At 36.0% G+C, this 72089-nt stretch overlaps 2 protein-coding genes across 2 annotated transcripts; one reads left to right on the forward strand and one right to left on the reverse strand.

The window, feature by feature from the left end:
- The first annotated feature begins 13616 nt into the window (after positions 1-13616).
- On the forward strand, positions 13617-55357 carry LOC114331468 (mRNA export factor Gle1). Its single transcript, XM_050642911.1, has 4 exons — positions 13617-14312; positions 25633-26575; positions 33972-34248; positions 55129-55357. Exons 1-4 carry the CDS (start codon positions 13779-13781, stop codon positions 55208-55210), a joined length of 1836 nt encoding a protein of 611 aa, XP_050498868.1. The 5' UTR covers positions 13617-13778; the 3' UTR covers positions 55211-55357.
- Positions 55358-57619: 2262 nt separating this feature from the next.
- LOC114331472 (E3 SUMO-protein ligase KIAA1586-like) lies at positions 57620-59896 on the reverse strand. The gene has a single exon (XM_028281061.2). It carries the CDS (start codon positions 59894-59896, stop codon positions 57620-57622), a length of 2277 nt encoding a protein of 758 aa, XP_028136862.2.
- Between the last annotated feature and the right edge of the window lie 12193 nt (positions 59897-72089).

The following is a 72089-nucleotide window of genomic DNA, read 5'->3' on the forward strand; positions in this document are numbered from 1 at the left end:
TCAGCGGCTGACTTCCAGCGGTGACGTCTGACAGCTACTGCTGGCTCAGCTGTCCAGCCGCTGTGGTCATCCGAACGCACCCAGTGTCAGTCATGTTTTCCTATAGTATAGAAGGCTTAGATAGAAGATTATGTAAGATTTTTGTTTGTTTATTTTTTCTTCTTCTTTTGTGGCCTTTGGAAGCTGTGCCCATTTAGCCAGCAACATTTCTTAAAATTAATGCCTAACTAAACCTACCATACAAGAAAACCATTACGAACCTAAACGACCAATCAAGGATATGGAAGGGAAAGTAAAGTTATTTAAAAAATAAACTGTTGTTAAAATATAAACTAAATAAATAAAATATAAATTGAAAACAATAATTTGACATTATAAATGTAACTTCCAATATTATGACATACGTCAGTTACCATGACATCATATATTATACTCGTCACTAATTCTTGCCAATGAAATGCTTGCTGTAATAGGAATGGCATATCAAAAAAATCTGACTATTCTCTACATATTTTTTCAAATTTAGAATATGGCAACAAGGGGAAAGTTATGTGCATTCCTCATTGTTTGACTTTTCCTATATCTTTAGTATCAGGTCATCGTACAATACAAATACTTCCTACAATGATTGGAAGTAATGCAGAACAAGAATTGAATTTGGAATCGCCGAGAAAAAGGATTGGTGTACAAAATAGGAACGTATATAAAGGACAACAAACATCTTCCATAAGCGATCAAAATTGTATAACTGAAATTCAGGAAATAGATTCTGCTCCACCTTTATGTATAAAAAATATTTTGACATTTTTTTTTATTTAATACACAATTTAATTTACCATCTGATCATGAAGCTATAAGTAAATGGTGTGAATGTTGAACACATGAGGGAGAAGCTGCCATGTGGCAACTCTCCTGTATAATATATTTTATATTAGTTCACATAACTAGTTAATTTATTAAGTCTGTTGGCCATGGTTTCTTCAGTCACCTTTCAAATCCAGGAGGGGTATTTAGCAGTCTTGATTCGTTACTTGGATGATCCGTTGTCCATCAAGGAAGTTTCTTGTGATTATTCTAATTTCTTCCTCTACCAGGGATGTGGCAGAGTCATCTTGTATAGGGTTTTGTTCAAGTGTAAACACTTTTTTGCGCCAGTCCAGAGCTGTCTGCCAGCGCTGTCTTGAATAGAAAGGTGGTTTATTTTTCATGCCACTGGCATTCCAGTGAGACTGGCACCAGTTTCTGGATACATGTAAACGTTACTTTATTTTATGTAAATATTATTTTCATTCTAGAATCAAAGGGAGACTCTTTTAACAGGTAAATGACGCTATCATTCTTTTTGTTCTAGAAAAACTGTAAATAGTATTTAAGGCAACGATTGTGAATGAGTGAGAAGTCTAATAAAGTGACGACAAGATACTGTGTTAGAGCGTACGATTTGGAGGTATTTTTGATTAGATAAATTTTGTAAAGTACAATATAAATTAGATTTGATAATGTGTAGTATTTCCTAATAAGTTAAATACTATTAAGTGTTTATTGTTCTTGTAAGTTAGTGTGGTAAATAAATAATATGAAGTAAGTCTGTGTATTTAAATTAATATAAGTGTTCTTATTTTTTTTTATGGCATAGACTTGGGTGTCATTTAGCCAGTCACAACTTTTTTTGTATTCTGTTCATACATAAGGAAGGCAATGAGGTCCTTAGAGTTCCATAGCAAACTCTTCTACGGCTCTCTACTCAGAAAAGCTCTTATTTTATAATAAGTGTTCTTATTTAAAAATAAATAAAGTCAATTCAAAATAAATATTAATGCCTAAAAATCAAATTAGTAAAGTCGCTCACATGTCACTAGCAAAGAAACTTGTCAGCTTTTTGTTTCCGGTTAATTTGGACAGGTTAAGAATTTAAAGTGGTAACAGTACATGTTAAATCAATCATTTTAAATTGTTTACAGTTTTACTTACAGTAGGAGATGTAACATACTTTTGTTTACCAGTATGCAAAAATTAAAAAATCTTTCATAGATATTGATTCACCACTCAAGAACTAACAAATTGTGAAGAGCACAAATATGCCTGTACTTCGTTATCTGTCCAGGGCCGATATCAATTGATTGTCACAATATTGTATAGGTATAGAATAATTCATTTTATTACAATTAACAGTTTTTAGGTTTCCATACTTCTAAAGGAAAATGGACCCTTATAGGCTCGCTATATACTTATACTATGGCCAAAAAGCGGTAGTGAGAATAGAAGACATAACATCAGAAGAAATAGAAATGAAAAAAAAGGTGTTCGACAAGGGTGTATACTTTCACCAATATTATTTAATATATAGGTACTCGGAAGACACATTAAGTAAGACAATGGATGAAATAAACATAGGCATTAGAATTAATGGCATGATCATAAATAACCTGAGATACGTTGATGATACAGTTCTTTTAGCCGAATCACATGAAAACCTACAGATACTGCTTACTTAATAAAGTGACCGCAGTAAATGGAGAATATGGACTATTGCTTAACATAAGCTTTATTCCAGCAATGTTCCATTAATTTTATCTGTCTCTTCCACATTAACCAAGAAGAGGTGTTGAAATTTCTGATACATTTCCACTGGATACATTACCAGCTATTTGTGATGAATAATGAGTAATACAGACTTAAAAATTCATACAGACCTAGCAGTCATTACTTAGCTTTTGATTAAAATTGACAAATCTAAACGCACAAGTGGTCTATTACTTTTCTGTCCAAAAAACGTTTATATGTTTTTTGTCATTTTGAATTAAACACCTATAAGTTCGTTTATGCTTTACGTTTCTAGCTTGATTCTATTTTTGAAGTTATTAGGTGCGATTGGGAAAAATGTTGTAAGTTTTTTATAAAACTAACAGTATGCACTATTGTGCACACAGACAATATAAAGTTAGTTGCTAAATCTTTTAAGTTACGTATCGGTGGAAATAAAGTGTGAACAAAATATATTGGTGTTTTTAGTAAATATATGTTTTATAATTTTTTAATTTGTGCTATTCTTTTAATGAAATTTTTTGGAAAGTAGTAAGTATTAAAATTTAATTTAATATTTAAATAAATTACAAATAAACTGTTTGTTTTGAATCTATTTATTTCCTTGAAATAGTTGAAATCATATATACAGTAGACGCTCTCTTAACCGACCATGACGGGAGCTGCCCATAGGTCGGATAATCAAAAAGTTGGTTAAACCGAAAATCTGTAAAACCACCCTCAGAAAGACATTACATATGTAACTCTATTAAAAATATATATATTTTATGATCTATAAACAAAAAAGTAGTATGTACATATAGTCCGTCCGCTATAACTTTTCCCATGGGTCACGATTCATTTTCAAACAAATTAAGTCAAAATATAAAGTGAAACGAATGTCGATGTGTATATACATATTTAATTAACAATATCACTCACAAGACAAATTATGAAACTTGTATGACCTCTAATCTAAAAATAGTATCATCCAAAAAGGTGTAGGGTCGGTCGGTTAAGAGGGCGTCTACTCTAAGTATAACTTACATACATAAAAGTACACACACTATTTTTTAATCCATGTTTAAACACTGGTTATGTCACTAGTATTAAAAGAGGCACCTAAACACATTTTGCAAATTATCACAAAAACTAATCTTGTAAGTAACAGACCAGTTTAGCCCCAGCATCCTCATCTGATCTTCCCCCTTTTCTAGCAACAGTTTATGCCTGGGAGAATCCACCTGCAGAATAACTGATAAATGCTTATACTTTTCATTAACAATAACCATACTAACTCCTTCCACGCTATGTATTCTGCTTTACTATTTTGACCAGCTTCTTATCTTATTCCCAGTATCTTCCACACAACGGAACCTAAATGACTTAAACTCATACTCTCACCTTTTCTATAGAATTATCACAATACCGTTTTAGCTTTTTAAGAAGCAATTGATATTTTTACACAGTGTGAAACCAATTATTGCAAGCTCCACTGCAGCCCATCCATAATGAGACCAGAATTTTGTTTACAATGATTTGGTTCAGATTCATTTAGTTTCTGTTATGAATTAACGTCTTTTTTCTCCGAATCAATATTGCACTATCTATAGGCACTTCAGACTTTCTCAAAACAAGCAGTTCTAATAAAAGAACATAACATTAATTTAATCAAAATATAATTTTGCATTTTCTATTTTTTGCAGTTTCTATATAACCTCAATCTTCTTTTTACAAACTGACAGTTATGTAAAATTTATATTTTTGTGTGCGACTAGGGCAACCAGTGATCACTGAGGGCAGCCATATTTTGCTCTGGTTTCCGGGCTTGGCTACACTCTCCCTGGACGCACTCTGAATGCAGCAGGTAACTGACGAGTAACAGATAGGTCCTTTTCATATTGAACCCATGGCTGCATTCAGCAGAAAACTGCGATGACTAATCGATTACTTAGCGATGTGTAATCGCTAACGATTCTGCTGAATGGTATACTTTCATGTACATACGAAATAGGTTATGACAACTGTCACATTTTTCAAAATGATTTGCAAATACGTGAAAGACACCCCAAGAACAGAAATAAAAATTATTATGAAATGGTAATTTATAAATAACCCCATTTAATTCATACATAGTTTCAAATTCTTGAATTTCTTGCGAAATAGGTAAACCTAATAGGTACATACGAATAATCCAACAAAGCAGCTCACATATTTATCAGCGTGATTTATATGCCTTTCAGCCTTCCTTGCCTTCAATTCATGGGGCCTGATTCTAATTCATTTCGACAGTCGCAATTTCATTTCGACACCGCCATGACAGCCGCAGAATATAGCGATTCTTATTCATTTCGATATTAGTTACAACTGGGGATATTAACCTTATCATGTTGAGACTGCTCAGAATTTGGGTTGGCGCTCCCGTTTATTGGAACTTGTTGATAGTCTGGGAAAATTGTCGAAAAAATGCCATTTTTGGGAAAAATTATTTACCAGCTATTTTATTGCTAAAATCGAATCTTAAGATTGCATATATTAGTAATATGGGGTATGACAAGTCAGCAGAAAGTGTGTTATTTTATTTATAAACAAATTAGCACTCCTAAATCTTCTTTTTTTTTTCAATTAGTGGTTTGTAACTCCTAAAATTTTTCCTTTGAGCCAAAAACACTCAAATAAAAATTCACCCTAATTTAGTTCTGCACAAAGTTATTTTTTTTTCCGATTTCCTTCAAAAAAATTTTACTCAGAAAATCCGAGTTTTCCCAAAAAATCTGCAATTTTCAATTAAAATTTTAGGGAAGTACCTAATTATTTATCAATAATTAAATAATAATTGATGACATGAAAGATTTATTATAGTAGATTATACAGAGGGGCTAAATTATGGAATAAATTCATTTCTTTAAAACGGACGATTTTGGAGCAAAATCCCGAAAGAGGTCGATTTTTATTTTTAAATTACAATTTTTTGGCATATATTTCATACTAGTGACGTCATCCATCTGAGCGTGATGACGTAATCGATAATTTTTTTAATGGGAATAGGGGTCGTGTGGTAGGTCATTTGAAAGGGCGTTCAATTCTCTATTCAGTAATATAAACATTAATATCATTAGGTATTTATACAGGGTTGCCAAAAAAATTTTTTGAAGTAAATTAATTGGCGCAAAAAGAAGAATGTATGTAATTTATTTAACTCAAAATACATTGTACTGCTGTCAGAAAATAGAAAAAAAGGTTTATTTCACAAATAAACATTTCTTTTCGCTTAAATTAAATCACAAACAGCCTCCCTCCTACCTATTGGCAGTTTGAACATTTAATTTAAGCTAAAAGCAATGTTTATTTGCAAAAAAAAACATTTTTTCTATTTTCTGACAGCAATAGAATGTATTTTGAGTTAAATAAATTACATGCATTCTTCTTCTTGCGTCAATTAATTTAATTTAAAAAATTTTTTGGCCTCCCTGTATAAATAATGATATTAATGTTTATAATACTAAATAGAGAATTGAACGCATTTGTAAATGAGCTACAACACGAACCCCTATTTCTATTTAAAAAAATAATCGATTACGTCATCACGCTCGGATGGATGACGTCACTAGTTTGAAATATATGCCAAGAAATTTAATTTAAAAATAAAAATCGACCTGTTTCGGGATTTTTCTCTAAAATCGTCCATTTTAGAGAAAATGAATTTATTCCATAATTTAGCCCCTCTCTGTATATCAGGAGACCGGCGACAATCTAACCAATAGTTTAGCAATAATTAAAATGTTAATTAAAAAATTTCGGCCGAAATAATAACCAGCAAGATTATGATACACCAGAATAACTATGATTTTCGTATAAAAAAGCACTATACCTATTCAACGTACCTTACAGGATTGAAATTGGACCATTTGAGCGGTCTCAGGAATGTTATAAAGAATCAATTTTTTGGCTTATAAACAAATAGTGTTATGTTCTTCTTGTGGGCTTATTGTTAGAATTATAGAATTGACGACAGTTTCTTATTTAGTATTTATTGAATACAAACTCATTTATTACATTCGGATTATATCTGAAGAGCCCCCTCGACCTCCCTGTCAATTGTCCATCCCCGTTGCCATCTTCACTTCACACTTCACACCATGTCACTAATGTTAAGGCAGGTTTACAAATATAAAGATCAGTTTACAACTTAACACTACATAACATGCCCCTTTTTTTTTTTAATAAAAAAACTAAACTATCCATACAAATTAAATATACTTGCAATATTACATTGCCACATTACTATTCTGAAAATGAAAACCTTTTTGGTCTATTTACTATTCGACCACTCCTGGTACAAAATTGATTATTTACATTTTGTCTGTGTGTCCTATCTACGTTAACATTTGAATTGTTATAACTTTGAGTTGAAATCGGTGTATTGTTGTTCATATTTGGAATCTCATGCAAAGTGGAACTAGCTGCTGTACTATTTTCATGCTTAACTAACACTTCACTATCATGTCTACTAATTGTACTGGCAGGCTTTAATATGTGTTGTCTGTTCCTACGATAATGTACACCTTCAGGTGTTCTGACGACATATGATCTTGGAAAAGGACCTATTTCTATCACAGTAGCAGGTAACCACGGTGATGATGGAACCTTTTTATAAAATACATTTTCCCCAACAAACAGATTTGGTAGGTTTCTTGCTGACCGATCGTGATATTCTTTTACTTTCCTTTCTTTTTCCTTGATGAATTTGCTATATTCATCTCTATCTATTGTTTTTGGTATGAGTATATTTTCACTAACTGGTAATTTCATTCTTAAATTACGTGACATTAATAACTGAGCTGGAGAATAACCACATTCTAATGTCGTATTTCTGTATTGCAATATTCCCTGATAAGGATCAGAGCCTGACTCTATACACTTGTTAAAAATATTCTTTACAGTCTGAACTGTTCTTTCTACCAAACCATTACTTTTTGGATAATAAGGACTAGAACTTTGATAAGAAATATCCCAATCTGCTAAAAATGACTGAAATTCTTTTGATGAGAATGGAGGACCATTATCAGACATTAAGATCAATGGTATTCCATGTCTCGCAAATATAGACTTCATTGTACTAATTACCTCTTTTGCTGAAGTATTATTTAAAGGTGCTATTTCAAAGTATTTGGAATAGTAATCTACTAATAATATATATGTGACTTTACTATAATAAAAAAAATCGACACCAATTTTCTGCCAAGGCAAAGTTGGTATTTCATGTAGTAATAGTTGTTCTGGACTATTTGATTTATGATATTTAATACATGCTGGACACTGTTCAACTTTATTCTTTATATCCATTGTCATGCCTGGCCAAAAAACCACTGTACGTGCTTGTCGAACACATTTTTCATATCCTAAATGACCTTCATGAATTATTTCTAATATGACTTGACGCAATGACTCAGGAATTACTATTTGGTTTCCTTTGAAGACTAGACCATCTACAACATGTATTTCATGACTAAAATTGTAATATGGTTTAATTTCTGTTTCCAGTTTATTTTTAGAACTTGGCCAACCTTCATTATAATATGTTATTAATGATTGTAAAACTCCATCAGTTTTGGTTGCTGCCTGTATTTCCATTAATTTCTTTGAAGACACAGCTAAATTGTTAACTAATAGACTTCCATGTATACGTAACTCTTCATCTCCACTATCAGTATTATCTGGACCTTCTACTGGTGCCCTACTTAATGTATCTGCGATGAAAAGAAATTTTCCTGGAGTATAACTAACTTCCAAATCATAAAGCTGTAAGTTTAGCATCATCCTTTGCAAACGTGCTGGAACCTCAGATAATGGTTTCTTAAAAAGACTGACTAATGGTTTGTGATCTGTTTCAACTTGTACTTTTCTACCATATATATATTGTTTAAATCTAGTACATCCGAACTGGATTGCATACAACTCTTTCTCTATTTGTGCGTAATTTGACTGAGACTGTGACAAAGATTTAGATGCATATGCTATAGGTTTTTTGTTTTGTAAAATTACTGCACCAACTGCAAACTTTGAACTATCAACTGATAATGTTAAAGGTAGATTGTTATCAAAATATGCTAGTACAGGCGTTTGACTAATAGTTTCTTTAAGCGACTCAAATTCTCTTCCATGCTCTTCTGTCCAATGAAAACTAATATTTTTTTTCAATAACAACCTTAAATTCTTTGTACGCTCTGCTAAATTATCTATGTACTCACCTAAATAATTAATCATTCCCAAAAATCTTCTAATATCAGCTACACAGTTAGGAATAGCCATTTGACAAATTGCACTCACCTTACTAGAATCTGGATATATGCCTTCTGCATTAAAAATGTGACCCAAATATTTAATATCTGACAATAGAAATTTACATTTATCCATATTGAATCTTAAATTGAATTGTTTTGCCCTCTCTAGTACTAGTTCTAGTATTTTATTGTGACCTTCCAAAGTTTCACTATAAATTAGAATATCATCTATATACAAACAGACTCCTTGTATGTCTCCGACTATTTCATTCATTACTTTATGAAAAATCTCAGGAGCGCAGCTTATACCATAAGGTAATCTTGTAAATCTAAACCTTCCAAAGGGTGTATTAAATGTGCATAGCTTAGAACTCTCTAAATCTAATTGTATCATCCAAAACCCTGATTGTGCATCTAACGTTGAAAAATATTTTGCTTTTGCTAATTTTGACCTAATCTCATTAAATGTTGGTATGGGATAATGACATCTTTTTAAAGCCTTGTTTAAATTACGAGGATCCAGACAAACTCTCAAACTTTTATTATTTTTTTCGACTAAGACTATTGAATTTACCCATTCACTCGCTTCATTGACTTTTTCTATAACCCTCGTAGACAACATTCTGTTTAATTCTTCTTTTAATTTATCATGTAAAGAAAAAGGTATTCTTCTTGGCGGTTCTATTATAGGTTTAATATTTTTATCAACTTCTAAGTGACATATATTAGGTAGACAACCTAGACCAGTAAAAACTTCTTTATTTTTCTCTATGATAGACTCATGACTTACTAGACTAACTCTTTTAATTAATTTTAACTTTTGACAAGTATCTAGACCCAAAATTGTTTGACACTCCAAATTCACAACAATGAACTCAATACTTTCTAACCTATTCTCAATTTCACATAACAAATTTACTTTTCCTGCTACAGGTATCACATCGTTTGAAAAAGACTTTAAATTTATACATGTAGGTACTAGTTCTAACTTTTCTACATTAACCTCATTAAAAATTTTTATTGACATAACATTAGCTTGTGCACCTGTATCTAAATAACATAATACATTTATTTTATTGATTCTGACTACAATTGACCAATTCTGATTAATACTGTTCTGACTAATTGTTTTAATAACAAAAGATGAATCATTTCCATTATTAGATGGTTGTTCTGTATTTTCTCTTAAATTTATTTTATTTACTCTTTTAGTTAAACAACATCTTGCATAATGACCTTGTTTATTACAAAAATAACAAATAGCTACTAGTGCTGGACATTTATTTCTATGGTTTTCACCACATCTTTGACAAACCTTTCTTACCACTTGGTTATTTTCATTATTCCTATCCTGATTTGCATATAAATTATTTCTTGATCTAAAATTAAAGTTCTGACTCGTTACCTGACTTTGATTGTTTGTACCATCTACGTTATACTGTTGATTATCATTTCTCCAACTTGGACCTGGGACTTCATTCCTATACCTCGAACGATTTGAATTGTGACTCTTGTAACCGTTATTTTGGTAATCATTTGGACCTGGATCATCTTTATTCTTCTCGACTTTGTATACCACTGCTTCTGAATTTTTATTTAACTGCTGTACTTGCATTTGAGTTGTTATTATATTTTGAGCAATTTGTAATACCTTTTCTGTCTTCAGATCTGCTTCTTGCAATAGTTTTTGCTTAATTGAGTGGTGTTTAGGATTTAAACCAATAATGAACATGTCACATACCAAACTTTCTTTCAAATCTCCTAATTCACATGTTAAACTCAAATTTTTTAAACTTGTCATGAAATCTTCAATGGTTTCACCATCTTTCTGTACTCTAGTAAGAAAATAATGTCTTTCTACTGTTAAATTCTTCTTCGGGTTACAATATTTTTCAAATTTTTCTACTACTTCTTTAAATGTTACTGTATCCATGTTAACCTCAAATGACTTATAAATATTTCTTGCCTCTATACCAATGTAATGTAATAATAGAGCTACCTTTCTCGCATCATTTTCTTCCTCTAAACCTGTAGCCCTCAAAAATATTTTAAAATTCATGCACCATTGTTCCCAGTTGAAAGCTAAATTTCCATCCATCGACAAAGGTTGAATTTCATTGCCTACTATGTTACTTTTTATTTTTACAAGGACAGGTTGGTTCTGCTCTGCTGCATCTTGTTCTGCCATGGTTAATCTTTTTCTCTTTGACTGCTTTTTATTAAATTTCTTAACACTGGCCACGTGTTGTTAGGTTATGTTACGACTTTTTCTTTTGACTCTTGTAACGACTCTTCGATATTTTACTTAACTTTTTACTTCTGACACCATGTTATGTTCTTCTTGTGGGCTTATTGTTAGAATTATAGAATTGACGACAGTTTCTTATTTAGTATTTATTGAATACAAACTCATTTATTACATTCGGATTATATCTGAAGAGCCCCCTCGACCTCCCTGTCAATTGTCCATCCCCGTTGCCATCTTCACTTCACACTTCACACCATGTCACTAATGTTAAGGCAGGTTTACAAATATAAAGATCAGTTTACAACTTAACACTACATAACAAATAGAACCCCTCAGAAAATATTAGATTAAATTAAATTAAGTTAACGCTGTTGAAAAGGGCACGGCTTCTGTGTACTTTTCGAAGAAAAACAAATTGAATTGCGAGGACTGATTCCAGGTATAGCCGGTCAAATTTGACCGGCATTTGCGACCGAGTTATAAACAACAGGATTTTAATCTTTGAACCATTAGATACCTTTTAATTCGGGTCCTCTTTGTACATACAAATTTTCATATCTTCAAGACACTCATAACAAAAAAGATTTATGTCACTGTCACCAAATTATTTAATTATTGATAAATAATTACTTCCCTCAAATTTTAGTTGAAAATTAAAGATTTTGTTTGGAAAACCCGAATTTTCCGAGGAAAATTTCCGTCGAAGGAAATTGGAATAAATTATCAATGTGCAGAATTAAATTACTGTCAATTTTTATGTGAGTGTTTAGGTTTAAAGTTAACATTTTCGGAGTTATAGGGCTTTTCATCGATTGTCATTTGTTTCGAGCTTCTGTCATGTGTCACATGATATTAATATATCTACGTCATACGTCTTTGGTTTGTATCATTGGTACATACCAATAACGTACGACGTAGATAAATGAATATTATGTGCCACATGACAGAAGCTCGAAACAAATGACTGTGAATGAAAAGCCCTATAGAGCAATAATATAAAAAATGATTTCGGAGCGCTAATTTGTTTATAAACAAAATAGCACACTTTCTGTGGACTTTGCACAGCTATATTACTAATATAGGAAACCTTAAGATTTGATTTCAGCATGTTCAGCAATAAAATAGCTGGTAATTAATTTTCCTTGTTTTTTACTAATTTTCCCAGATTATTACCTTACATCTTTCATTGAGTTGATGATTCATGTTGTGGACATTCTCAATTATTATATTTCTAATTTAATACTATTCTATCTAATTCCTCAAAACAAGCAAATTTCAATTAAACCCAGCTATATTATAATACCTTTTGCTTTAGTTTTCCTTGCAAGAAATAAACAAAACACATCTAAACTAAACCTAACCTCGCTTTTGGCCATTCATTCATCTCCGTGTCAAATAATTTCGACAGTCGAAATTATAATATCAACACCCTTTTTAAAGTCGCTATTAATTTCGATAGTCGCTATTTCATGACGTCACTTCGTTAGTTCAACTAAAATCCACAAGTCTCGCACAATCGCATTTCAACCGTCGCCATATTGAAAGCGACTTGTTTTTGGTCGAAATTTGATTTAGAATCAGGGCCATGTTTTTTTAAGATACATAACTTAAAATATACGTGTTAGACACACGTCATACGTCAATCTTATTTTGATTTGCTAAGAAATCATATTTCAAAACCGATGTTTAAAATGGCGACCGATAAGTCATCGAATGATAACTAATCGACAATTTATGTGGCATTCAGCAGAAAATCACTAAGCGATTAGTCATCGATTGAGTCTGCTGAATGCACCCAATGTTTCTTTACAATGACACTAGTAATGACAATGTTTCTAAATTATAACTGTCACAACGCAATGTTACTATGGTAACTTATTTTAAAGACAGTTTATTAAATGAGTTGAAGAGAGAAAAAACTGATTGAAATTATTGAAATAATTAATAAAATCATACCGGAAGTACGAAAAGTATCGTATATACCTTGCGACTGAAGTACATTTAATCCTTCAGGTAAATTATGGCCCTCCCTGCGGTCGGGCCATAAACTTTACCTTCAGGATTAAATGTACTACTTCAGTCCCGCGGTATATAATGTACTATTTCCCTTGTTCCGAGACGATGAGCTGGCCAAATACCCAAGTAGGTGGAGGCCAATAAACTGAAGAAGAAGAAGAAGAACCTCCGAATAACTTTTATTAGGAGGTGAAAAGACCGGGCCTAAAATAGAAGCCGAACTGTCATATTTTAAGTTTTCTGTACTTTCTGTCAGATCCTCACAAAACACAACACGGCTATAAGTGGTGTTGCCGAAAGATCGAAAATTTTAAAGTTAATCAGATTTTAGATTACACCAAATCATTCACAAAATGATTTTACCTTTTTCGTAACTATAAAACAAAAATTATAATAACTTATTATATTTAATAATAATTTAATTGAATTTAATAATTCAATTTTTCGATAAATTATTTTTTTTTCTCGGATTTTTCTTGACTATCTGTCTATGATATTTCATTGTTAATAACATGGCAACATTGTATAAATTTCATAAACATTAAAAACATTTGCTAACTAAAAAAACAAAGGAAATAATTTTTATTGTAGTAATTAAGTAGCAATAGAAAAAAAATTTTAGGTGTTACTATTTATTGCTGTTATTGTCATTGTGATGTTATTGTAATTTTAACTACTGTTTTTATAGTTAGTAAGTTTAGCTCATAATGGAAGATCCACTCTCTTTTGGTTTTAAGCAGTTAAAAGTATCAGTTTTAAATAAATTAGATCATATTAATTCCTCTACAAATGGATATGTTCCAACTGAAAAGCCTTCTAGAAAAAATCAAGTGGGGATTCCTGTCCCAAAGGATAATTTAAAAAAGAGTAGTCCTCAATCAAATCAGTCAGAAATTCAGTTTCAAAGTTTAATGGATGTTTTTGAACACAACAGAAGGCAAGAAGTAATAAACAAGGTACAAGCCCGTTTAAAGAAATTTGAGGACTTTACAGTACAACAAGAGTTAAATAAAAAAGAACAGTGGTTTAAAAAACAACAAGAATTCATTGAAGATTTACAACAACAAGAAAATAATATAAATCAAGCTCTTCAAGAATATGATAAGAACTCTTCCCATTCGCAAGCACAATTGGCTTTATACTACAAAGATTTAGAATTAAAAAGGCAGGTACAAGAAAATGAAATTAAGAGACGAGAATATGAAAAACAACTCCTCTATAAGTGCATAGATAAAATTAAGGTATGTAGATACTTCATTCTCAGATATATAGACACAAAGCATTGTATTTATATAGGTAGGTACAGTAGAACCCAGGTTACCCATGCTTCACAGGACCAAACGTGGCACGAATAATTGAAAAGCAAAGATAATCCAGACATGTATTTCTTATAATAGTCCGTCTAGAAAGTATCCGGAAAAAAGAAAGCAGAATCATAATTTTACGGTATTTGTTTCTATTACTTGAAATATAAAATTTCAACAAATAATTCATCTCATTTACTTAAGTATACAACCTCCATTTAAATCTAAACACTTAACTAAACGTCCAGGTACACCCGCAACTAGGTCAAGGCCATAATTTTCGGTAATGGTGTTTTGGCCTGTAAAACTGACCGAATCAAAACTTCTTTATCTTGTGGCGCTGCTCGTTCCACTTCAATCTTCATCAGTCCCCATATGTTTTCAATGGGGCTAAGATCTGGAGATGCTGCTGGCCACGGAATTGTTGCCAATTCGTGTTCTTGCATCCAAGCTTGAGTATAAGCAGAAGTATAGAATCTTGCATTATCTTGCTGAAAACGCCACCCCTCTGGATAAAAAACATGAGCCGTTTCAAGAAGAAAACCATTTAGGATGTCACAATATTTCTCATTATCAACAGTACCATTAACTATACAGAGAGGTGTAGCACCACGCTGAGATATTGCTCCCCAAACCATTATTTTAGTGGGAAATTTGAACGGTAACATTTTCTCTTGATAGGACTTTTAGATGATTTGCACTAAGCTGGAAACAACTTTCATCAGATATAAAGACATTGTTAAAATTATCTTCTCGAAAACGTTGACAAAAATCTATTCTTCGTTGCCTTTGCAGAGGTGTCATTGTAGGGATTTTTTTTGGATTTCTTGATATGTAGAATTGCTTTTTCAGTGACATGCGGACAGTTTCTGGGCACACTTTCATTCTTCGCTTATTTCCAAATCTGTTCGCTAATTTTCAAAACCTTAGGTGCAGATTTTGTCGTCCTAAAGCCACTAAAGCATTTAAATTGTTTCTGTGAATCTTACGCAGTCTACCCGAAACTGGTCTATGTCTCATATCTGTCATTTTTATCCTCTTCTATTAAAATTAGGAAAAATTTAAAATTCCGGATACTTTCTAGACGAACTATACATATATACACACATAAATATATGTACAGTAGACTCGCGATTATCCGAGTTTCGGTCATCCAAGCCCCTCGTTTAACCGAGGCAAAAGTAAGAACAGGTGAGTTACAATTTTCAATCTTGACGCAACATCGCCGATTCAAAATCAAAAAGAGGAATAAAGGTTATGCAAAATCAAAAACTTTTTTAAACAGTAATATTGATAAGGTAGATGTTTTTATCTTTTATAGACAGTACTGTATTAATTTTGTCATTAAAATATCCACAGTTATGATTATTTACGTGTTTTTCTATCAATATAACCAATCTCAGTGTTAACCGAGTTTTTTCGTATCCGAGGTAGTCACGGTCCCAGTTACCTCAGATAATCGCGAGTCTACTGTACCTACAATAAGAAAATATCAGAAAAGATAAATCTTATAAGGTCACACTAGCTTTTAAATTACATAAAAATATACATAACAGTGTTTTTAGTAAGAGTAAAATATTGGCAGCTTATTCCTCATCCTCTTGATTAGTTACTACTCTTTTGATTCATATCATTCCATCATTTTGTTCATATTGACTTTTATTTTCAGATGAATCAGTTTGAAAGGTTCTTTGATTTTTAAGTGTTCGTGAAAATCTGCTGGCTTAGAACATATTGGTTTTCTTTTGGGAGGAGGAAATCTTCATAAGACTATCAGAGTAGACCGCCGCACCCCAAGGTACTGGTGTGCTGCCCTCTACCCTGGTGTGTGGGATTCAATCCACTTGCTGAATCAGACACCCATGAAGCCAAGCGAATCAATTGTGAAAAGCAACTGCCTACCCCTAAAAGCCCCCCGTTCCAGTCGTAGACACCCGGTACATACTTTTAGGCTGACCCTATCTCTACTCCATGTCGAGCCAACTGTGATTAGTAGTCATTCTTTTACATTGACACACAAATCACATTGGCCTAGAAATTGTTATGCTCTCCGATCATTTCCAACCACTTGGTTGGAAATTTGATTCCATCGAGTTGTTGAAAAGTCCATCTTTTCAATCATTTCCGTGTAGATATGTTTTTAAAAGAGTCAGACTGAGATATAAAATTTTGTAGATTAACTTTGTATTTATTGATGTGTAGTATTGTTTGCTTGCCAACTTCATAGATTCGTGATAAATGATGCGATATAATCAAACTTTTCATATTATGTGTTTAAAATCCCTAGCTTCTGTTCAATTGTTAAAATATTTTTTTTCTTTTACACTACTTATTGCCATTTTGGAAAGACTTGTTAAACATATAACAGAGTAGCATCTTCAGCATCAGTGGTAGATGACAAGCGAATGATTTCCCTGAGCACTGTGGCTATTGATATTGTATTAATGCGTCTCCCTCGCGGCGTTTAACCTAAGCTTAGAGTTTTCGTCAAGTTAGTTAAACTGATGCTATTTCGATAAAACCTCAAATATGCAGTTTGAGTAATGGAAAATCTTAGCACAGATAATCTGCAGCTCAGATAATCCATGCATGGGTAATCAAGGTTCTACTATATATGTATTGCATATTTTTATACAATTATATATTGAAAACATATTTGTTTTAATTGTTTTTATGTTGAAATGGTGTAATTCATATTGTGTGAAATATTTTATGTTGAATACTTCTCAACATCATTCAGCTTATACTATATTGTTACCTGCAGCTAATTTAAATTTGTTTCTTAAATATGATGTCTTTTATCATGACTTTAAAAAATGTAATTATCAGGTTTTAAATGAACATTTAGCATCAATTCCTTGGAACGAGGTATTAGATGTATCAGATATTTTATATATCAGTATGTTTGTTCCTGTCAATAGGTTTAAATCATTGAACTTTCCAGTTTGGTTTTCACTAGAATTGATTGAACAGAAAAAAATAGCTCACCGGAATTTTAAAGCATCAGGCAACTCATATGAGTAATTTCATATAAAAACTATTTAGAGAATATTCAAACAAATCTTTCAAGCAATCCCCGCTCTTTTTGGAGACATGTTAATGCTACACGTTGGTCTAACGCTTATCCTAATGTAATGTCTAATGAAGGTGGGGATGTAATAGCTCAGTGTGGTGAGGAAATAGTCAATATATTTACCAATTATTTTTCGGGTATATAATGATAGTGAGTATAATTTACCTAACTTTGAATTAGAGTAGTGTAGATATCCAAACTCTGGAATTTGGTCTGATTGATGTTTTTGAAAGAATTATGAGTTTAAAAACTACATATTCTTCAGGGCCTGATGGTATACCTGCAGCACTTATTAAGAACTATATGTTTTCCCTTTGTAAACCTTTACAACAAATTCTCAATTTATCATTGTCATCATCTATATTTCCACATTATTGGAAAAATAGTTATCTATAAATCTGGCAATCGTGAGTGTGTAAATAATTATAGAGGTATAACTATTCAATCAGCAATCCCAAAACTTCTAGATAAATATGTATCGATAAATCTTACCTGGGCTTGCCGAAACATAATTATTGAGCAACATGGTTTTTCTAACGGAAAGTCAACTGTAACAAACCTTGTCAACTACCAACAATACTTGTTGGGTGCATTTGAGAATAAGATGCAGGTCGACAGTATTTATACTGATTTCTCAAAGGCATTTGACAGGGTTAATCATAACCTATTGGTTCATAAACTTCATGCATCTGGCTTTGGTGAACCCATTGTTAATTGGATTAAAAGCTTTTTGATGGGACGTACACAACAAGTTCGTATCAACAATTATGTTTCTAAAGAATTCCATTGTTGTTTTGGTGTCCCACAAGGGTCTCATTGTGGTCCCTTGCTCTTTAACTTGTTCATTAACGATATTGGTAAGGCTATCAAAAACTCACACTTTCTACTATTTGCTGATGATCTTAAGTTATTTCGTTACATACATGATATATCAGATAGAGATCTCTTGCAAGATGATGTTAATAATATATGTTTATGGTCGAAACAAAATGGTTTAAGCCTAAATCCGACTAAATGTTCTTGTATTTCATTTGGTCGTATAAATAATCTAACAGCTAATACAGTGGAACCTCGATTATCCGTCTCTCCATTAACCGTCACCTCTGTTAACCGTCAGGGTCCGTACATAAGTTGTATTGACTACAGAAGTAAAAAATGAGTCATAAATTCATTTTGTTTGAGCATTGCGATAAGTCGATAGGCCAAGTGAAATTCGCTGAAATGTACAGTTTTGCTATCATCATATTTTAAGAATGAATTAACTGTTTTGTTTTCGTGGCCTAAAGATGACATAAAAAAATGGTTAATTTGTGATGAGGACGCAAAAAGCTATCCATTGTCGAGAGATGATGAAATCGTTGAAATAGCAACAGAGGCGGAGGAAGCAGATTCAAAAGCTGACACAGACTACAGCTGACAAATTGATTAGACTGTACGAACAAAAATATCTCTTATATTGTCAAACAAAACATACAAATAAAATTTGAGAGCTGTACGTACTATGAATTTTGAATTTTTTTAATGTTCTGTTAACCGTCTTTTCGATTATCCGTCATACCCTTGGTCCGGTGCCCTGACGGATAATCGAGGTTCCACTGTAGATATGTTCTTAATGATGTACTCTTAGATCCATTTACTGAGATTAAAGATTTGGGTGTATTATTGGATTGTGCATTGACATTTAGAAGCCATTATCTTAAAATTAAGGAAACAGTATTTCGCAATCTTGGTTTTATTTATCGCAACAGTCATGATCTCTCACCTACTGTATTCAAATTACTGTACTGCTCTCTAGTACGCTCAGGACTTGAATACTGCTCTGTTGTTTGGTCTCCATTTCATCAAGTCTACATTGATGGATTGGAGAACACATACTAATATAAGAAATACTGAAAATTTCATCATAGATTATTCTGGAATAATGTCTCAATTTAACATTGCTACACTGAAGAACCGCAGGTTGAGAGCGGATATGTTGTTTCTATTTAAAATTCTAAACAATGCTATTAATTGTCCCTCGTTATTGGATAATGTGTACTTAAACACAATACATAGAACTCGACACACTGCACTCTTTTATATTCCTTTTCATAGGACTGAGTATGCTCGTCATTTTCCGTTGTCGAGAATGCTCAGCTTTTGCAATGACATGCTACTTGATCCATTCTGTCCAAGCATTAATATCTTCAAAAGGCAGCTTGGGAGTTTAATGATTTAAATATGTGATATTTTTCATCTTCTGTGATTTGATATACTGTGTTATTTTACAAATTTTATTGTTTAATTGTCTTTTATTCGTTGATTTCTTCATGTTTTTTGTACATGATCTTTACTTTTACTATTTTTTTTGTATTCTTTTGTAAATGGTTCTACCGTTGAAATAAATAAATAAATAAATAATTCAAACAAACTTTCAGATAAAAATTAATATTATCATTACTATTCTATTTACTATTTCTAATTTTTTTGTCACTCATCAATATTCTGTCTACTACATATACCTATCACATTAACACATTCGCTGCAACTTTTTGGCAAGAGTTGTTATCCAGGAGCGCAAAAATATACCATCTTAAAAATCAACAGGGTACTGTCACAGTATAAAGAGAGACACTAGAACCACTCCCTGAAAAATTGGAAGTAAAATCTTTAGTCGTTCATGGCGACAACGCAATGTTCCTAGTCGCTTTTGCCCCACTCTCACATTGCTAGCCGCATAGAAACGTACGGGTTTTAACAGGGAAAACCCGCATCCACCACTGGTGAATTACCAATTGCGTACTGCCGGTATTACTTCTTGAGATCAAAGTGCCGACATGGAAGAGGTTTTACTGTCCCTCTTTATACTGTGGTACTGTCTTCAATTGGAGTCATGTGCACAGAATGTGTTAAACATGAGTCCAGATTGTGCAATTATTAATCTCCATTTCCCCTATTTGTCCACTTGTTGGAGTTTTTATTTAAGTATATTGTTAAATATCAAATTAAACCTTTTAAAAAATAAAAAATGAATAACCATTTTCAATTTCGTTGCAAAACGAAAATACAGCCGAACCATATTCCAGTCCAATCAGAGAGTGCTGCAAGCACCTCTACCGGTTTCGAAACTTATTAGTCTCTCATCAGGAGGCACATATGCTGCTCTCCCTGATCCAACCAAAACAAACCCCAGCGTGCAGTCCCGAATTGCAACGAACGAAATGGCATAGATGCCCTAGCGGCAACTGCTAGCAAAAGACTAAGTTTTCACTCTAATGGCATATAACATATCCCACCAGAATGAAAACAATGGGAACCTTCTCTGGTTACACCTCCGAGGCTTCTACAATTTGCAAGCCATACGGATGCTGAGACTAAGGAAGATGAGGGAATTCTACAATTTACAATTCACGTCACATCTGCTCAGCGCGGTAAAGTTCCAACGAGACTGGTTCCCTTCATACTCCACACAGAGTAAATGTAAATAAAAAATGAATAACCATTTTCAATTTCGTTGCACAACGAAAATACAGCCGAACCATATTCCAGTCCAATCAGAGAGTGCTGCAAGCACCTCTACCGGTTTCGAAACTTATTAGTCTCTCATCAGGAGGCACATATGCTGCTCTCCCTGATCCAACCAAAACAAACCCCAGCGTGCAGTCCCGAATTGCAACGAACGAAATGGCATAGATGCCCTAGCGGCAACTGCTAGCAAAAGACTAAGTTTTCACTCTAATGGCATATAACATATCCCACCAGAATGAAAACAATGGGAACCTTCTCTGGTTACACCTCCGAGGCTTCTACAATTTGCAAGCCATACGGATGCTGAGACTAAGGAAGATGAGGGAATTCTACAATTTACAATTCACGTCACATCTGCTCAGCGCGGTAAAGTTCCAACGAGACTGGTTCCCTTCATACTCCACACAGAGTAAATGTAAATAAAAAATGAATAACCATTTTCAATTTCGTTGCAAAACGAAAATACAGCCGAACCATATTCCAGTCCAATCAGAGAGTGCTGCAAGCACCTCTACCGGTTTCGAAACTTATTAGTCTCTCATCAGGAGGCACATATGCTGCTCTCCCTGATCCAACCAAAACAAACCCCAGCGTGCAGTCCCGAATTGCAACGAACGAAATGGCATAGATGCCCTAGCGGCAACTGCTAGCAAAAGACTAAGTTTTCACTCTAATGGCATATAACATATCCCACCAGAATGAAAACAATGGGAACCTTCTCTGGTTACACCTCCGAGGCTTCTACAATTTGCAAGCCATACGGATGCTGAGACTAAGGAAGATGAGGGAATTCTACAATTTACAATTCACGTCACATCTGCTCAGCGCGGTAAAGTTCCAACGAGACTGGTTCCCTTCATACTCCACACAGAGTAAATGTAAATAAAAAATGAATAACCATTTTCAATTTCGTTGCAAAACGAAAATACAGCCGAACCATATTCCAGTCCAATCAGAGAGTGCTGCAAGCACCTCTACCGGTTTCGAAACTTATTAGTCTCTCATCAGGAGGCACATATGCTGCTCTCCCTGATCCAACCAAAACAAACCCCAGCGTGCAGTCCCGAATTGCAACGAACGAAATGGCATAGATGCCCTAGCGGCAACTGCTAGCAAAAGACTAAGTTTTCACTCTAATGGCATATAACATATCCCACCAGAATGAAAACAATGGGAACCTTCTCTGGTTACACCTCCGAGGCTTCTACAATTTGCAAGCCATACGGATGCTGAGACTAAGGAAGATGAGGGAATTCTACAATTTACAATTCACGTCACATCTGCTCAGCGCGGTAAAGTTCCAACGAGACTGGTTCCCTTCATACTCCACACAGAGTAAATGTAAATAAAAAATGAATAACCATTTTCAATTTCGTTGCAAAACGAAAATACAGCCGAACCATATTCCAGTCCAATCAGAGAGTGCTGCAAGCACCTCTACCGGTTTCGAAACTTATTAGTCTCTCATCAGGAGGCACATATGCTGCTCTCCCTGATCCAACCAAAACAAACCCCAGCGTGCAGTCCCGAATTGCAACGAACGAAATGGCATAGATGCCCTAGCGGCAACTGCTAGCAAAAGACTAAGTTTTCACTCTAATGGCATATAACATATCCCACCAGAATGAAAACAATGGGAACCTTCTCTGGTTACACCTCCGAGGCTTCTACAATTTGCAAGCCATACGGATGCTGAGACTAAGGAAGATGAGGGAATTCTACAATTTACAATTCACGTCACATCTGCTCAGCGCGGTAAAGTTCCAACGAGACTGGTTCCCTTCATACTCCACACAGAGTAAATGTAAATAAAAAATGAATAACCATTTTCAATTTCGTTGCAAAACGAAAATACAGCCGAACCATATTCCAGTCCAATCAGAGAGTGCTGCAAGCACCTCTACCGGTTTCGAAACTTATTAGTCTCTCATCAGGAGGCACATATGCTGCTCTCCCTGATCCAACCAAAACAAACCCCAGCGTGCAGTCCCGAATTGCAACGAACGAAATGGCATATGTGCCTCCTGATGAGAGACTAATAAGTTTCGAAACCGGTAGAGGTGCTTGCAGCACTCTCTGATTGGACTGGAATATGGTTCGGCTGTATTTTCGTTTTGCAACGAAATTGAAAATGGTTATTCATTTTTTATTTACATTTACTCTGTGTGGAGTATGAAGGGAACCAGTCTCGTTGGAACTTTACCGCGCTGAGCAGATGTGACGTGAATTGTAAATTGTAGAATTCCCTCATCTTCCTTAGTCTCAGCATCCGTATGGCTTGCAAATTGTAGAAGCCTCGGAGGTGTAACCAGAGAAGGTTCCCATTGTTTTCATTCTGGTGGGATATGTTATATGCCATTAGAGTGAAAACTTAGTCTTTTGCTAGCAGTTGCCGCTAGGGCATCTATGCCATTTCGTTCGTTGCAATTCGGGACTGCACGCTGGGGTTTGTTTTGGTTGGATCAGGGAGAGCAGCATATGTGCCTCCTGATGAGAGACTAATAAGTTTCGAAACCGGTAGAGGTGCTTGCAGCACTCTCTGATTGGACTGGAATATGGTTCGGCTGTATTTTCGTTTTGCAACGAAATTGAAAATGGTTATTCATTTTTTATTTACATTTACTCTGTGTGGAGTATGAAGGGAACCAGTCTCGTTGGAACTTTACCGCGCTGAGCAGATGTGACGTGAATTGTAAATTGTAGAATTCCCTCATCTTCCTTAGTCTCAGCATCCGTATGGCTTGCAAATTGTAGAAGCCTCGGAGGTGTAACCAGAGAAGGTTCCCATTGTTTTCATTCTGGTGGGATATGTTATATGCCATTAGAGTGAAAACTTAGTCTTTTGCTAGCAGTTGCCGCTAGGGCATCTATGCCATTTCGTTCGTTGCAATTCGGGACTGCACGCTGGGGTTTGTTTTGGTTGGATCAGGGAGAGCAGCATATGTGCCTCCTGATGAGAGACTAATAAGTTTCGAAACCGGTAGAGGTGCTTGCAGCACTCTCTGATTGGACTGGAATATGGTTCGGCTGTATTTTCGTTTTGCAACGAAATTGAAAATGGTTATTCATTTTTTATTTACATTCACTCTGTGTGGAGTATGAAGGGAACCAGTCTCGTTGGAACTTTACCGCGCTGAGCAGATGTGACGTGAATTGTAAATTGTAGAATTCCCTCATCTTCCTTAGTCTCAGCATCCGTATGGCTTGCAAATTGTAGAAGCCTCGGAGGTGTAACCAGAGAAGGTTCCCATTGTTTTCATTCTGGTGGGATATGTTATATGCCATTAGAGTGAAAACTTAGTCTTTTGCTAGCAGTTGCCGCTAGGGCATCTATGCCATTTCGTTCGTTGCAATTCGGGACTGCACGCTGGGGTTTGTTTTGGTTGGATCAGGGAGAGCAGCATATGTGCCTCCTGATGAGAGACTAATAAGTTTCGAAACCGGTAGAGGTGCTTGCAGCACTCTCTGATTGGACTGGAATATGGTTCGGCTGTATTTTCGTTTTGCAACGAAATTGAAAATGGTTATTCATTTTTTATTTACATTTACTCTGTGTGGAGTATGAAGGGAACCAGTCTCGTTGGAACTTTACCGCGCTGAGCAGATGTGACGTGAATTGTAAATTGTAGAATTCCCTCATCTTCCTTAGTCTCAGCATCCGTATGGCTTGCAAATTGTAGAAGCCTCGGAGGTGTAACCAGAGAAGGTTCCCATTGTTTTCATTCTGGTGGGATATGTTATATGCCATTAGAGTGAAAACTTAGTCTTAAACCTTTTAACTTTATCCTTGTAGCTCATCATCTTGGCTGAGTTGACTACCTCGTAACCCACTGTGGCAAATGGGGAATACGGAACATATATGCCTCGTAACACACTCAACGTAAATTTATAAATATCTCTAAACCCAGCCAAGGTGTTAAAGCGTTCAGCTAGTAGTTTTCAAAATAATTGTCAGTTATAATATTTTGTAAAACAGACAAATAAGATTTACTTTTTATCCAACCTACAACTGGATCCATATGGGAAAAGTTCTGACATCAGTAAATATAAATGGGGTTTATTCTTACATTAAGCACCATAGATATTCTGCAGTTCAAAGTTATATCTATGCTTCCATATTCCTTTCTCACAGACCACTCTGAATGTTACCAATATATGGTTCTTTAATTGGATACTGTTCTTAAGAGGCCTCATCAGCGCGTCATCAATATTAATTTGGTAGATATTTTCACACCCGTTTTCGAAAGTTCTGCAGAACTTTGGCAACAGTGCGTCAGCAGCATTTGTCACTATCTAAGATGAAGTCTCAATATTGTGACAATATATTCGTAGGCGTGCTAAATGAAAGTACAGTAGAACCCTGATTATCCGTGCTTCTCGGGACCAGACGTGGCACGGATAATTGAAAAGCACAGAAGTCTTTCGAATATTACGAATATGTGTGCTAAATATCTCAACAAAATATTCAAAATTAAAGCTGCAATCTTGGAACGCGTTTTCCGTTTTGATGACGCGTTGATGTAGCCTCTTAACTAGATTTAATCAATTATCATGTTTTTTTTTCGAAAAATTGTATGACGACTTGTTTTTTGCTGATCTGCTTATGTTATTTATTCTGTTAACAGTTTTTATAGTCAATTAAGTAAATTTGAACTAATTATTTCTTATCCTTTTTAGAAATTACAACCAGAATTTTCGAGTCTTTACGAGAAGATCTTAAAAACGATAAAACGATGTCAGAAAATAGAAGATCTGAAGGCTCAGCACGCAGAAGATTTTCAGTTACTAAACTCCTTGCCATCTAGCTTCGATGTAATAATTAAAAGTTGTAAAAATGCAAAAGTAACAGATGATGATGTCAAAAATGCTCAAGATATGTTTATACAATTACAAAATATAGAAAGAAAAATAAATGAAACAGTGGATAGTATCAACAAAACTCATGAACATGCAAGTATTCCAAAACCAACTCCTTTGCCAGTTGAATCTAAAGCACTTGTTACAAACCCTAAACCTGTTGCCAAGAATCAGTCTGCCCCAAGTATAGAAAAATATATAACCTTGGACAACTTTAATATATATTCCGAATTGATGGACTTTCTTGACAAATATACAGAAAGTATTAAGAATTTAGAAAATGATAGTACTCAAAAAGAGTTTATGCAGGATTGCAAAAAAGCTATCAATATTCCCGTAAATTCCTTGTCTGGCGTAAACGCTGAACATGTGTTAGACAAATTCAACAAATTATTTAGGCTGCTAAAAGGGCAGGATAATATTATAGCTAATAAGAGAATTAATGCTTCCATTCATCCATGTGGTATCCAGTTTTGTAAATATTTATTAGCGAAGAGATTTGTTCTTCAGAGTGATCTAATAATTTCTAGTAATTCTGAATCGGCTTTTTGCTATGCTACTGTGATTGTTTCTTTATGGAATGAATTCCCGGACTTTGGTAAACTAATTTTAGCCTACTTTTACAAGGTGTGTCCTTATTTGGTACCTTATAATGTTCCTAAGCAGGAGGGAGAATCTGATGAAGAATATTACCAGAGACAGGGGTATCAATATAAGGATGGACAAATAGAAAAACAAGATAAATATTTAAAGAGAATGACAGGTAATTGAACTGTTCGTATACATAGTTTATATATGCAGGGTGTAAGAAAAAGGCAGGTCATAAATTGAATCACATATTTTGGGGCCAAAATAGTTCGATTGAACCTAACTTACCTTAGTACAACTATGCACATAAGAAAATTTACAGATCTTTGAAGTTGCAAAATGAAAATCGATTTTTCCAATATCTCGAAAACTGTTTTATATTGAAAATGGACATTAATGTTGTTCTGAAGCTATTTCCTTGTGGCATTTTTATAATTAACTATTTAGATGGGAAATAAGCCACAGTTAAATTGAAAAAAATCATTTTATTAACGTTTCAACGCCCAAATCGGGCGCCGTTAATGAAAATGTGGCTTTCCTAGAGCAGGAACATCTTTAAAAAAATAACAGTAAAAGGACCCCGCCACACTCCTTATGGAAAAGTGGTCCCGGTCAAATTTAACGAAAGTTTGGTCAATGATAATTCTCGATGTGTAGATTAAAAAAGTCCATGGGACCTGGGTCTGAATAACTACTATTCTCGAGCTACAGTCATTCTCGATTTTTTCGTATTGAGATCAAGTCCATGTTCTCTACTTGACTTTTTTAGGTTCCGACAACTTTTTCTTTAGTTTTAGAGCGTGCTACGGGGGGAATTCCCCCCAGATCCGCCACTATTCAGTAGTATTCTAAAGATAAGGCGGAACTGCAGCTTTGCTGGTATTGCATAACTGTGAGGCATTCATGAAAACATAATAATTCTTACATCGCTCTAGTAGCACATTTTATATCGCACATCTTTTGTTTTCTGAGGACTTTTCGGAGGTTTCCTGAAGACTAAAATACGATGCATCTATTTTTGACCACAAATTCATATACACGACGCAAGTATGCATGAAGAAAATAAGTCTCTATTCTTCCAATAATAAATATTTTCGTTCACTTGACTCTGAATTAGTGCACTTAATGTAAACCGAGCACTCGAATCCAATAACTGCAGAATGCTGTAGCTCGAGAATAGTAGTTATTCAGACCCAGGTCCCATGGACTTTTTTAATCTACACATCGAGAAGTATCATTGACCAAACTTTCGTTAAATTTGACCGGGAACACTTTTCCATAAGGAGTGTTGCGGGGTCCTTTGAGCACTCCATAAAAATTTTACTGGGTTTTATTCCCTTAACCCCCTCCCGCCCAAATATTTGTGTGCGTTCTAATCAAATTATTATTGTGGTACCATTAGTTAAACACACCGTTTAAAACTTTTTTGCCTCTTAGTACTTTTTTGATAAGCCAGTTTTTATCGAGATATTTTAACATTTGTAAACTCTCCACCACATATTTATAGATGGTTAAGTAATATTATAGAATATTATTTTCATAATATTATTACCAGGTCTCACCTGAGCTATTATTACCAGATCTTACTTAAACATTTACGTATTATATGTGGTGCATTTTACAAATCTTCAAAATATCTTGATAAAAACTGGCTTCTCAAAAAGTACTAAGTGACAAAATGTTTTAAAAACATTGTATTTAACTAATGGTACCACGATAATAATTTAATTGGAACGTACACAAACATTTGGGGGTGCTTAAGGGAACAGAATCCCCATAAAATTTTTATGGGGTGCACAAATTTCACTGTTTTTTTTTTAAATATTGAAAAAATATAAAATATACATATGTATATTGGAAAAAATGAAATTTCATTTTGTAAGTTGGGCTGTAACTTTTTTGAAGTTATACTTCTTTAGGCGCGATTGAGAGTAAAATTTCATAATACTGTACACAGACAGTATGGCGTTTAGTTGCTAAATCTTTCAAGTTATGTATAAATACAGTAAGAGTCACCGTACTAGACACATGGGTAGGTACCTAATTGCTATGCTTATGGGCTAATCCGGTCCGTTCTCAGATGTGACTTTCATCCCTGTCATGTCACTGTCAAGAAACTATTCAAAATAATTGTTTTTCGATACAAAAAATACATTAGTTAATAGTATTATTACTTTTTTTTTAAATAACTTTATTCAAACACCAAGAATATTACCATCTAAAACTTTCACAACTTTAACAAAATGACAACAACTATAAACGTCAAAATGAGATCAGCTGTATTTAATATAGCTGATCTATAATATTCAGTTTCTATACATTTTCTGACGTTCTAAACGTCACTAGATATCAAAATAAACATTGCAACAAGTGAAGGTTCCAGGACTGTAATAGCTCAATGTTCCTATGTGTCTAGTATGTTGGCGCTGACTGTATATCAGTGCAAGAAAAGGTGTGAAAAGAATATAATAATATTAGTGTTTTTAGTAAATATATTTATTATAATTTTTGTGTCTTTGGATTTGTCTTCCTCAGGAGTAAGATGAGTATTATTAAAACATTTTATTCTATATTTACTTCACCTTGTCTGTTTGTTACCGTGAATTGTCATTAGGTACGTCCGAACCGATACAGACACAGTCCTCGTAGCGTATTTGGTATAGCATTCGGCTAGAGATCGAGAGGTCTTGAGTTCGAATCCGGAGCAATCCTATACTTTTTTTATTTTTTTGAAAGCGGTAAGCACAAACTTAGTTTGGTGATTAAAAAAAATTAAAGCAAACTGTTTAAAGTATATTTATTTTTAAGAAATCATATAATAGAAGTATAACTTCTTACGTGCGTACAAAGTACCCACACATTATTTTTTTATCTGCTCATTTGTACCAAGGTAAGTTGGGTTCAATCGAAAAATTTTTGGTTTCCGGATATATGATTTAATTTATGGGTATGGCATGCCTTTTTGTTACACCCTTTATAATGCCGCACATGATTTTATACTAAAACTAAATATACACTAAGCAGCAAAATTAACGCACCACCTTAAAATTGGGACATTTTTGATGTCTCGTATTTCCTAAACCTGTTGTCCAATTTAAATGATTTTTTTAATATGTTATAGCCTTATTCTTTAACAATATCGCTGTAATAATATTGTTCCTAGACAGGTAAATCGTCCTTGTATACCGGGTGTACCAATCAGACTGTGTTTTTTTCTAAAAGTTCGCAACACCCTGTGGAATATTCTAGTTTATATAAAATACTGAAATTAAATTCCAACTATAGCCTCAGGTTTTGTTAATATTTTGTTTTTTGATTCATTCGCTTATATTGGAAAATAAAAAAAGTTAGGTACTTTCACAACTAGCCATGTTTTTCGTCAATAAATCCTTATTTTTCTGCTTAGTTTAATAAACAAGCTTAAAGTAGACTAGATAAACTCAGTAACAACAGGTGAAGGAGTAAATGAGACATGGGCAAAAATAAAATATAATATATTACAAGCCGCAAAGGAAAGCATAAGAGTCAGAAAAATGAACCTAAATGCAACAAAAATATCAAAGCCCTGGTTCAATACTGAAATAAGAGATCTAGCGTATGAGAAGAGGAAAGCATACCTACAATACTGCAGTAACAAAACACCAAGCAATTACCAACAATACAGAGATACAAGAAATTACATCAATTCTAAGATAAGAAATATAAAAAGAGAATATTGAACACGCTTTACCAAAGAAATGGAACACGATTTGATTGGGGTGCAAAGAAAAGTTTGGAAAATACTAAAAAGTAGGAAAACCCCATTAACAAATATAGAAGTTTAAATAAAATAGATGCAGAACAATGGACCGCCTATATAGAAGAACTATATAAGGAAGATACTATAATACCTGAAAAAGAGGAAGAAACAGGAGATAAAGACGAATCCAACATAGAGACAGAACTAGAAATCACAAAAGAAGAAATAAGGAATAACATAAGTAAATTAAAAAACAGAAAAGCCCCAGGACCCGATGGGATACCAAATGAACTCCTAAAATACGGAGGAGAAACCTGAATAGAAAACATAGAGACCCTCTTTCAAGAACTAATATGTAGCCAGCGTGTACCAGACCAGTGGAGGACGAGTATAACAATATCTATACACAAGAGAGCAAACAGCAAAGACCCTAGCAACTACCGTACCATCACCTTGCTGAACACAACTCTTAACAAAAATACTTGCCAATAAAATAAATGAAGAATCTATGTGAATAATACACAACTAGTGAGGAACAACAAGGTTTTACAACAGTCACAATAGACGCCATATTCATAGCCAGACAAATTGCTGAGAAAGCACTGGAATATAATAAACCCTGCATTTATGTGCTTTATAGATCTGACTAAGGCCTTCGATTGTGTAAGATTGGAAGATGTGCTAAGATTGCTAAAGGAGAAAAATCAGCCAAACAATATGATAAGGATAATTAAAGACATTAATACGAAGAACAAAACCAGAATAAAAGCCGAGAATGAACACATCGGAAGTAGAAATCAACTCGGGAATCAGACAAGGGGATAGCTTGAGCCCATTGCTTTTTAATTTAGTAATGGACAAAATCATAGAAAACATTAAAGGCACTGGAAAAGGATATAAGATGGCGGAAAAACAAATAAAAATCCTCTGTTATGCTGACGACGCAATCTTAATCTCCGATAACGAGGATAACCTACAGCAAATGGCAGAAACTTTCAATACAGTGGCGAAGAAGTACAATATGAAAATATCAACAGCTAAGACAAAATCCCTGGTAGTGTCAAGGGAACCCATAAGATGCAAATTAGTTATTAACAACGAACTAATTGAACAAGTCTCGAGATTCCAATATCTGGGAGTCGAAATATGTAGTTATGGAAATGCTAAAGAGAGCGTCCGAAAGCAAGCAAATAAAGCCAATTACATGTCAGGATGTCTGAGGGATGTCATCTGGAGAAACAAAGATATGAGGCTGGAAATGAAAGTATGCATATACAAATCATGTGTAAGACCGATCATGACGTACGCCATAGAAACAAGATACTCGTATAACATAGAAACCAAGAGGATACTGAGAACATCAGAAATGAGAACGTTGAGGTCAATTACTGGGAAAACACTGAGATACAGAATACCGAACGACAGAATAAGAGATCTCTGTAACATACAAGATATAGTACGGTGAGGAAAACAGAGACGACGAGAGTTAAATCAACATGTGATGAGAATGGACAGTGAGAGAATAGCCCGTATAGCCAGGGATTCAAAGCCAACACGCAAGAGACCAATAAGAAGGCCCTTTAAAAGGTGGCGAGATAGCTGGCAGTCAACGTCACAGCTACGAATACAAGCTCAAAATCGGTTAAGAACAGGCCAAGAGGCCTTATATACGAAGAAGAAGAAAGTAGACTATGATAAATTAAAAATTTAATTATTGTCAAATTGTCAACAGTCAAAAAGTGTCTGGTATGTGGTAAAAATTAGTAGATTTATAATTTAAGTCCGATTTTTTTTTGTGGAAATAGAACGCGCTACAAGGACTTTGACCCGCGATGAGTGTACTCAAGTAGTTACCTTAGCGAAGGATTTAGCTACCATGCTATCGGCTCCTTATATTGGTAACAATTTTATGCTAATACACGATACTGCAAGACCTCACGCTGCACGAACTGTAACCGAAGATTTACAACAAGTAAATCTGCAGACTTTTGAATTGGCTACCGTATAGTCCAGATCTTAACCCAATCGAACAGTTGTGGGACATAATTGGCAGAAGACTACGACAGCGTTTGCCACCTCCTATTATAGAACCTTACAAAAGGTACAAACAGTAGCTCTCGAGATTTGGAATGATATTGTCCAAGACCAAATAGCAAACCTGATTTGTAATATAACAGGACATATATATCTCTTTTATTATAGAACATAAGCGAATGAATCAGAAAAAAAATGTTAAGAAAGTCTAAGGCTACAATTGAGTTTTAATTTCAACATTTTATAAATGATAGTATATTCCACAGGGTGTCCCGAACTTTTAGAAAAAAAACTCAGTATGATTGGTACACCCGGTAATCCCGGTATACAATGACAACTTACGTGTCTATCAACAGTATTATTATAGGGATATTGTTAAAGAATAAAGCTATAACATATTAAAAAAATCACTCAAATCGGACAAGAGGTTTAGGAAATCCGAGACATCAAAAATGTCCCATTTTTAAGGTGGTGCGTTAATTTTTTTGCTTAATGTAGATTCCGAATTTTCTATTCATTACTGGCTTCGGGGTGCTTTCAATCCTATAGGAGTTGATTTGATCAGTTTTTCTGAAAAATATAGTGCGACACATTTTTTTAAGGTAAAACTAGATATAAATTCAGAATTTTCTGCATATTATTGACTGGGTTCGGGGTGGTTTCAACCCTATAGGTGTTGATTAAAATTAATCACAATTAAATAAATTAAATTAAATAAACTTTAATAAAATCAAATAAAAAAAATTAAATTAAATTGAATAAAATTAAATAAAAATCAATAAATCAGATTAAATAAATATAATTAAGGGGGTAGGCGCAAAATCTTGGCCCAATGCTATTTAAATGCATTCATTTTTTTTCGAATCCTGAGAAAACTGATAAGTATTTTTGAAAAATTTAAACGCAGAATGAAAGATTACATTATTACCGAGGGTGGATAGTCCCTGAAAACTTCTATAATGTTTATTTTAATAAGTTACGGGGTAAAAAAAAGAGAAAATTTAGTGTGATTTAAAAAAGTATTTATTAGTTTTCTCAAGCTTCGAAAAAATGAATGCATTTGTATAGCATTGGGCCAAGATTTTGCGCTTACCTTAAATAAAATTGAATAAACGAAATAAAATTAAATAAAATGATATAAAATTAAATAAAATAAATCAAATATCGAAACGAATTGGATCGAATCAAATATAATTGAATCTATAAGAAGTAATCACTTTTGTCGGCACTCCGCAAGTGTCACACTCTTTTTTTTTCAATTCAAATGGGATCTCTCTTTCTCCCTTTTTAGTGGTATTATTTAATTTTTTGACCATAGCTTTCAAGATGGCCAAAGCGCTCAGCTAGGAATAAATAAATTTTACACACTAAAAATATTTTTCTTTTCCCAGTCATTCAGATAAGAAGATTGTTAGAGAGATCAAAAATACTATTTTGTTTATTACAAGCTATATTTTTTATTACTACTAGAAGAAAGATTTAAAAATATGAAAATTTAAAATGTACATCGCAAAAGAAATTAAAGAAAATTAAGCAGAAACACTGTACCACTGCATTGACACTAAGTAAATGAAATATTGAAAAAAATATATAAATGAGAACATGTGTTTTCCCTGCATCATAGAAATATTCATCATTATAATTTAAACTGCTTATATATTTTAATTTGCTTTAAGAAACTCATTAAACGAGTGTACATAAATGCCAATGTACGTAGTACCATTTACGGCTTCGATCGAGTGTAATGTTATTAGTATATTCTTAATAATATATATTTTTTAAGATTATTATATTTTAGGTGTCATGCGTCTTTATTCAGCAATTATGATTGTTAAGCCTAAAAGAGGATATACTAATATTTATAATATTCAAAATGGTTGGAAATGGTTAACATCAACGTTAAAATTAGAACCGGAAGTAGACATCACTGCAACTTTAGTACACACCTTCTTAGAAACTGCTGGCTTCGAAATGGAGGCTTGTTACGGAAAAATATTTAAAAAATTATTACAAATTATAATGGGCCAGTTTTTACCAAGTTGTAAACAGAAATGTACTGGAGGCGCACTGACCAGGTAATTTTATAAAATATTATATGATTATTCATAACGCTTATAAAATATAAAACACACCGGGCGGGTCATAAGAACCTTCATATTTTACTTTTTTCAACTTGTCTTAAGTGAAATGTCTTTAATATTTCCTATCATTCCATAATATTGTTACAACTTCTTTAAAATACTTTATTCAACTCAAACAGGATTACAGTAACTTTTACACAATGACAACTTTTAACTTCAAATACTGAAATACAACTGAACTATAGAATGTCAAACACATAATGTTTATATAGTTTTCTGACGTTCTAGATGTCACCAGACATTTCTGGGTTATTCCATGACATCCAGAATATTCTCGTACGTGACTACTTCTTCTTTCACGTCGAGGGACTTTTTCTATGTAGGAACAATCTACGGAACTGTCATAACACTGCTCCCTCCTTTATAGTTATTCGCCTCGAATAACTGGTCTATCAGGGTCTGGTTGAAGCCAACAGGGTGGATCAGTTCCATGATATGGGGCTAATCTCTCAATGTGAACTACCTTGGGTTTACTTCTCGCTGAAAACTGGATGCGGTAGACCAGATCATTTATTTTCTTTAAGACGGTGTACGGGCCTTCCCAGTTTCGTTGAAGTTTCGGACAAAGTCCTTTCTTGCGTGTGGGATTGTATAGCCATACTGGATCACCTCTTTCGAAAGTTGTCCCTGTAGCTTGCACATCGAACCTGGACTTGGCTTTATCACTTTGAAGCTTCAAACTTTTACGAGCAAATTCGTGGACTTTTTCCAGTTTTTCTCTTAAGCTTTCTAGGTACGTCAGGGATGAAGGTTCTTCTTCACAGGTAGGCAATTTTCCGAAAATAAGATCTTGAGGAAGCTTCATTTCTCTTCCGGTGATCATCATTGATGGAGAATAACCGGTTGCTTCATGTTCAGAACTTCTGTAGGCTAACAGGAATAGAGGTATTAGGGTATCCCAATCTTTTTGATTATCAGCAACAAACATTGAGAGGTATTGACAAATAGTTCTATTATGTCTTTCGATCATTCCGTCTGATTGTGGGTGGAGAGGCGTAGTTCGAGTTTTCTTAATACCCAAGATTTTCATTAATTCTTGCCATAATTCGGATTCAAAATTTCGTCCCTGATCAGAATTCAACTCTAAAGGAACTCCATGTCTTGATACGACATGTGTTATGAATGCTTCTGCTACAGTCGTCGCTTCTTGATTAGGAAGAGGTGCAATTTCAGGCCATTTTGAAAAATAATCCATTGCAACCATTAAGTACTTGTTACCTCTCTCTGTCGTTGGAAGTGGACCGAGAATATCAACTGCAAGTCGTTCAAAAGGCTCTCCGGAAAGATATTGTGCCATTTTACCACGACTTCTTGTTCTAGGGCCTTTTCTACCGTTACACAAGTCGCATTTCTTACACCATTCTTCTACATCTCGGCGACAATTGATCCAATAAAATCTGTCTCGAATCCTGGCCAGTGTTCTTTTTACTCCAAAATGTCCTCCAGACAGGCTGCTATGAAGATCTTCCAACACACTTTTAATGTGTGATTTTGGCAGTACCACCTGTTGAACTATACGTACTCCATCGGAACTTTCCCACTTCCGATATAACAAACCATTCGAAAGATGCAAGGATTCCCATTGAGCCCAGTACGCCTTTATAGTTCGACTGTATTTAGATATTTCCTGCCAAAGAGGTCTTACTCCATTTTTAAGCCAATCTCGTATAACTCTTAAGTCGTTATCTTTCTTTTGACTCTTCTTAATGTTTTCCAGAGAAATCTGGTCATTATCTTCTTGCTGTTCAACTGTGGTCATCCGCAGACTAACTTCTTCGGTTACATTCTCTTTTTGTGCTAGCTGACGTTGGCTTTGAACTTGTAATTCATTTAGTGCATTTTGGTATTCTTGAAATTGTTTATTTAACACATTCTTCTCTTTCATCAGTTTTTGACATTCGTTTTCCAGATTGGACTGTGTAGTTTTTGCATTATTTTGAATTACCTTACACTCTTCTTGCAATATTGTCACCTGTTCTCTTAATCTTTCTATTTTATTTTTACTAATCGCTAGTTGTTCCTTCAAATGGCTAACTTCAAGTTCCAGTGTATTTTCTTCCTTTCTATGGTCAGTTGTAGGAAATCTGTTTCTTAGTGACCATCTACCATCATTTCTAGTGAGACTTTGCGACAGGCTTCTGGATGTCGAACTAGGCGACCTTCTGATCTCATTCTCGTATTCTTCTTTTCGTGCTTGGGATCGGCTTCTGCAATTGGATTTTAGATGTCCCATTCTTCCGCAGTTAAAACATCTTCTGTTTTCATTTCGAGGTTTTTGTTGGATATTTTGTAGTAAGCTTAATATCTGGGATAAAACTAGTTGTTCATTATCTGTGGTAGTGACTTGCTTATTTTCTGTAAATCTTATTTCTTTTAATTGTGGAAGAGATCTAGAAATATTTTTCGCCGCTTCGTACTCCTGAGCTGAGATTAGTGCTTTATCTAGCGTTTTGTGGTATTGTAATCGCAGAGCCTGTTGCATTTCGATATCATGCAGTCCATCTATGAAAGCCTGTATACCGATTTGTTCCAGAAAATCTCTCGGTGCCTGAGGATATGCCAAATGTAATAATCTTTTAATATCGGCTTCAAATTCTTGTAGGCTCTCGTTATGTTTTTGATACCGAACTTTAAGCTGACTTTGAAAAACCTGCTTCAGATGTTGTTGGCCATATCTTGTTTCTAAAGCTTGAACAAGTGAGTCATAACTAGGTGAATCCTGAGGAAGAAATTGAAGGACGGTTGCTGCCTGGCCTCGAAGCGACACCACCAAGGAAGCTGCCATTTCTCTCTCAGTCCAGCCATTTGCTCTTGCTGCAGCTTCAAATTGGAAACGATACGTTTCCCATGCTGTTTGGCCATCGAAGGTGGGTGGTTTCAAAACTTTGCTATTTCTGATTGTGCCTGATTCAAGAAGATTTAGGGGATGTGAAGATGAAGGGGCTGTTTCAGATTCGACATTCGTTACTGAAACAATACGAGATAAAGAAGCTTGGGTATCAATTTTTCGTTCTAACATAACTATTTGTCTTTCTAAACTAGATTTTAAATTATCTTGTTGTTGCTTTAAATCATTTTGTTGCTGTTCTAGTTTATTATCTAAATAGTTTTGTTTTTCTTCTAATGTGTCAATTCTACTATTAATTTGACTTACCTCTAATGTAAAATTTTCTTGAATTTGTGACAAACTATTTATTATTTCTACCTCTACTTGTCTACGCCTCTCCTCCTCTTCTTGCCTACGTTTCTCTTCATTTTCTTTCTCTGCTTGCCTACGTTTCTCTTTCAACTCTTCCATTTTTAAAAACCATTCTGGTGGTCCGGATGTATCCATTTCTTTCTCGAATTTAGTAGATCTTGTATTGACCATATACAAATTACTTAATGTCTTCTTATCCCACCGCTGTCACCAATGTTACAACTTCTTTAAAATACTTTATTCAACTCAAACAGGATTACAGTAACTTTTACACAATGACAACTTTTAACTTCAAATACTGAAATACAACTGAACTATAGAATGTCAAACACATAATGTTTATATAGTTTTCTGACGTTCTAGATGTCACCAGACATTTCTGGGTTATTCCATGACATCCAGAATATTCTCGTACGTGACTACTTCTTCTTTCACGTCGAGGGACTTTTTCTATGTAGGAACAATCTACGGAACTGTCATAACAATATGTTCTAATATATGGAATAAGAATAAATGGAGAGCTTTTGAACCAGTTGAGATATGCAGACGATATAGTCCTGACAACAAATAAGAAGGAAAAGTTACAGAAAATGGTTGAGGAACTAGATAGAAAAGCGATAGAGGTAGATCTAGAGATGAACTATAGTAAAACCAAGACTGTGACAAACCAAGAAGACAAATTAGAAATAGTAGTCAACCAGAATAAATTTGAGCAGGTAGCAGAATACAAATAGCTAGGACAGATAAAGCTGAACAGGGACAACCAAACAGAAGAAATAAAAATAAGAACTAGATTAGCATGGGCATCATTTGGTAAACTTTTTATTTTCTAGAAAATAAAAAGTACTCTCAATATATGCGAACGAAAGTATTCAACCAATGCATATTACCAGTAGTCTAAGAGCTAGTGAACCCTCCGACTAACGGTCGTCCTGTAAGGCTAGAAATTTGTCTAGTGATAATTCATAGCACACCAAGGCTAAAAACCATGACCTGGCAGGCATCAGCCGTGCACGTGTATCTACCAGGTGAATCGAAAAGTGCAAATTTAGGGGGTAAAATAAACTTTCTCCTGTAAAGTTCAAATTTAAGTATGTGTAACAGAATAGGTCTTTGGTGATTTTTCTCTTAGGTTAATAGTTTTTGTTATATAAGCGATTAAAATTTTTGAAAATTGCGAAATCGGCCATTTTTAACACTAAATCGGACATTTAACTAAAAATTTCAATGTTGCCAAGGTAGGTAGATATTCTTTAAACATTGATTGAGGAATCCCGAAGAGTTTTTTGCAATACAGTATCGAAAACCCCTTTGTTTTTTAATTGCTAATCAAGCAGGCGCGACACTTTAGTATAAGTGAGAACCTTTGAGTTTTGCATAAATTCATTATCTCGAGAAAGGGCAAATTTAAAGAGAAATCCTCAGACAGGTCGATTTTTATTCTTAAATTAGGACTTATTGGCATATATATATATATATATATATATATATATATATATATATATATATATATATATATATATATATATATATATATATATATATATATATAATACTAGTGACGTCATCCGTCTGGGCGTGATGACGTAGCTCATTTGGAAGGTTATTTAATTAAGGACATTAACATAATTATTTATGCGGGTGTACAAAAAAATTTTTTTTATTAAATTAATTTAGACAAAATGAAGAAAAAAATTGTTTGTACACCCTGTATAAATAATTATGTTAAGGTTTATATTACTGAATAGATAATTAAATAACCTTTCAAATGAGCAATCACACAACCCCTACTCTCTGATGACGTCACTAGTATTATATACATGCCAAAAAGTCCTAATTTAAAAATAAAAATCGACCTGTCTGAGGATTTTTCTTCAAATTTGCCCATTCTCGAGATAATGAATTTATGCAAACTCAAACGTCCTCATTTATACTACAGTGTCGCGCCCGCTTGATTAGCAATTAAAAAACAAACGGGTTTTCGATATTGTATTGCAAAAAACTCTTCGGGATCTCATCAATCAATGTTTAAAGAATGTCTACCTACCTTGCCAACATTGAAATTTTTAGTTAAATGTCCGATTTAGGGTTAAAAATGGCCGATTTCGCGATTTTCAAAATTTTTAATCGCTTATATAACAAAAACTATTAACCTAAGAGAAAAGTCACTAAAGACCTTTTCTGTTTGGAATGATTCAAAAAACCTAAAAAAACTTTGTTCGATGCAAACAAGATAATCTTAGAAAAAACCCCTAATCTTTCCCCTCGCCTGGCAAGGTCTTATGCTCTTCAGAATCGCCTGTCATTGTACACATTTCTTCTAAATGACTTTTTTTTTTTTTTTTTTTTTTCCCTTCCGGAAGCCGTCCGTGCATGCACCCCGGTGGCACTGCAGCTTTTCAGCTTATTGTGCTTCCTTCCATTTGTTCTCATGACACCCAATCCAATAATGCAGTGCCCTTTACTAGCCTGTAAAGGTCCATTGGGTTAGTGCCATACACTGTCGGACTTGGTTTGCAGTCTCCATATATTGCTTGTCTCTTACGATCCAGCGCCTCGCAATCGCACAATAAATGTCTGACTGTCTCGATCTCTCTATTGCATAGTCTGCAGCTGAGATCTCCGTTATATAGTCCTATCGTGTGTAGGTGTCCTTTTACTGGAAAGTGTCCAGTTAAGAAACCTGTAATAATTTTGAGCTGATTCCTGTTCATTTTGAACAGTTCTTCAGCTCTTTTTGCGCATGTCTGAGGTATAAATCTCTTCGCATGCTTTTGCGTGGGAATTTCTTCCCAGTATTCTTTGTGCTGTCTTCGTATCCAGCCTCTTAATCGGTCTCTGATTGTGCTTTTGGGCACTCCCAGTGCCGGTTCTGGACCGAAGTATCCTGTTGCTGATCCTCGTCTAGCAAGTTCGTCAGCTTTTTCATTACCAGCGATCCCTTGATGTCCAGGCACCCAAATGAGTTTTACCTCATTATGTTCCGCCAGGGTGTCAAGTTCTTCGCGGCATTCCCATACAAGCCTTGAGGTTATCCTTGGGTTCTTTAAAGCCCTCAAGGCCGCTTGGCTGTCTGAACAGATATTGATTCTCTTATTATTATAAGTCCTCAATCTGTTTATCCGTGCACAGTGCAGGATTGCATATACCTCCGCCTGAAATACAGAGGTATATTCTCCTAGTGGGATGGAACCGTTATAGTTCCTATCCTCACTATATACTCCTGATCCCGAACCATCTTCTGTCTTGGACCCATCTGTATACCAGGTGTGGCCCTCATACTTCAGATGTCTGCCAGGATCTTCCCATACCTCTCTGGAGTGTATTTCCACCTGAAAAGGTATTTCCATTTTATATTTGGGGATACAATGGTCTGTTATCATCTCCCATATTGGATCCCCGCATATATCATTGATGCTGCAGTGTCCTTTGCCCACTGCAATTTTGCTTTGATTACCCTGCAGTCTATGTAACCCCATCCTTGCCTCGCCCTTCACTGTGATGTGTAAGGGAGGAAGGTCTAGTAAGGCTTCCATTGCTGCAGTTGGTGTGCCTCTCATTGCTCCTGTTATGCTGAGACAGACAAGCCTTTGTATCTTGCCTAACTTCTCTATAGCATTTCTCTGTTGCACCTTTGGCCACCAGACCAATGCTGCATACGTTATTGTGGGCTTTACCATCATGTTGTATATCCAATACATCATGTCCGGTTTAAGTCCCCATGTTCTGCCATGTGTGCGTCTGGTCACCATTAAAGTGGCCATCGCTCTTTTGGTTATTCGTTCCAGGTGTTGATTCCAGGTAAGCCTTGAGTCTATTATGACTCCGAGATATTTTACCTCCCTCTCCACCTTTAGGGAGATCCCCATGAGATTCACAGGTCCTATTCCCTCTAATTTTGTCCTTCTGGTGAAGGCTACTATTTTGGATTTGTGAGGGCTTACGGACAATCCTACCTCACTTGTCCATTTTGATACTACATTCAGGGCCTGTTGCATGTTATCCCTGACAGTTGTATTGAACTTGCCCTGAGCCAGAATGACAAAATCATCTGCATAGCCCAGGACATTATATTTTTTCCTGTTGAGCGTTCCAATCAGTCCGTCCATAACCAGATTCCACACTAACGGAGATAATACACCTCCCTGTGGGCATCCTCTGGCAACCCGTGCTGACATGGTCTCGCCCATCAGTGTCGAATATACCACGCGGCTTTTAAGCATGCATTCTATCCACCTGCAGCTTATTTCATCCACTCCTTTCAGCCGGATAGCCTTTGTGATTGCATCGAATGAGGTGTTGTTGAAGGCTCCCTCTATGTCGAGAAAGGCTCCCAACATCACCTCTTTGTTTTCCAGAACATACTCCACCCTCCGTACTAGATGGTGCAGTGCTGTTTCTGTTGATACACCTGGCCTATATGCATATTGGTCTTGTTCTATTGGTCTTTCAACCAATATTCCATCCCTAATATGTCTATCTACCAGTTTTTCCAATGTCTTTAGTACAAAGGACATCAGACTTATTGGTCTAAGGGACTTCGCAGTCATACGTCCACCCTTACCAGGCTTAGGTATGAATGCTACCCTTGTCGACCTCCAAGCAACTGGTACATACCCCAGCGCAATACTTGCACGAAGTATTGTACACATTTGCTTGTACATTGCTTCTGTACCTTTTTGCAAAAGTACAGGATAAATCCCGTCCGTTCCCGGTGATTTATATGGTTTAAATGAACTTACTGCCCATTTTATTTTGTCTGGTGTCACCATCTCTTTTGCAGCTCTCCAGCTTCCCCTATTTCCATATTTCATGGTAACTGGTCCTTCTTGCTGTAGAACTTCTGGTGTCATCATTCTGGTGACCGACCCAGGGAAGTGAACATTGAAGAGTTCCCTCAGCGTCTCTTCACTGGTCTGTGTGTAATCGCCTGACTCCATTTGGAGCGTGGCGATATTGCTCTTAGGTTCTTTCGAGAGAACCTTTTGGAGTCTAGCCACTACTGCAGTCTGTTCTATCTCCTCGCAGTGCTTCCTCCATGATTCTCTTTTGGCTTTCCGTAGAGCCTTGTTATATTCAGTCAGAGCTTTGCGATATTCGCTCCACTCGCCTGATCTCTTGGCAGAATTGAATTCTTTTCTCGCATCTCTCCTTCTTTTAGCAAGTTCATTGTTCCACCAGGGCACTTTCCTGTTGGAGCTCCTCACTGTTACGGGACAGTTATCTTTATATGCTTCTATGACAATATCCTGAAATTGTTCAGTAGCCATATCTAGCTCTATTGTGTTCCTTATCCTCTTTATAGCCCCACGAAAACTATATGTCAGGTCTTCTTGATACGCTTCCCAATCAGTTTTCCTGGGGTTTCGATAAGTCTCTGTTTCGTGCTCATAGCCCGTTATTTCAAAGTATATCTGTCTGTGGTCTGAGAAACTCGCCTCATCAGACACATGCCAGTTCCTAACGATGCTGCTTGCAAATGCAGTCGCCATCGTTATATCGATAACCTCCTTCCTATTAGCAGTCACAAAGGTAGGTTTGTTGCCTACATTTAGTATGTCTAAATTATATTCCATAATAAATTGTAGTAAGTGCTCACCTCTTTCGTTGTTTCCGGTGCTCCCCCCAGCTGATGTGATGTGAGTTGGAGTCACAACCGATGATTATCTGTGATCCTTTGCCTCTGCAGTCTCTCATCAGCTCCTCCAATTCCCTTGGTGGTGGTGGGTTAGGATCATCATAGGGCAGATAGGCTGATCCGAGTATTATCTCCTTCATCCTACCTCCCTCTGTAACTTTTAGTATTACTGCTGTTAGATCCCTAGAACAGAAATTAGTTAACGGCAGTACCTTAATGTTGCTTTTAGCTATTATGCAGGTTCTTGGTACTTCAGCGGATCTACTGTAAATCAGTTCTCCACTTATTCCTGAGAGACCTTTTATTTTACCCTGGTTTACCCAGGGTTCTTGGATGAGAGCAACATCAAACCTTTCCATCGCCACAGCAAGTTCTGCCGAAGCTGCCTTACTGTGTTGAAGGTTGGCTTGGATCACTCTCACCTTTGTCATCTCCATCTGTCTCCCGCACGATCTTGAATGCTACCCTTCCCATCCTATAAAAGGCCTTGAGTTGGGTCTGCTTCAAAGCCCTAAAGGAGACCTTGTCGATCGAGTACGCAAGGATTTCTCCTTGCCCCTCGACCTTCTGGCTTTTCAGTGTCCAGTCTGTCGTATTGAGCCCTGCATTCTGCTTGCCCAAGCGACTCCTGAACACTTTTTCGCTTATGCCGGTCTCAGGCACGTGCACAAGCACAATCGGTCTTCTCAAGTCCTTGGATTCGATCAACTTCAAATCCGCCGACTCCCAGAGATCCCGAAGCTCTCGTACCGTCCCCTCCAGCCAAGATTTGGTAGGCTCATTCGCGCAGTGGATCCACAGAATCCCCGCGCTGAATGTTTCTTAGGAACTGCAGTGGATTCTGACTTCCGCCGGGTGCCTTATCCACTGCCTCTTCCAGTTTTGTTCGAACCAGTTCTGCTTGTTCCTGGTTCAGTTTTACCTCAGGATGACGTCTGTCTACCACCGCCATCCTCAGTTTGTCTGTCACTTCGCCGTAAGTGCCAGTCTGCGTTTTACTGCCCCTTACCTCTTTAGCGCTAGCAACTGTGCCAGTCTGCGTATTACCGCTCCTGGTCGCGTTGTTAGCTGCTTGTTTCGTAATTCCCTTCGGTCTTTTGGCCTCGGGGTTTTTTGTTGGGGTCGAGTTGTCAGACCGGGTCCTTTTCACTCCCGTGGTCTGGTCACTTTTCCCCTTTTGGCCTTTGGTCTTATGTGGGTTCTCTTTAACCCACGTCCCAGCAGCTATTTTTTCGGCTTTCTTAAGCCTCCGTTTTTGAGCCCCAGATAGCTTTTTTGTCCCGAGACTTAGTTTCTCGAGGCTTGTCTCTAGCTGGTCAGCTTCAATACCTCTCTCCTCGGCATGGTCTGCTGTTTCCACAGCTCCCTTGTCCGTGTGTTCTATATGGTCTGCTGCTCCCGCAGCTTCCATTCTTGTTTCTTCGGAGAGGTCGCCCATTTCTGAGTCCCTCTCCGCTTGTTTAATGTTTCTCTTTGGTTCCACGATTGTTCCCACGAGTAGGGTCGAAATAAATGTCGAGTACGGCAGTGCGCCCTTACCGCACCAAGGCTATATTCCCCTAGAGTTCGCCATCTCTCTAGGGCATCGCTTCAGATACACTTTACTCCCTGTACCATGCATCCCGTTGGCACGATGGTGTTACACCTTAGGATTGGGAGGATGGATCATTTGGCGTTACCCAGGGTGCACCACGTGGAGGCGATCCAACGCTACACCCCTCTAAATGACTTACTCAAACACATACTTAAATTTAAACTTTACAGGAGAAAGTTTATTTTACCTCCTAAATTTGCACTTTTCGATTCACCTGGTAGATACAAGTGCACGGCTGATTCCTGCCAGGTCATGGTTTTTAGCCTCGGTGTGATATGAATTATCACTAGACAAATTTTTAGCCTTACAGGACGACCGTTAGTCGGAGGGTTCACTAGCTCTTAGACTACAGTTATCACATATGGCTCACAAACATGGACTTTCACAAAGGAGAACATCAACAGGATATCCAAAACACAAAGAGAAATGAAAAGACAGATACTGGGTATCGGTCTTAAGGACAGGAAAATAAACTCATGGATCAGAGAAAAAACAAAGGTGAACGATGTATCAAGACATGTTGCAAAACTTAAATGGAACTTCGCCGACCACATTCTGCGGCTAAAAGATGAAATATGGAATAAGCAAATTCTACATTGGCGACCATGGGAACAGAAAAGAAAAAGAGGAAAACCACAATGAAAAGGACGGACGACCTTAAGAGAACGGCAGGAAAGTACTGGATGCAGATCGCCCAGAATAGAGACCAATGGAGATTAATAGGGGAGGCCTATGCCCAGGAATGGGCGTTTAAGGTTGATTAGATAGATATATTTATTTACTATCAGCCTCTCTTGGCTAACTCTTGTTTTTTCCGACCTGGAATGGCTATTCGATTTCCGAGCACAGACGGGTCACTATATTTCTTCCACTACACTCCTTATGAAGGCACCGGGATATCACCTAGACTCTAACTTTCCCAAGAAACAACAGCTCCGAGAGTGGGCTGTCCTTAAATGAAGTAGAGTACTAAGAATCTCCCGATCAGCTAAAAGTATGAATACATTTTCTAAAGAATCAAAAATAGGTACATGAAATGTAAGAAGCATGTACAAACCAGGAAAGGTTCACAACACCATAAAATAAATGAAGCAGCTGAATGTAAGGATCCTTCGAATAAGTGAAATGAGTGGACAGGAGTCCACAATTCTGTAAAGTACGTTAGGTAGGTATAGTGCCTTTTTATATGATAATCATAGTTATTCTGGTGCATCATAATGTGACACTATTTAGTCCGCTCACGAATTGGCCTATTTCTTCCCGAAGCTTCTCGGCGTTACGAGCCTCGACCATGAAATTCGAGACGACCGCTGCCGAAGTATATATAGAACCGAGATTCGAGCACAGGCCAGTCATTCATTCATCGAAGCGCGTCGCATAATTTATTGTATTCGAATCGAAGATATGAAATGTATTTATTAGTTATCGGAATTATTATGTTTAGTTAATTAAATCATAAATTTGAGTTTGTAAATAAATTAGATGTGTTAGTTGTTGTTATTTGTAATTATTAAAATAAATAAGTGATGTAAATAAAATAATATAAGTAAGTCTTCCTTTATTTAAATTAAACTTAGTGCCTAAAGATATAAATAAATAAAATAGTAGAGTCAATCGCGTAACAAATGGTGCAGAAGTAGGGATACTTGAAATAAATAAAATTAATTCGCGTAAATACAGTGTGGAATCTTTAAAAATAAATAAAATATAAATCGTAATAAATAAAGTGAGTGATCATGTCTACCTTGTGTAAGCTAAAAATTGCAGACCTGAGACTTGAATTGGAAGAAAGGGATCTGAGTTCTACTGGGAAAAAGGCTGATCTAGTCGAACGTCTAAAGAACGCTCTTCAGGAAGAGGGTCAAGATCCAGAAACCTATTTGTTTGAAGACAATCATGCTGCTTTGATTTTGTCAATTACATCGTTAGAGAACAAAGTTTCGACAGACATTACGTCGTTGGAGACCAAAGTTCCTAGTGAAATCTCCCAAGTTTCCTCGGATGTTTTGAAAGTTTCGACAGACATTACATCGTTAGAGAGCAAAGTTTCTAGTGAAATTTCCCAAGTTTCCTCGGATGTTTCGAAAGTTTCCTCCGATGTTTCTAAAGTTTCGACAGACATTATATCGTTAGAAAAGAAAGTTTCTAGTGAAATTTCGAAAGTTTCGGGTGATATTTCATCCCTTGAAAGCAAGATGACTAACGAGATCTCTAAAGTCACTTCGGATTTTGACGACAAGATATCGTCCATAAAATCTACTTTTGAAGAAAAGATCAAGGAAATAGAAAAGAAAATGGAGGAAAAGGAGAAAGTAGACAAAGGGATGGAATCCATCTTAACAGACATTAAAGATGATGAAACCAAATACAAATTGGAGCCACGGTCGATAGTTGAAGGGAGTGTAGGTCATGCTCGTGTTAAGGTGCCAAATTTCGACGGAAAGTCATCATGGAACAACTACATGAAACAGTTCGAATCGGCGGCCAGAGCGAACGGATGGTCCGAAAAAGAAAAAGCTGTAAACCTCACTATTGCTCTTCGAGGCGACGCTTTGGATGTCCTCCAGACCATAGCCGTAGAGGAGACAGATGACTTCGAGCAGCTTAAAAAGAGACTGAATATGCGATACGGGCACGAACATTTAGAGCATGTCTATCAGTCGCAGTTTAAAAATCGAAGACAAAAGAAAGATGAAGCTCTTCAAGAATACGAGGTCGATATTGCCAGGTTGGTACGATATGCATATCCAACAGCTCCCGAAGACATGATGGAAAAGTTGGCTGTTCAAACATTTATTGATGGCCTTCGTGATCATGAAATGCAAAGAACACTGCGATTAGCTCGTCACAAGACGCTGGTCGATGTCTTGTCTGCCGCCCTCGAATACGAATCAGCTACCCAGGCCTCTGGTGGGTACAGTAAAGTGAGGACTGTGAAAGAGGAACAGGATGAGGACAAACTTGACCAGCTTGTTAATATGATGAAAGCCATTGCATCCAAGAAAACGAAGACCATAAGGTGCTGGAACTGTGGGGAAATGGGACACGTACGGAGTTCATGTAAGTACCCTAGGTACAATAACAATCAAGAGACTCACCAGCAGGAAAACTAGAACGGGTCGGCCTTAGGGGGGCAGCTTCGACCCGCAACTTTTTTAAAGACCCTCTCATACTAATAGCTTCTTTGAAATGTCGTGAAGATAGTGTATATGTGGATGGAGAAATAAATGGTAAAAAGTATACATTGTTGGTGGATACCGGAGCGACCAGGACCATTATACGACCGACAGTTTTAAACAGCCGTAAGAAACTCTTACCAACGAGGTTGCGACTGCGGACTGCCACAGGTGAAAACGCCAACACCCATGGAGAAATCCAGATACAATTAGGGATTGGAGCAGAAAAGTTCGTCCATACTGTCATAGTTGCAGACATCGAAGAAGATGTTATATTAGGAATGAACGTAATGAATTTGCATGGATTTCAATTGGATTTTAAGAATAGGGTAATCAAAGTTGGCAACGAGGAGGTATTTCTTCATCCACATGATGACAGAACTGTGCTAGCAGCCATTAAAGAAGATACAGTTGTGCCTGCGAGGAGTGAAACGATCATCGTAGCGCGGCTACAGGGAATTGTAGAAGAAGGAACGCCTGTTATGATGGAGCCATGGAACCACGACGAGGAGGTTGGCCGAGGAATCATAATTGGAAAGGAATTGGTTACTTCTGCTAAAGAAATTCCCATGAGATTGATTAATGTTAATGACTACCCAGTGACCATCAAGAAGGAGACAAAAGTAGGAACTTGTGTACCCGTGACGTCCATAATCCGTCAGACGACAACATCAGATAATTCCAACGATAAGTTTGACCAAATGGTTGCAGTTGTAGGCCAATCTCTAAATCAAATGGAAAAAAGGAAATTAAGGGAATTTCTTAGGCACTATCGTGACATATTCGTACCGAAAGGAGGAAAGACAGGAAGAACGACAGTTGTCAAACATAAAATTGACACTGGTACCGCTAGGCCAATTCGTCAATCAGCTCGACGACTACCACAGGCGAAGAGAGAGGAAGCTGAAAGGATTGTTCAAGAAATGAAGAAAGACGGGGTGATAGAAACTTCTACGAGCCCATGGGTCTCTCCGGTGGTCCTGGTCAAGAAGAAAGATGGAACTACGAGGTTCTGTGTGGACTACCGTTTGTTGAACAATGTTACCAAGAAAGATAGTTATCCTCTGCCTCGGATCGCCGACACGTAGAAATGGATCCAGTGGACAAAGAGAAGACGGCCTTTACGACAGGATCTGGATTATGGGAATTCAACGTTATGCCGTTTGGACTCTGTAACGCTCCTGCGACATTTGAGAGGCTTATGGAAAATGTGTTGAGAGGGTTATCTTGGAAAACGTGCCTGGTGTATTTAGACGACATAATCGTTTTGGGAGAGACGTTTGAAGACCACCTGAAGAATTTAGAAGACGTTTTTAATCGACTTAAAGCTGCCCAGTTAATGTTAAATCCCAAGAAATGCCAGTTATTTCAAAGTAAAGTCAATTATTTAGGTCATATAGTCAGCAAAGAAGGAGTGGCCGTGGATAAAGGAAAAATCGATTCCATTAAGGAATGGCCTGAACCAACTGATAAACATCAAGTGAGAAGTTTTCTGGGACTATGTACATACTACCGGAGATTCATTAAGAAGTTTGCAGATATTGCTAAGCCATTAACGCGACTTACAGAGGAAGCAAGGGATTATTGCTGGGATGGAGACTGCCAAACGGCCTTTGAAACTTTGAAGAGGCATTTAATTACAGCGCCAATATTAGGGTATCCACTGCCAGAAGGAGAGTTCATCTTAGATACGGATGCAAGCAATGTGGGAATTGGAGGAGTGCTGTCGCAGATCCAAGGAGGACAGGAAGGAGTCCTTGGTAATTTTAGTAAAGTGCTTTCAAAACCTGAACGAAATTATTGCGTCACGAGAAGAGAACTTCTAGCAGTAGTAAAATCAGTGGAACACTTCTATCAATACCTCTACGGAAGGAAGTTTCTAATCCGAACCGACCATGCCGCCCTTAAATGGTTAATGCAGTTTAAGAATCCAGAGGGTCAGATAGCCAGATGGATTGAACGACTTCAAGAATATGATTTCAAGATCGAGCATCGGGCCGGAGTTAGCCACAGGAACGCTGATTCTCTATCTAGAAGACCGTGTCTAGCAGAATGTTCCCATTGCAACAAAACAGAGTCAAAGGAAGCAGCAGTACTAAGAACAACAGTGGTCAACGACGAGTGGACGCCTACCAAGATCAAGGAAGAACAAGAAAAAGATCCAGTTTTACAGAAGATTCGAAAATGGAAAGAAGAAAATCGTCGACCATCTTGGCAAGAAATATCAAGCCTAGGCTCAGTAGTTAAGACGTATTGGGCCCAGTGGGACTCATTTATCCTGGAAGACAGCTTGCTTAAACGTGTAATAGAAAATGATGATGGTTCAGTGAGGAGAACACAAGATGGTGATTCCAAAGAGCAGAGTAGCCGAAGTACTCCGTCAGTTACACGACAGTCCATCAGGAGGGCATTTTGGTGTAAAGACCCTTCAGAGAATTCGGGAACGATTTTATTGGATGAATAGTTCTGACGATGTGAAGGACTGGTGTAAGAAATGTACTACCTGTGCTACAAGTAACGGACCCTACCGGAAAAGAAAGGCTCCTATGAGACAGTACAATGTTGGAAGTCCGTTTGAAAGAATAGCTTTGGATATTGCCGGGCCATTTCCAGAAAGTGACAATGGATGCAAATACATGTTGGTGGTAATGGATTACTTCACGAAGTGGGTGGAGATCTACGCAATTCCAGACCAGAAGGCCGCCACTATTGCAGATGTGTTAATCAAAGACTGCATCAGCCGATTCGGAGTGCCTCTGGAGATCCATAGTGACCAAGGAAGGAACTTTGAGAGCGATCTATTTCAAGGAATCTGTGATAAACTAGGCATGAAGAAGACAAGAACCACGGCCTATCACCCGCAATCGGATGGAATGGTGGAGCGTATGAATAGGACAGTCGGCAAGTATTTGACAAAGATGGTGTCCATTCATCAACGAGACTGGGACCAGTACCTTCCGTTCTTCGCAATGGCCTATAGATCTGCTGTTAATGAATCAACTGGCCAAACACCAGCAAAAGTCCTATTTGGACGTGAGATGCGTCTACCCTGTGATCTAGAGTTTGGATGTCGACCTGGAGAAGATGTTGCTGGTGAGGATTACGTGAATGAATTAAGAAGAAGAATGGACGATATACATGAGTTGGTCCGTTCTAATCTTCAGATCGCTAGCGACCGAATGAAGAAACGATACGATACCCAAGCCGAGAAGGGATGTTTCAGGGAGAACGACAAAGTCTGGCTTTATAATCCAAAGAAGCGAACAGGTTGTTCTCCCAAGTTGCAGCAGTTCTGGGAAGGTCCGTATCTCATTGTCAAGAAAATTAATGACGTTATCTACCGAATAAGCAAGATTCCTAGGGGAAAGCCGATGATAGTCCACCATAACCGGTTGGCGCCGTACGAGGGAGACCACGACGTAGATGAAGAAGTGGAAGTAAACCAAGTTCGAGAAATACCTGACCTCACGTTCGAGGAGTTCATGGGGGCCTATGGAGGTACCGGTAAAGCGAGACATGGTGTTACCAATGAAGAAAAGCGAGATCTACTCACACTTCCCGATGACTATTCACTGGCCCATACCATCCCGGCCAGTATCAAAGACGCACGAGGGTTGGCATCCGCCTTTCGAAGGAAGTTTGGTCGAGTGCAGAACTTCAATGCCAACTGCCAGCTCCTGGCAAAGCATTGAAACTCCAAGATGTATCACGTTACCTATTCTATCTGGTAACAAAAGACACTATCCGTGACCAACCTACCTACCAAGATGTATGGGATGCATTAATTCAATTGAGAGAGCACGTGTTGGAGTCCGACGTGCAAAAGTTAGCCATGCCAAAGTTAGAATGCAGCCAATTAGACTGGAGAATTATCCGAAATATGGTAGAAGAAATTTTCCAAGACACCGAGGTCCAGGTGTTAGTCTGTTGCAATCCGCATAGTTACTGGTGCGGAGAGAAGACCGTCCCCTGTCACTTTTATACAACTGGGAGTTGTAAAAGATGGTCCAGTTGCAGATACCAGCATCCAGTTCCAGTCCCGACAAGGTTCCAGGAGGAACCATCTTTTAAGGAGGGGGCAATGTGACACTATTTAGTCCGCTCACGAATTGGCCTATTTCTTCCCGAAGCTTCTCGGCGTTACGAGCCTCGACCATGGAATTCGAGACGACCGCTGCCGAAGTATATATAGAACCGAGATTCGAGCACAGGCCAGTCATTCATTCATCGAAGCGCGTCGCGTAATTTATTGTATTCGAATCGAAGATATGAAATGTATTTATTAGTTATCGGAATTATTATGTTTAGTTAATTAAATCATAAATTTGAGTTTGTAAATAAATTAGATGTGTTAGTTGGTGTTATTTGTAATTATTAAAATAAATAAGTGATGTAAATAAAATAATATCAGTAAGTCTTCCTTTATTTAAATTAAACTTAGTGCCTAAAGATATAAATAAATAAAATAGTAGAGTCAATCGCGTAACAATAATTATTATGGTTATTATTACGACCGTAAATTGTTAATTAACAATTTAATTGCTGCTAAACTATTCGTTCAATTTACACTGGCTTCTGGAAATGTAATCTACTACAAAAAAAACTTTTATATCACCAAGCTATTTAATTATTATTTATTTATACATTTATTATTATTATAGTCATAGTCATTTTATTGATCCTTTAAGACATTAAAAATGTATAGGATACGTTATTACAAAATTTAGTATAAAAAAGAACATTAATTTGTATAGTACAATATTCACAATGCAACAAAACTCACAAAACATAAAATATAATTATAAAATAACATTTTTTACAAGTGAAATATGAAGCTACTGCAGTTTCTCCTCAAGACCTTCATTTATAGAGTAATAGGATTTTTTTAAGAGTAAATCTTTAAAACATTTTTTTTTAATTTCGTGGAGAAAGCGGTATTTCTTTTACAGTTTTTGGCAAATGATTGTATAAGGTCAGTCCCATATATCTGAAACAATTTTGAAATTGCGATGTTCTATGTTTAGAAACTTGTAGAGATTCAGCACTTCTTGTATTATAATAGTGATTGTCTGAATTTACTGGATATGTATCGATTTCCTCTTTTACATAAAGTAAACATTTATAGATAGATTAAGTAAACATTTATAGATAGATTATAGGCAGTAGAAAGTTAAAATTTAATGTTTAATAAAAATTGTTTTACACGATTGTTGATAATCCAAATAAAAAATTTTACGTATAATTTTTTTGAACACTTTGTTACTATCTACCGAGTTCCCCCACAAAATTACATTATAGCACATGTGGCTGTAAGCAAGGCTTATAATAAACGTTCATTAATGCCGAGATAGGAAGTATGTCTTGAATTCTAGATATAGCATAAAAAGCTTTATTCAATTTCATGTTCACTGAATTCACTTGCTCTGACCATTTGAGATTACAATCAATGAGCACACACAAAAACTTTGTAGAGCGAGTGGAAGATAATATATTGTTTCTATCATGGATAGTTAAGATATAGTCATTGGTAGATGAGTTGTATGAGTGAAAATAAATGATTTTCGTCTTGTCAATGTTTAATATTAATCCGTTAGTATTGCACCAGCGTATAAAGCAGTCAACAACAGTATTCATTGCCATTTTTAATTCCTCGAGTGTACGTGCGCAGACTATTAACCATGTATCATCAGCAAATATTGATATTATAAGTGCCCTTATGTGATCAGGTAGGTCGTTAATAAACATTAGGAATAATAATGGTACCAGCACAGATCCCTGTGTTACTCCTTTATTTGTCGTGTACGCATCTGAGCTTGATTCTTTAATTTTCAACACTCGTCCTGTCACTTAAGAGATTTATTACCCATTCTAGAAATATCCCTCTAAAACCAACATTATATAATTTATTGCGAATAAGGGTTATGTCTAAGCAGTCAAAAGCACGTGATAGATCAAAAAATAGTCTTGTCACGTGGTTTCTACTATCTAATTCATCATAAATACGCTCAAGCAAGCTGCATTCAGCCGTGAGTTTTTTTTGGTCTAAATCCGTGTTGGAGTTAATAAATTGCTACTTCTATATAAATAATTACTTTCGCAAAATTTTAGTTGAAAATTAAAGAATTTGTTGGGAACACCCGGATTTTTCGAGGAAAATTTTCGTCGAAGGAAATCGGAAGAAAATATATCTGTACAGAATTAGATTACGGTGAATTTTTATTTGGGTATTTTTGGTGTAAAGTGTAAAATCTTCGAAGTTAGATAGCAATAATGGAAAAACACGGCTTCAGAGCGCTAATTTCTTTATAAAAAATAGCTCACTATCTGCGGACTTTGCATACCTGTATTATTAATATATATAATCACAAGATTCGATTCCAGCAATAAAATTGCTGGTAAATAAATTTTCCTTGTTTTTTCTTAATTTGCCCAGAGTATTAGCAGTAGCAGCAAGAGTAGCATGTAGAGTAGAGTAGTAGAATAGAAATAGAATAGAAATATGCTTTATTGTCACTGAAAATTTTTACAATTTTATGGACAAAGTTTACATACAGTCAAAAGAAAAATAATATCAACAACAAATAACAAATAACTACAATTTAATAAAATTAGATAAATCGTCAATATACAGTAAATAAGATATAAAACCAAAGACAAAAACAATCACTTAATTGCAAAATTTATATACATTGCAAATTGAAAATTGAACATACTTACAACAAATAAAATACAACATTAGGAATTGACAGTTTAAGCTACTGCGTATGAAACTGCGTATTCAGCAGTAACATGATACTAAACAAAATACCAGATTTTTAATAACAATTATTCAGACTATGTACAGTAGGAAAAATGAAAGATTGTCCATGATCGAACATATAAAATACGCTGTATTTTTCTGTCACCGTGTCACAAAAAAAATTGGCCAGCGCAAGTACGTGTAATACTTATATAATCTGGAATTTTAAATTATTGGCTGGCTTCGGGGTGGTTTCAACCTTACAGGGGTGATTTGTTCAATTTTATCAAAAAAAAATAGTGCGACACGTCTTTTTATGGTAAAACTAAGTATGGATTCCGAATTTGATATTATTGACTGGGTTCGGGGTGGTTTCAACCCTATAGAGAAATCGTTCAAAAAACGATAATTTATTTTATGGTATATCAATTTAGACTTTTAGACTAAATTATACTGTTATGTTTTTAGGTTAGAATTACTTTTAGAAGACTATCTGCAAAAACAAAAGTTTGAATCACCAGATGGATATTTGGGATATACATATTGGTAAATTTGAAGAGGAAGGATTCTATTTTGTGAATTAGACTGAATTGCACAACGTAATGTATGTAACTGTTATTTCAGTGAATACGTCGTCTTCTGTTTTTAAGGAGGCGACTTTTAAAAAGTATTTAGAAAAATATACATTTTTAAAATATTGCTTTTTATTTAATATGAAAGATGGTTTTAAAAACTGTATAAACTTTCCTCCCCGTTCCTTCTGTCTTAAATAAAGAACCCTTTTAGCCATCTTTTCAGTATCTTTTTTTTTTCAAGTTTTGTTAAGGTATAGAATGGTGTTCGAGAAAAAGAAATAAATTTTTGTCAAATTGTAGTCAGTGGTTCTGTATCAATGCTAGATAACCTAGTTGTTTGTATTTGACTGCATTTTTAATGCAAAATTAATTTTTTTGAAAAGAATTTTACATTGAAATTTTGATAAAGTTTATATACTACTCCAAGAAATTAACGCACCACCTTAAAAATGATGTCTCTAATTTCCTAAACCTGTTGTCCGATTTTAGTGATTTTTTTAATATGTTATGGCTTTATTCCTAACAATATTGTTGCTAAACAGGTAAATTGTCATTGTATACTGGGTGTACCAATCAAACTGTGTTTTTTCTCAAAGTTTGCCACACCCTGTGGAATATTTTAGCATTTATAAAATACTGAAATTAAAATCCAAGTATAGCCTCATATTCAACATTGTTTTTTGATTCAATCGATTATGTTGGATAATGAAAAAGTTAGGCACTTCTAGCCATGTTTTTCATTAATACAGCAAGAAGCAGCATGCTTCGTTTCCGAGATACGGGGTATTGAAATTTTTCTTACAATCTGACGATTTTTTGGGTTTTGAGGTAGTTATTGCGCATTTTTGATATACAATTAAGAATTTTATATTCACCGTTGGCGTGCATACGGGTAATATTTACTAGTATTTTTGTACTTTTGGTTTAATATATTTTTATATTTGATACTTATATAACTTTTCAGATTTTTCAATTTTGATATGACAGCGAAAATGCACATATACTTGTTTTTCTATTTAAAATCATAACTTTTTTTATTTTAATTGGAACAACATTGTAAGAAAATAATGTATATAATTTAAAATTTTAAAGCCTAATTCGGTCCTGTTGATATCCGAGACTTACACAATGTTGTCAAACTGAATTTTGATATTTTCGGTTTAAATTATCTAGCCGAATTTTGAGTCTACTATAAACGTAATGTAATTAAATTCATCAGATTTTTCTTTCTCTCTCTCTCTCGATTGAGTGAGTTTGTAGCCAGACTATCATTCTAAACCAGGAATACACAACAAGCGCCAGCTACTCTATGCAAAATTGCATATGTATATTTTAACTGGCATGCTAATAAAAGCTTGCACAAAATTTCATTTTTCGTGCCAGTAGAGTAGCGAGAAATGCAGTGCGCATGTGTGTATGTAGTTAAGGCTTTTACTGGCCTAAGTCCAGCAACTGGTGTACAAATAACTTTCCTAATTTACGAGCACATGTATTCCCGGGAATATACATTATTGCTGGATAAGGTAAAACATGACCGACTTATGGTATAACTAGACCCAAACCCAGACATCCAAAATGAAAGTTATCCTTCAACACCAAATTGTTCTATATGATTCACATATTGTTCAGTAAAAAGTTACACCATTTTAAGCGTCGGGTTTGGGGGGGGGGGAGTTGAGGGAGAAGTCGGTAAATTAGGAGTTTCTTATGTTTTTCGTCAATATTTATAAAACTATGCGGTTTAGCCTGAACAATGTTCTATATAAAAATGTTATACATTAAATTTTAAACAAAAAAGGTCCTAAGCATAATCCTTCTAAAACGAACGGTTCCAAAGTTACGAAGGTAGTATAGTATTGGTCCAAAAAAAAGGCCTAACTCCGTCATCCAAAATAAAAGTTTTCCTCCAACACCAAATTGTTCTATATGGTCCACATATTGTTCAGTAAAAAGTTACACCATTTTGAACGTCGGGTTTGGGGGGAGGGAGGAAGTCGACAAATTAGTAATTTTTACGTTTTTCGTCAATATTTCTAAACCTAAGCGGTTTAGCGTGAACCATATTCGACACAAAAATGTTCTACATTAAATTTGAAAAGAAAGTTTTACTGTTGGAAATATATTCATGCGACACTGTCAGTGGTGTAGTGGCAAAATTTTCAGTGTGGGAACGCTAAATACTGACTTACAATCCAATTCTGAGGGGTACCCCCTCCCCCCACATAAAGAGCGGGGGGGCCTGTAGCCTATGGAATGGATGATAAAATTTTCACAGGGAAGAAGAAAAAATATAAGATGTAACATGTTTTTATGTATACGTTTACTAACAAATTCAAACACAAAGATTAAAAACTGAACATATTCAATAAAATTTTATAATGTATTTACAAATAAATGGCAAATGCATCTTCTTCCTCTTTGTCAGGTTGGAGGTTGGCTCGTCGAGTTCTAGTATCATCAGCTGTACGGTGTCGTCTTAACCATGCCTTGACGTAATTCTCTGGTTTCCATGTCTGGATACTTGGTCCATTCAACTTGATAAACATCAATGCTGATACGTGCTCGATGGTCAGTTTTGACCGTGTTGGCGATATAATAATATTCATGTGACTGAAGCCACGTTCACACTCTGCTGAACTGCAAGGAATAAGCTTTGTGCAGTTTATCAGTGGGTTTAAGTCCTTCGGAATCGTAGTGCTGTTTTCCAGGTAATCTCTGAAGCTGTTCTTAATTTTGTTGGCATTCAACCTAAATCTTGCACAGAGATGTTCGATTTCTTGTTCACCGTATCCAACATATTTCTCTGGAGGCCAGTTGTTACTTTCAAGTACTTTCAGTTCTGAAAGGAGAGATTCATACTCTTTTTCATAATCATAATTGTTCCCTGTGGCTTTATTAGATGGTTCGTTACTGCTTCTTGTTGTGAAAAGTCTCCGTTTTAGGTTGTTAATAACACTTGATAGCAACTGCTGGTCATTAATAGCAGTTATTTTGTTGCTACTTGTTAAGGGAACATGACAAAAATTACCAGTGATTGCAGCTCTCTTGGCCTCAAGGGTCTTAGTTCCAGGTTTTTCTTTAAGGCACTCGAAAAAAGCAATTGACCTTCTTATGAGTTTGTCTGCATAAACAACAGTTGCCTCCCTATTTTGAAGACATTCTGAAACCATTGTTAATTCAGCTAATATGTCATACATTATCGCCAAATCTGACAGAAACTGAGTTGATGTCAAGCGCCTAATCAACCCACCGTACATTGCTCGTTCGGTTGTTGTTCTGTTCTTGTCTTCTTGGGCCTTCTTAAAATGGGAGTACAATGCTTGATATCCATACCAAACGGCCATAACAGTTTTAAATGAACTGGAAACCCATCTCGTGCCCAAAATGCGACCAACTTTCTGTAGTTGCAAATCAAGCTCACTAGCACACTCGGCTAGTTCTCTTTGGTTTTTAGGCGATTTACTATACAGAGTGTACAGTTTGTCCATAAACATTTGAAAATGGTTAATAGCCCCAACGTCATTGATAGAGTCACTCACAGCTAACTCTATCCTATGGTTCATGCAATGCCAAGGAACAATGTTGGGAAACTGTTGTAGTAGCTTTTCTACGACGCCAGATTTTTTACCTAACATGACACTAGCGCCATCACAGGCAAATGCAACTAAATTCTCTTTTAGGTACTCAAAATCAAACCCATATTTTTTCAAACAACCTAAAAGTGCCTCAAAAATAGAATCAGCAGTTTGGTTAGGCAATTCAATTAGGTCTAAGAATAAGACATTTGGTGGCAAATCTTTGCTGGTTTCACATTTTAAATAAACAATCAAGGTAGATGTATCACTTAAGCTTGTAGATTCATCGATCAAAATCGAAATTTTACCTGAAATGCTTTTCACCTGTTGAGTAATTCGCTTTTTCATTTCATGAGAAATGTGGTCAATGATTTCAGTTGCACTAAATCTAGAGTGTAATCCTACACCAATGTCTACACCATTCATTTTCTGAAGTTGCAAAAGTTTAGAATAATCAGAAAAGGGCCTATCATTTTTTGCCAAATAGTAAGCTGATCGAAATACTTTAATTGTAGATTCTAGATTGGAAACGTTCATTTTATCACAAACGTTTTCAATAGTTTCCTCGTTCGCCTTAGCGGTTATGCTCTCAGCAGTCAAGTGGGCTGATGATTGCTTGTGAAGAAAAATTTTTTTTCTTAGGGAAGTAAGTTGGGCAGACTTACTAGACCCATTGAATGTTATTGCAAATGTGCACCATTCTTTAGAAATTGATGTACGTTCCTTTTTAAAAGCACCAAGATGAGAAACGGTGCTACATAATGTACAGCCTAATGAACCGTTTTTGCAACCCAACCATGGGAAGGCTTCTGTTTTGCGTTCCCACATATCAATAGTCCATATAGAAGGCCATTCTGATTTATTTTGTTCATCATGCTCATGCATATTCGAAGACGAACTTACAGAAGAATTACTTTCAGTTCCTGCCTGTAAATCACTTTTTTCATCTGAAGACACACGAAGAGAAGTAGAATTTTTCCCTGAAAGAGATACACCGAAATCATTTACTTCTTCACCTTTATCTTCATTTGGTTGCTTAGAAAAGAACGAAAACAGTGTTTTTTGATTTTTCTTTGACGGCTCCATGTTCGATTGGATACTATTAGAATAACACAATTAATTGTTAAAGTAATACCGCGCACGATAACCTCACTAACAAACAAAATAAAGAGAACAGTCAAATCAGCGCGTCACCACTCACCATTTGCCAAACGAACGAGAGTAGCGTCTAGCGTGACTGCCGAGGTGCCGAGTGCCAGCCAACTGCAGAAGTATGGTGTGGGTATTGACCCCTTCCCTCCTACTCGCTCCCCTCTTTCTCTGTCGCACGTGAAAGAGGGAGGGGGCTAAACTGCGCCCCGGATACCGGCTAGCACCGCGCCGACGATGACACGACGGCAAAGTTGTGACAACGAACTACCTACTTAATCTTAATCTAAGAAAACAATTAGAATATTGAAATTCGGGTAGGTATGGTGCATGGGTGCGGGCTGATGCCTCAAATCAATATATGTACTCACCCACTCACACATTTTTTAAGATATTATTTTATCTACTTGCGTAAGTGATTTTAATTTTATTTGTTAGGGTGAAGTGGGGTAGATGTAATCTCGGGGAAAGTGTAATCAGGCATTCTATAATATTTTTTTTTTAGTAAATTAAACCAGTGTGAGAACGCCGTTCCCACGCGTTCCCGCTCCACTACACCCCTGGACACTGTCCATAGAAAGTTCAGATTGGGTTTCTCCGTACCAGAGATTTATATGGCCTAGGCCTGTAAAAGCCTCTTGGTGAAGTTTACGTTCCTTCAAGGACTTATCAGTAACCTACCACCGGCCATTGAAAAAGCAAGTTATATTTAGAAAACACAATCCTGTTAAAAAAATTAGTTTCATCAGTAATATTATTATAATTTGTCCAAACAATATAAAAAATATGGAAAACCTCCACTTTTCACCATCCGTAACTCTGGAACCGTTGATTTTAGAACAATTATCCATCGGACGTTTTTCGTTTTAAATTTAATGTAGAACATTTTTGTATAGAATATTGTTCACGCTAAACCGTTTAGGTTTAGAAATATTGATGAAATACGTAAAAAACTACTAATTTACTTGCTCTCCCCCCCCCCCCAAACCCGACGATCAAAATGGTGTAACTTTTTACTGAACAATATCCCAGATAGCACAAGTACGTTTTATGGACATCAATGGACGTACATCTGTGTACATTGGAACGTTCCGCTAAGGTACAATGGACATCCGGCGGATGTCCATTGTACCTTACATGTTACATGTCACAAAATTGGACGTCCATAGAACGTCCGCAACAAACGTACAGTGTACGCCTTATGAACATTCAATGTACATCTGATATACATTCATTGTACGTCTTATGGACAGTTTTAGCCCACTTTTCACAAAGCAATCTAGTATCTATAATTTTGTGAATACATAGCAAAAAGCCTTTATAGGAAATAGTTCCTTTAATATTAAAGTCGTCTAAAGTTATACATTAAAATGTTACACAAGAGACGTTTTTTTATTTTTCTTTACTATAACAACTTTATTATAATATATAGGTACTTTATTATTTAGGAACTTCATTAATGCACGACTGAACTTGCACGATAAACAGCAAACACAAAGGTGTTATCACAGGATGTATTACATTGTATATAATAATTTAATAAAAACGAGATTCAGTTAATGACGGCTTATGCAGCAGCATGCACATAGAAAAATTGTTTAGTTTAGGAGCATGAAGAATGAAGATGAAGTCATGAAGATGAAATACGCCGCGCCGGGCCAGTTGGTAACCAGCGTTGCCATTTGATATAATTAACAACCAAACTTTTGATACTAAAGTATCTTAAAGTAAAAACCTCAAATTTTGTGATATAAGAAATTTGCTTCAAATAACATTAAACGACGTTCTTTTAAGTTATTGTACAAAATGTGTTGGTTTAGTACATTTTGTGTCACTATTTCAGCCATTCCAGTGCATTTACAAAAATTTATCTGGCAACACTGTTGGTAACTAAAAAGACATTCGATGGCTGACAAATATTGCAAGGCGGGAAATTGAACAGTTACAAGTGCACATTTAAGATTTAAATTGGTAGTGTCTAATTATTGTAAGGTCTATAATTACCGATGTAGGTAGCTCTGTTATACTGAAAAAGTTTACGATCATTTTATCATCGTCTAATATTATTATATAAGTTTAATTAAAATAATTTTAGTGGTTCAGTGTGTTCGATTGATGAAAAATATGTGACTGCATTTATTGGAAGCTTTTTATATTCTACTAATAATATTACTTTGATTAAAACAAGAATTTAATAATTACTCATAATAATAATAGCGTTTTGTGTAAAATCTCCATGGACCACAAATGGATGTCCAATGTACGTTGAAATAAAACGTCCGATGGACGTCGCGTAATGTACGTACATAGTATGTACGTCCAGTTTTGGTCCATGGACGTTTGGACTTAAAATGTACGTTACATGGGCGTCCATCGGACGTTGTGTGCTATATGGAATGTGGACCATATAGAACAATTTGGTGTTGGAGGAGAACTTTAATTTGGGATGACGGGGTTAGGCTATTTTTTGAACCAATTATACTATACTACCTCCGTAACTTTGGAACTGTTCGTTTTAGAAGGATTATGCATAGCGCATTTTTTGTTTAAAATTTAATGTAGAACATTGTTAATTGTTGAATATTCCTAATAATAAAAATAAAACTCCTAATTTACCGACTTCTCCTCCCCCACCTCCCTCCAAACCCGACGCTCAAACGGGTGTAACTTTTTACTGAACAATATGTGGACCATATAGAACAATTTGGTGTTGAAAAATAGCTTTCACTCAAACTATTAGATCTGACAGACTTAAACTCTCCGAACAAAGATTAACCTCTCGTGCAAAAATCAGACTGCTATTTATCACCTGTCATAATTCCTGTCATTTGCCATATTCTACATGTTCCACTCATTAAAACGCCCATTTGGTGATAAATAGCAGTCTTATTTTTGCATGAGAGTTTAATCTCTGTTCGGAGAGTTTAAGTCTGTTCTGTCGGACAAAATACATGTGCCGTTTTCGTGGTTTGACCGTTCCAAATTTTTAACCTGTTAAGTTTGTCCGACTAGACACCCTTAAGCTATTAACAAATTTTCAGCTTGCTATTAATCAACTTTTTTTTTCATACGCTGGATCCAGACCTAATTATAGAAGTACCTACTCAAAAACAAGAATCTGAATATGAGGGATGTAACATAGATATCAAATTTATACTACAGCCAACGATCAAATGTGAAAATTCCAAGAGAAGTGTCAAGAAGAAATGGAGATAAGAAGAGGGGTCAGGCAAGGTTGCATACTGTCGCCGTTATTGTTTAATGCTTATTCTGAAGAAATCATACAAGAAGCTTTGGTAAACGAGACAGTCGGCATAAAAGTGAATGGAAGTTTAATTAATAACATTAGGTATGCCGGCGATACAGTCATAATAGCCGACAACTTGGAAGACTTAGATAGAGCAATGAAAAAAGTATTAAGATATGGTGGAGAATACGAACATTTAAAGTTATTTAAAGGTATTTTTTCTACTCTACAACCTTACGCTACTGGTGTTAGTTTGATGATCGTATGTAGCGGAACTTAACCCTCTCTTAACATCAAAAACCCAAATTTATGAAAATTAGCAAGAACATCAATACAAACGAAATATTAACGGTAGGCGACCAGCAGATTGAGAGAGTAAAAAAATATACTTACTTTGGGAACGGTAATCACAGAAAATATCGATTATACTGCAGAAATAAGAGTGAGAATTAAAAAAGTACGTGCCAACTTCGTGAAAATGAAAAAGATTTTATGCAGCAAAGATTTGACATTGGCCCTCAGACTAATTAAATGTTATGTACACAGTGTGCTTTACTATGGAACAGAATCATGGACATTAAAGGCCGGCGCCCACTTATACGGAACGAGTCGCGACTATCGGGCTCAGCGCGAAGCAGATGGGACGTGAGTTATAAATTGTAAAATTCCCTCATCTTCCCTAGTCTCAGCATCCGTTATGGCTTGCAAATTGTAGAAGCCTCGGAGGTGTTACCAGAGAAGTTTCCCATTATTTTCAGTCTGGTAGGATGTAGAATGACATTTTTGGATGTTGTTTTATGTGCTATTAGATTGAAAACTTAGTTTTTTGATAGCAGTTGTATCCCTGCCATTTCGTTCGTTGCAATCCGTGACTGCACGCCGGGGTTTGTCCTCTGATTGAACTGGAATAATGATGCGGCTGTAGTTTCGTGTTACAACGAAATTGAAAATGGTTATTCATTTTTAATTCTTTTTTCTTTAGAGTAGACAAAATTACAAAATTGAGTTCATTCGATGTATCAGTAGCGTAAATTGATCACCCACCGCTGAACGCGCCCAGTGTTTGGGGTTCTTGGTAGCGGTTCAAAGGTCGATAGTAGCCATTCTGTAGGTATCTCATCAGATTTCTATATGATGTTAAACAGGATAGTGATTGTTTATAGCATGTTGGACTTCAGATTTTAATATTATTGGAGCTTCCTCGCTATAAATTTGTGTTGTTTTCGTTCTTGAGTCCATGAAAAGATCTTCAATATATTTAGTCCATACTTGTTTTTTTTTTCAATTGGGTTGTTAATAGGTTTATTCTTTTTGTCAATCGATCGTTTAGTTGTATTTGTTTGTATAATTAATTTAAATTTTTTGACTTTAAATTTTTTTATGTAAATTATAGTAATCATGTTTTTTCTGCAATTTCTCATGTATGTTTCCATCATCCACTTTTCCTTAGCCTCTTGTATTTTGTTCCTTATTAATTTATTTTTTTCTCTGTATTTATCTGGGTTTTTCTTCTTATTTCCATTATTTCAAGTATTTCTTGGACCATCCAAGAGTTTCTGTCCGTGTCTTTATACTAGCTTTGACTTTGCTCCACATAGTGTTTAAATTGTCAGTGTTTTTCATTTTTAATATTATTTTTCATTTAGAAGCATTGGAGGTGTTACCAGGGAAATGGACCAATAAGTTTTCAATTTAAAAATCTTTTAGTAATATTTTTAATATTTTTTTCAATATTATTAATGTTACTATTAGGATTGAAAACTTTACCTTTCAATTGCCAGATGACGCTAGTCACCTAATCCATACACGTCAGTTGCAATGTGGGGATAAACTTTCAAGGTTTGGTCACTTCGAGCAGAGAGCAGCAGGCCTACGCCTCTCCGATGATGACTCCAATAAGAGTCGAAAATCGTCGATTCAGAGTGCTGGACTGCGCTCCCTGTTCTAAGTGAAAAATAAGATTGTTTTGCCTTCGCATTGCAACTGAATAAAAATGGTATACATTTTTATTTTATTTTTCATTTCTTGATTGATACAAGTTGAAGCCTCAGCACGTATTTGTTTATCTTAAGCAACTGAGTATTCTCACCTTAGAACTTTTGGGTTCACCTTAGTTTAATTTTTGAGACAAGGAGGTTAGAGACTTGGTCTGATGGGACATCGGCTCCAGTGGAAGTCTTAACGCTTATAATAGAATTTGTTTATCTTAGATTGGTTAGTATAAAGTCGATCTGATGTCTAATGTAATTTTATTCATTGTCCTGTGAAGACTTCGAGGTATACAGGTATACAGTCTACCGGTTGGTTATCGAAACCATGTGTTCACAATCGCCAGGTTTTCTTCTTGACAAAATTGAGCCTTGATCGGTCGCCTTTAGCAATTCTTGTTCCTAAGCCATAATCACCTATTATATTGTCTACTCGGCCTTTCCGGCCGTTCATATCTTTGCATTTAGTCGAATAATGTACTTGGTAGATTAAAAACACATATAAGTTTTTGTAAATTTATTTATAATTAAAACAATCAAGTCTTTTCTAGAAGAAGAACTGATACATTTTTATATTGTGTATAGTTTAATTAATTAGGTATTTTAAAAATATACTTTTTTGAAAAATCAAATAGCACACAATACCAAAATAATTTTGACGCAATGATATTTCCAAAAATTTAAATGTTTCAAAGATTTATTTGGTAAAATAACTAAAGTTTACAAGTAGCTACAATCCGTGAAACAACATTAAACCAATGGAAATGTTTTAAGGACTTTTCTTAATAAATAACTCTAATATTGTCAATTTATTACGAATCCTAAATTAAAAAGGTAAAAGATGTAGAGTAAAATGTCTGAGAACGTCTAAACAACTATTTTAGTCTACATCGGTAAAATATCACATTAGTACATACTACATTAGAATCATTGGCCTATATTTATATAAAATAAATATATTTTGATTTGGTTATTTCGACATAATTAAAAAATGCCTAAAGAAACCTTAAAATACAATATTTTTACATGTCCACGTTTATATAATATACATATTGACAAACAAAAACGAGTAGACCAAAATTTTCCCGAAATTTGATTGTAATGAGTATTTTTTGTCTATAGAGTGATTATTTAGCAATCTTAGCATTTAAAGAAAAAACAACGACTTTCATTATATACTTAAAATAGTCACTAGATGTTCCAGCTTGAATTGCATATTTGTTTATACTAAACATATATAACTATAGCTTGGAATAACTCCATTACAATTCTTCTGCATAAAAAGGGTGACAACATGAACCTAGAGAATTACAGGCCAATTTCTCTACTCAACCATTTATACAAACTGTACACCAGAATAATAACCAATCGATTGGAAGCAAAATTTGAGCTGTACCAGCCAAGAGAACAGGCTGGTTTTCGCCCCAACTACGGTACAAATGACCACCTACAGTGCATCAAAGTCTTGATTGAAAAATCAATTGAATACAATAGACCTCTAGTTCTAACGTTTATAGACTTCCATAAAGTGTTTGATACTATCGAACTACCCGCACTACTTAAAGCATTGGAAGAGTGTCGAATTGATCATAGATACACCAATATTATAGAAAATATATACAGAAATGCTACAACAACTATAAATCTGCATGGTCCTACCAATAAGATAAATATCAGGATAGGTATTCGACAGGGAGATACTATGTCGCCTAAGTTGTTGACTGTACTTGAACATGCTTTGAAATCACTGGAATTGGAAAATAAAGGAATACATATCGATAGTGAGATGCTTAGTCGTCATCCACGATTCGCAGATGATATTGTTCTGATTTCAGATGACCTAAAAACTGCCAATGATATGTTGAATGAACTCCGTGATGCAGCACGTAAAGTAGGTCTAAATATTAATTACCAAAAGACAAATATGATGACGAATTTAGTTCCGAGCCATCCTTTAAAGGTAGAAGACGTCGAAATTGAAGTTGTTGACAGCTAACTCTGGGATAAGCAGCATATGGAAGACTGCGTGATATTTTTAAAGGTGATATACCTATCAGATTAAAAAGAAGAGCCTTTAACCAATGTGTCCTGCCTGTTCTTACATATGGCGCAGAGACACTTACTCTAATAAGGACATCTGCACGAAAACTACAAGTGACGCAACGTAGAATGGAAAGATCATTGTTGGGCATAACGTTAAGAGATAGGGTAAGAAACGAAGAAATTCGTGGAAGAAGTGGTGTAGAAGACATTATAAAACACATAGCCAAAATTAAATGGAATTGAGCAGGACACGTCGCGCGTCGCTGGAATGAGAGATGATAGGTGGACCAAAAAAATCTTGGAGTGGAGACCGAGAGCGGATAGACGAAATCCGGGAAGACCACCCACAAGATGTACTGATGACATAAAGAGGATATGTACCAACTGGATTGCAGCAGCGCAGGATAGACCTGAATGGAAGTTTTTCGAGGAGGCCTATGTTCAGCAGTGGACGACTATGGGCTGATGATGATGTTTGGTAAAATCTTTAAAAAAATTATTGAGAAAGAATACCAGCCTCATGAAATTGAACAGCAAGCAGGATTTAGAGCTGGAAAATCTTGCGTAGACCACATATTTACCCTAACACAACTTAATGACAAGAAAGTTACAAGAAGCCAGGAAATACATCGTTTATTCGTGGATCTCACCAAAGCGTATGATATGATTCTAGTGAGAGAATTGTGGCACTCTCTTGAACGATCTTCGTTAAATAGCACGATCATCGCTGCTTCAAACAATTATACAATAAACGAGCATCAAAAATCAAACTAAATAACACCTTATCAGAAGAATTTCCAGTAACAAAAGGACTTACGACAAGGATGCTGCCTCTCTCCAATATTATTCCAGATCACTGGAGAAAATCTTGTTCAGGGATCGGGATCCAACTTGGGGGATGAGAATACAACATTGTATACATTTTGCGGACGACCAAGTCGTAGTGGCGGCAGACAAGGAAGATTTCATGATGAGACGGTTATTTCAAACATTTGAGGAGTGGAGCCTTTCCGTAAATAGAAACAAAACACAATACAGTGGAACCTCGAATCTCCGTCATCTCTGTTAACCGTCAGGGTCCGTACATAAGTTGTATTGAGTTCATAAGAAAAAATTTGAGTCATCAAATCATTTTTTTTAGCATTGTGATAAGCCAAACGAAATTCGCTGAAATGTACAATGCGGCAACAAATGAAGTTATGGCTGAATCAACTGTTTTGTTTTCGTTGCCTAAAGATGACTTAAAGGAATGGTTAATTTGTGATGAGGACGCAAGCGGCTATCGATTGCTGACAGATGATGGAATCGTTGAAATGGCACAACAGAGGCTGACGAAACAGCTTCAGAAGCTGACACAAACTTGGAATTTGACGGTGGCCATGTCGATGATGCTTTTGCAACTGACAAAGATTTGCCTAAGGAAGCTAGAGAAGCTGCATCGCACATGAAATCATTCATCGAGTGGTATTCTCGACAAGAAGAATCCAATAAAGTAGATTGCATGATCTTACGCCGATTAAGAAATTCATCCCTTGCAAAATGTGAAAGTCCTCTTATTGTATTATCAAACAAAACAAACAAATAAAATTTGAGAGTTGTATTATCAATTTTTAACTTTTTTTAATGTTCTGTTAACCGTCTTCTCGATTATCCGTCATACCCTTGGTCCGGTACCCTGACGGATAATCGAAGTTCTACTGTACTTATGAATCAGGAATAAAGTAGAAAATCTAATGGTCAACGCCATCAAGAACTGTAAGGAATATATTTACAATAATCAACAAGACTGGGCGCACCGAAAAAGAGATAGAGCAAATGATCGTGAAAGAAAAAAGAGTGATTGGATGTCTAAACCCGATGCTATGGTCAAAAGAACCATCAAATCTTTAACTCCATCTTTAAAAGTATAGTGCTCTATGGATTCGAATCATGGCAACTTAGGCTTTGGCCACACGGGCGATAATTTACGGCGCCGTAAGAGCCGTAAAAATAAGCGCGAAAATGGGTCCCACGGTGAGAATAGTAGATGGCCAGACTGAGCTGTAAAATATCGCGCAGCAACATCGAACCGGCCGCGGCCCATCTTTGGCGTCGTGTCGCAAACGAAGGGACGAATTCATTTTATTGGCCGTCGCGTACTGCGTGGCCAGACAAGCGTGTTTGACTGCGAATTACATTTTCGTTAAAAAATTAACTAAACCCATTTCGCCGGAATTATTTTGTTTTCAAATTTTACTTATACATAATTATCAGTAATCTTGTTCTTAATAAAGAAATATTCATGAAATTATTTTACTTTTTGAATTATAACCAGTCCTATAAATAGGACTCTGGGCGTTGTAGTTATCATTATATTGAAAGTATGTATGAATGAGTTTAAAACAGTAACGAGAATTAAAATTTTTATTTACATCTATTCCTGTTTTCATTTTCCACAGTATGTTAGTGGTTTGGCTTTACAATTTTCTCCTTGGCATAGTCTCTGCTTTTCACGTCCATTGAGCGTCTTTTCCCATCAAATCGTACGTCCATAAAAATTTTTTAAAATAATAATAATAATAATAATAACGTTTAATAACGTAATAATAACGTAGAAAAGTCATTAGGAGAGCTGAAGAAATAATGCGGAGCACTGAAAGACACTTGAGATACGATCCAGACAATAACACAGCCCAACAGTGTCTGGATACATTAAAGCAAAAACTCTCCGTCTATTCAGGGCGACTAAGGAGGTACAAAGTTAGTAACAACCGAAAAACTGACAATGCATTTTTTGAAAATTCCGATAAGGCGTTCTACCGAAAACTCAATTCCACCGTAGAAAGTGCCGACAAGTCTTACCCAAGCCAAGAAGAAATTCATGAGTTTTGGAGAAATCAACTTTCCACACCAGCTGCTTTTGACAACAATGCTGGCTGGATAGAAGATACGAAGCACAACTGTCACCACTACGTTACTGCTAACTACGAACCATTCACGACTGAAGAGGTCTCAAATGTCATCAAAGAGCTTCATAACTGGAAATCCCCTGGACCAGACGGAGTTCAGAACTTCTGGCTTAAAAAGTTTTGGTGTATTCATGAGTGCTTATCAACGTTAATTAACCATGTTATTTCTAATCTGCAGAAAATACCATCATTTCTAACTCAGGGAACCACTTATTTAATACCAAAGGATCAAAATAACACCCAAGATCCAGCCAAGTACCGCCCAATTACTTGTCTTCCAACTTTGTATAAATTGGTCACATCCTGTGTAAACCGGCATATCTACCAACACTGTGCTCTAAACAATATCATAGAGCCTCAACAGAAAGGATGTGCTAAGGGTTCCATGGGTTGCAATGAACAACTTATCATCGACTCAGTCATTTCTAACCAGGCATTCACTAAAAAAAGGAACCTTTTTACTGCCTTTATTGACTACAAAAAGGCGTTTGATTCAGTAGCGTATGAATGGCTTATAGATATATTGAGAATATACAAAGTCGATGATAACGTAGTGACCTTTTTAAGGCATATAATGACAGATTGGAAGACTAAAATCCACCTCCAAATACCTGGTGAAAACAATATCGAAACGGAAAATATTGCAATTAACCGGGGCCTGTTTCAAGGAGACTCGTCGAGTCCATTGTGGTTCTGTTTAGCTTTAAACCCCCTTTCCCAGCTATTAAACTCTACTGACTCAGGTTTTAGTATTAAAAACAATAATACTGTGGTAGCGAAGCTCAATCATCTGTTGTATATGGATGATTTGAAATTAATGGCTTCCACTCGAGAAGACCTACAGCAGATGCTAAAAACTGTAGAAACATTCTCTAATGATATTAGTATGCAGTTCGGCCTAGACAAGTGCCGTGTTTTGAATATAGTCAGAGGAAAGGTACAGCCCGGTGGATTCGATATGCAAAATGGCCAGAACATCGAGGCCATGGGCGAAAACGATATGTACAAATATCTTGGAGTAAAGCAGGCGCGGAAAATTGACCATAAGCAAATGAAAACTGAGATAACTACTGAGTTTATACGAAGGGTAAAACAGTTGCTTCGTTCACAGCTTAACAGTAAAAATTTGTTTAAAGCACTAAACACCTACGCTTGTTCCGCGCTTAGCTATTCATTTGGTATTGTTAAGTGGACAAAAACAGATATAGAAAATCTTCAGCGAAAAGTACGAACACACCTCACAAAAGCACAAAAACACCACCCTAAAAGTGCAGTAGAACGCACGACATTACCGCGGTATTTAGGAGGAAGAGGACTTATGGATTAGGTGAGCAATTAGATAAACAAATTGCTAATTTAAGAACTTATTTTCAGATGCAAGCTGAAACATCTACTCTACATCGCGCTATCTGCGCAGTAGATGACACAACACCGATCAAACTGAGGGAACCAGAAATGCGCATAAACCACCTCACTAAGGACGAAAAAATGCGCAACTGGATGGGTAAACCTCTGCACGGGCGACATCCCAATGAGGTCAGCCAAGACTATGTCGACAATGCAGCGTCGAACTATTGGTTGACAGCAGGAAAGATGTTCCCTGAAACGGAGGGTTCATTACTGGTCATTCAGGACCAGGTTATACTAACCAGAAATTACCTGAAATATATCGTCAAAGACTCTCAGGTTCAAAACGACAGATGCCGATATGGATGTCAAGCCCAAGAAACCATCCAACATCTTACAGGGGGCTGCCAGGCATTTGCTTCAACTGAATACAAGGAACGGCATGACGCAGTGGGAAAAATCCTTCAAGAGATAGCGATCAAGCTGGGACTTCTCCAAACGGACCATCTCTCATATTATCAATACGTCCTTGAGAGTATGCTTGAGGATGGCAACTA

The sequence above is a fragment of the Diabrotica virgifera genome, chromosome 2 (assembly GCF_917563875.1).
Source record: "Diabrotica virgifera virgifera chromosome 2, PGI_DIABVI_V3a".
Classification (NCBI taxonomy): Eukaryota; Metazoa; Arthropoda; class Insecta; order Coleoptera; family Chrysomelidae; genus Diabrotica; species Diabrotica virgifera.

Excerpts from the sequence above, each read along its gene's own strand:
- LOC114331468 (XM_050642911.1), top strand. The coding sequence starts at position 13,779 with ATGGAAGATCCACTCTCTTTTGGTTTTAAGCAGTTAAAAGTATCAGTT. Across the intron at positions 14,313-25,632 it reads AGTGCATAGATAAAATTAAG|AAATTACAACCAGAATTTTC; the intron begins GTATGTAGATAC and ends TATCCTTTTTAG. Across the intron at positions 26,576-33,971 it reads ATATTTAAAGAGAATGACAG|GTGTCATGCGTCTTTATTCA; the intron begins GTAATTGAACTG and ends ATTATATTTTAG.
- LOC114331472 (XM_028281061.2), bottom strand. The coding sequence starts at position 59,896 with ATGGAGCCGTCAAAGAAAAATCAAAAAACACTGTTTTCGTTCTTTTCT.